The sequence below is a fragment of the Lactuca serriola genome, chromosome 4 (genome assembly GCF_051521515.1).
Source record: "Lactuca serriola cultivar US96UC23 chromosome 4, Lser_US96UC23_V15, whole genome shotgun sequence".
Taxonomy (NCBI): Eukaryota; Viridiplantae; Streptophyta; class Magnoliopsida; order Asterales; family Asteraceae; genus Lactuca; species Lactuca serriola.
In genome coordinates, this window is record NC_136411.1 from 212926380 (window position 1) to 212998468 (window position 72089).

The 72089-nt window shown below is 37.2% G+C and overlaps 1 pseudogene across 1 annotated transcript; it reads left to right on the plus strand.

Moving 5' to 3' along the window:
• Positions 1-7800: 7800 nt before the first annotated feature.
• On the plus strand, positions 7801-35041 carry LOC145099167 (uncharacterized; annotated as a pseudogene). Its single transcript, XR_013704605.1, has 4 exons — positions 7801-8121; positions 33057-34176; positions 34336-34392; positions 34839-35041. The product of XR_013704605.1 is annotated as an uncharacterized LOC145099167 (transcript).
• The last annotated feature ends 37048 nt before the right edge of the window (positions 35042-72089 follow it).

The following is a 72089-nucleotide window of genomic DNA, read 5'->3' on the forward strand; positions in this document are numbered from 1 at the left end:
ACTTAGGCAATTTGGTTATAAAATCCATTGTTATTCGATCCCATTTCCACTTGGGTATCACTGGATGTTGTAATAACCCCGAGGGCTTCTGATATTCTACCTTAACCTTAGCGCAAGTCAGGCACTTGCTCACGTAGGTAGTAATCTCTGCTTTCATTTTTGGCCACCGATAATGTTGCTTTCATTTTTCTGTGTTTCATTCATAAACACGTCCCTGAACCCACTGAACTTCGGTGTCCAGATCCGTTCCATAAAGTAGTAATCCCCTTCCTCTTTGATGGTTAGGTTCTTATCCATTCCATGCGAGCCTTCGTTTGCGAAGTTTTCTGGTTTCAAGGCTGCTAGCTGAGCCTCCCTAATTTGCGAAGAAAAATAGGAATGAATGGTCATCATTAGTGTTTTCACCCAGCGACCCGAGTATTCCTTTATGCTTAGGGCATCATCCACCACATTGGCCGTTCCCGGATGATACTTGATCTCACATTCATAGTTGTTCAGAAGCTCTACCTATCGTCGTTGCCTCATGTTTAGTTCCTTATGGTTTAAAATATGTTGGAGGCTTTTGTGGTCTATGAAAATGGTGCACTTTGTACCGTAGAGGTAGTGTGTCCAAATTTTGAGAGTGAATATCACAGGTCCAAGCTTGAGATCGTGAGTAGTATAGTTCACTTCATGGGTTTTCAGTTGCCTGGATACATAAGCTATAACCTTCTCGCACTACATAAGCACACATCATAAACCTTCATTTGATGTGTTGTAATACACCATGAAGTCTTCTGTTCCCTCTAGAAAAGACAATATTGGGGCACTGCAGAGGGCTTGTTTTAGGGTTTGAAAAGTAGCTTCTTGTTTCGCACTCCAAGTGAAAGATACACCCTTCTGGGTTAGAACGATGCTTGGCTTGGTGATTTGGAGAAATTCTGAATGAACCTCCTGTAATAACCAACAAGGCCCAAGAATTGCCTGATCTCCTTTCGCGTTCTTGGGGTTGCCCATCCCTCAATAGCTTTGATCTTAGAAGGGTGTACATGTATCCCTTCTTCACTGACTACGTGTCCCAGAAAATCCACCCTATAGATCTTGAACTCGCACTTGGAGAATTCACATATAGCCTTTCTGCCCTTACGGTCTCCAGAACCTGTCGTAGATGTTGGTTGTGTTCCTCCTTGCTCCAAGAATAAACCAGTATATCGTCAATAAAGACTATCATGAAGTTGTCAAGGAACGTTCGGCATACTCGGTTCATTAGGTCCATAAATGTTGCAAGTGCGTTCGTTAGACCGTAGAGCATAACCACGAATTTATAGTGCCTGTAACGAGTTTGGATGGCAGTTTTGGGGATATCAACTTCTCAGACTCGCATTTGATGGTATCCGGATCTCAGATCTATTTTCAAGAAGTAGTTGGCTCCTTGTAATTGGTCAAATAGATCGTTGATCCCAGGAAGAGGGTATCGATTTTTGACAGTGAACTTGTTGAGTTCACGACAATCGACACACATGTGGAAGGAACCATCTTTCTTTTTGACAAACAAAACTGGAGCTCCCCAAGGAGAGAAGCTCGGTCGTATGAATCCTTTGTCTAGTAGTTCGCTCAATTAGCTAGATAGCTCTTGCATTTCTACAGGGGCTATCTATATGGCGATTTGGTAATTGGCGTGGCTCCGTGTACTAGCTCCATTCGAAATTCGACCTATTGCTCAGAGGGTATTGCTAGGACGTCTTCCGGAAGTATGTTTGGGAATCGCGCACCTTCGGAATGTCCTTGATGTTCTTTTCTTCTTTCTATTTGTCCACAACGTGGGCTAGAAAGGCGTGATTCTTTTTTATGCAACCACTTTTGTGCCTTGATGTATGAGATAAGAAGGAGGTTTGTACCGGGTTTATCGCACTAGATAATTAGGGTTTCGTTGTTGGGTAGGTGAAGGCGAACGAACTTCTCGTGGCACATAATATTGGCATGGTGGGGGATTAAACAATCCATATCGATGATCACATCAAAGATTCTAATATTAATCGACATCAAGTTGATTTGAAACGAGTGATTGTTTAATGTTAACATGCACCCTATGAAAATGTCATTTGTTGTTTCCATTTTCCCATTAGCCATTTCCACTAGGAAGGTTTCATTTAACTTTTGGGGACTTTGATTTAGTAAGTGTTTAAATTTATGACTCATGAAACTCCGTTCTTCCCCACTATCGAATAAAATGCATGCATAGATGTTGTTGAGGGAAAACGTACCAGTGACTACGACCAGATCTTGCACAGCCTCCCATTGTCCCATGGCTAGGACTCTATTTGTTCCTGCTGCATTTCGGTTGTTTGCCTTGGGACAGTTCCTTTTATAATGACCGGTCTCTCCGCACCTATAACATCCTTAACTTGCCCCTACATTGTTGGGTTGGTTGTTTTGTTGTGACTGTCATCTGCAGTATCGGGTGGTGTGCCCTTTTTTATTGTAGTTGGTGCACTGTAAGTCTCGGCATATGCCACTATGGTGGAAACTGCATTTATTACACTTCGGTTGAGTGTCTACGTATGGCCTTGAAGGTGTCGGTGTGGTTGATGTTGGTGCAGCTGGTGTTGGTTGGTGTTGGTGTTGGTGTGGTTTGTTTCTTCTTAGATGATTCTTGAGTGTGTTCCCCTTTTCTTTTGTTTCCCCAATTTTTCTTGTTGTTATCCTCATTTGTTTCAGCACCAGAAGTCTTCGTGCCCTTTTTATCCCCATGGTCGTACAACTTTTGCGCCAGGTGCTTAGCACTATTGAACGTTGAGGGATTCACATCAATCACATTTCCCTGGATTAGAGGAGTTAACCCGCAAATAAAGCGTTTAGCCTTCTTTCCATCAGAAGTTATCATTCTTGGGCACAAGATTGCCAACGCACTAAACTTGGCAATGTATGCTTCAATGTCGGAGTTTTGCATAGTAACATTACACAGATCTTGCTTGAGCTTTTGCACTTCACCTCAGGGACAGTACTCATCTAACATCATAGTTTTGACGTCTTCCCATGACCTAACATTTGGGACTGGGAAGGTTATGGCCTTGAGATGGTCGTTCCACCATGAAAGGGCTCCGTCAGCAAATGTACAATTTGCAAATCTTACTTTGCTTTCATCTGGACACCCGAAGATTTCAATAACAAACTCGATCTTTTCGAACCACCGGCTGAGGGCTATTACACCCCCACTTCCATTGAATGACTTTAGTTTCTATTAGTGAAGTCTTTTTAGGTGCATATTCTTTGGTGCCTTGGGTTATCCCCGTGGTTAGAACTTCCAGTCCCATTTCAGTTACCTCTTTCGTTTGTGCCCTGGTTGATGTGAGCTAATGTTGTTGTGACTGCAGCTGAGACTGCCGCCTGGAAAGAAGCAGAATTCGTCTCTGGTGGAGCCAGCAGTGGTGGTGGTGCTACTGTAGTGTTTTTGCGAATATATCTTCTAGGCATTTCCTACTACGAGACAGGAATGATGAAGAGTTTATGGAACCCTTTGATTCAAACGGTTATGGTGGTTCGGTTGTAATTATAACTGAAAATAACTGAAACGGTATTACATCAAGTAAAAACGAAAAGAAAGAACATAGCAGACTCCAACATCACAAGTAAAACACATCATCGTTTCATTAATGATAACTTTTTATTACATAATACAAGAAAATTGACCTTTGAAAGGTCTAAAGTACATAGACAGTAAAAAAAATATGGCAGCATAACGTCCCTGCAAGTAGTGTAATCACTTAAACATAGGGTCGATCCTACATACATAAAAGGAAGAGAGAGGGTAGGATGACCCCTACAAACGACGAGTGGTAATGGGTGGTGCCTGAGATGAGATTGAAGCTCCTCGATACTCAGCTAATCGGCGCTTAGCGACTCGTAACCTCGTCTCTAGCATAGCATGTCGCTCCTGAAACTACCGCACGAGGTCCTGAGTGCGCCTCTCCGCACGCTCTACTGCGGATCTCGTCTGGATCATTTGGTTGGTTGTCACCTGTGCCTCGTCTCCAATGTTCCTGGTCCGTCGGACCATCATTGAAAGAACTCGATCTGTCGGTCCTCCATGCTGGAGGTTGTAGAATCCCCGCTCCGTTCCGAAGGGCAGGCGCTGGCCCTGTTGTCGGCTCCACCTCTCTATGTAGTGCATAAGGGGGCGTTCGGCCATTGTAGCCCGTCCAGTATGTCGACACCCTCGCCATGTAGGGTGGATTGATGACTTTGGACTCTGCGTCTAAGTTATCCTCCTCGTCATTATCGTCAAGGTCCTCTTCTTCAAACTCTACTACTGGCTCCTCGGGGTCCTCCATAGGCTCCTCAGGATCCTCCTCTGGCTCTGCCTCCAGCCAGCCATAGTGTCTGGACGAGAATATATAAATGTGAGAAATAGATAGCATGTTAAAAATACTCCTATAGTATTTTTATGTCTTTGAGTTTTTGCTCGTAGACCCTTTTGATTACAGTGGATGAGTTTTAGATTTTGTTGTCCACCTTGACCACTCCTAGACACATGTTAGTCGTATCTCGAGTAAATATAGTTGATCAGGCTATATTTACCCTAGATATGATTAAATAACTGTCTAAGTTTAGTCACGATGTCCAACTCCTCTTCTTGTTTTCTAATGTGCATGTAGGTATGTACACTTAGTAAAATATTTATATTTTTAGAGTATACTTTTTATTCAGAGTATTTTAGTCCCCTTGTATTTATAGTTGTATATCTTGTATGGTTTAGATATACTAGATCACTATAAACAATGCTCTGATACCAATTTGTCACACCCCCAAATCGGGATGGCAGAAACGTCTGGGGTGGGTGACTTCATCTTGTAATATCATAAAAAAATTGAATATAAATGATACATAGAAACCAAATATCATATATTACAATATACCAACATTCATTGTTTTACAAATTGTACTTGTTCTTCGATTACACAAAAATAACAATAAGTATGATGTCTAAAAAAGTAGCAAAATATCCAGATTCATTGCTCGAGTACCTGTTCATTGAGTCCCTGAGAATACAAGTCGTTTTAAAAAGCGTCCACATAGAATGTTGGTGTGTTCATAAGCATATTTGTAAGAAAACTTTGTAACATCTTTGCTTATAATAAGTTGTAAAACTCCAAAAAATCCAATATTTTAAATAAAAGTAGTTTGTGAGTGTCGTTCCAAAATCGTGTATAATTGGATGCATGTTCTTTGTTTTCCTTTATTTTTATTTGAAAAGAGTGTGTTCCCAGAAAATACTATATTTTCTATATATAAAAGAGTTGTGGTCTTAAAACCCTAAGACCAGAGTGGTGAAATTAGTTTACAAAATAGATGAAACATAGTTGTGTATTTTATGATTTTTATGGGGGAGAATACAAGAAAATGTGTAGATCTATGTGTATATGTATGTTATGTGTGATTGGATGCATGTATGTGTGTGATTTCATGTGTATTGTGATGAATATGTTACAAAAAAGGGGTGTAAACCCGAGATCTAAGACATGAGAAAGGAAATAAACATAAATTAAGCCATCTTACACTAAAAAAGTCAAGAAAAATAGTTTATAAGGTTATGATGAACATACTCTCACATAAAACCCATTTTTGGGCTTAAATTGTCAAAAATACAAAACTTGGGGTAAAAATCAACAAGCCACGGTTTCTTGAAGGTTAAAAGGGTCAAAACAGTTTCTATAAAAAATTTTCTGAATATTAATAATTTCAAGGGACTTAAAATGTAAATTTTTAGCATATTGGGTTAATTATGGGCTTCTCGGCCCAATAAGCCTCAAAATGCAAAATTTACAAGTTTGAGGGGCTGGAAATGTAACTTTCTATAAAACAGGGGATTTGAAGTGAAATAAAACTAATTCAAAGGTCAAAAATGCTTTTCAAATTCAAAAAGGAACAAAAATGTAAACGTTTTATATTTTGGGCCAAAACTGTAAAAGTTGCGAAATTTGGGGTTTTAACCGAGAAAACATCATTCTGGAAGGGCTAAAGTTGTTCACGAAATAAATTTTGGGTTAAAAATGTCTTTTCAACAAGTTTATGAAACAAAAGTGTCAAAAAAATGTTTTAAGGACTAAAAATGAAATTCTTTTATATAAAGGACTAAAAGTGTTATTTTTATAAAAGAAAGGTTGTGAAAAGGTAAAAATCTTAATTTTAAACAATTTAGTTCATTAAGACAAAATACATGATCCACGACTACCGACAAAACGGAAAAACAAATACACTCTCAACAACAAATATCGTTACAAAACGAATTGATTCGGTCTCGAATCAATAACAAAACATAATCAATAAACCAAAGTATTTCAATAAACACGCGATAGCTATGATGAACTAACTTACAAACTTTGGGCTTGAAAGTCTCAAATCATGCTTGTTGGGACTTGCTAGCCCTTTAATATGATCTTTGGGCCTAAAGGGAATATGCTTACGTGATATTGGGCCTTTTATGACCCAATTCCACATAAAAGGACTTTCAATAGTCTAATGTGCTATAGGGCCCTAGTGGCCCATTAGTACTGCGAGTGGGACTAATAGTCTTTCACATTCCCGATAGCCTTGAATAACTCATGGAAATAAAGGGGCTCCGTACTCACCTATCTCCTCGGTTGTTGGGCTTATGAGAAATCAAAGTAAACATATTTAGGACGATAAACAAGAGTAAACATGGTGGGTGGATTAAGTGAGTAGTAACAGCCGACGCCTTTAAGGATCGTTCGTAAACTATAGTTATAAACTAGTCATTTTCTTTAATGCGTGATTATAACAACTCACAACCCTAATTAATCCAATGCCACACGAGTAATCAAAATCATTCGACGTACTGGTATAATAATAGACAAGTCACTGTATTTTATGTGTTGGGAAAACATTGGGTTTTCCTGGGAAGTTCAACATTTTCACTTGCGTAATTTATACAAAAGTTCAACAATTATATATGTTTTGAAAATCAACAAGCTTAATTATATTCACGGATCTTCACACTTTTTATAAACAATGATCTTTTCAGAAAATATCGGATTTTCTGGGTTTTACAAACTACACCAAATCATTTTACCACAACATTACTTATCAACTCACCAACATTTCATATGTTGACGTTTTTCAAAATAACTTGTATTCTCAGGTAACAGGTAAGCCGAAGAATAAGTACCAAGTAATGTCATGACGTTTTGCTTAGATTATCTATCGGACAGTTTATGTTATGAAGTTGTAATGTCTAAAACAATGTACTGGATGTAAACAATATCATTTGTAATATTTCAATGCATGGTGATGAATTATGTTATGATTCATGTATATTCATTGTGATGGTATTCAATTTAAGTCACAAGAGCCCTCGAACGTTTCTGCCGTCTGGTTCGGGGGTGTGACAGGTTAGTATCAGAGCTCTGTTTATAGTGAACTAGCATATCTAACCACCCATTGATATGCAACTATAAACCAAAAGAGGGACAAACACAACTCTGAACAAAACAACTAAAACATAAAGATAAAAACATCTTTGCTTGTATTAGGAAAAAGAACAAAATACCGAACCAAACAAAATAATGCTAGCATCCCGGTTAAACCAGGACTGTTCATAGTCGTATCAAGGAGTGGATGTAGCCTGATCAACTACATTTCCTCCAAGGTACAACTACCACATGTCCTGAGGAAATCGTGATGACTAGGGAACCTAAAAATATACCCCTTTATCACCAAGAAGAGAACATTAGCTCGATCTAAACAATAATCGTAGAGTCATAGGAGTAATGATAGTTATTCGTATACCTCCTATCAGTTGCTATGGAAGGGGAGCAGCAGGGCATTCAGTTTCATCAGATCCTAGTGGCTCACGGGATGATTGCAGATGAGCCTGAAGAAGATCAAAGGGGAGCACACGATGTTGGGCCGGACGAGTACACAGAAACTGACTACGAGTTCGATGAGGCCGAGGATGACATGGATGAAGGGCAAGAATCAGGTGAGGATTCCGCCACATCACCTGACAGCGAGGCGCAGCAAGACCATCCCACCCCACCAGTGAATTCCGCAAGGGAGAATCGCTCCCCCAAAGTTGAGATTGCCGCCCTCCGGCAACAGCTATTCGCCATGGAAGCACGTGCAGTGCGAGCTGAGCATGAGAGGGATGAGGTCATTGGAGAAATGAATAAGATGGCTCAGTTGTTGGCTCAACACTTCGGCATATGATCTCGCTACTGTCATAGGGCGCTCCACAGAGTATTAAGAATAGACTTATCTTACTAGTACTATGATCTATGCTATGTACTATCGACTCTATGTTTAAGTGATTACACTACTCATAGAGCCGTTATGCTGTCAAACTTGTACCGCTTATGTATGCTCTTTCGGGCAAAATTTTCATGTATCAAAGTGCGGGTAATAGTAATGAAAAATTTTATATGTTTTACTAAGACGTTATAATCTACTATATGTTACATATCCATGATTGTATGCTAAATTGTGAAATTCCTTAAATTCGTGCCACACACCTATTTTATAGGATCACAACCTCACAAAAACCACAGACACTCAACATCTTTCCGATCCATGACAGAAAGATGCCTCAACAACCCACCCGCAGAAACCCTGGGCCAACCCCACCCGAAGTCGACTCAGGTGCATTCCAAGAAGCTATATCTGTTGCGTTTACCGCAACAATGGCACAAATTCATCAAGGGAACAATGGGGGAGTCAACGGACAAGGGGCTGGAAGTTCAAACAACATGAAGAATCAAAGACCTACTAAAACATGTTCCTACAAAGACTTCACCAACGCCAAACCATGGACCGTTAACGGCACTGGAGGAATGATCACCCTGAAACGATGGATCCAGAAGGTGGAATCGGTGTTTGAAATATGTGATTGCCCTGAGGAGATGAAGGTGAAATTTGCCGCATGCACTTTCGTTAACCAAGCGCTCACTTGGTGGAACGGACACGTGGAAGCCATGACACTCCCCGTAGCCAATTCCATGCCATGGGCAGAGATGAAAGAAATGCTGATGGCCGAATACTGCCCTCGTGGCGAAATTTAGAAAATGGAACAAGAGTTGTGGAATCTCACCGTCCGAAACACGGATATAGATGCATACATATCAAGGTTTAGCGAACTGTCTCTGCTGTGCCCTAGCATGATCACCTCAGAAGGAAAGAAGATTGAACGATTCATCTAGGGACTGACCTCCCCGATCCAAGGGAACGTGATAGCTGCAAATCCCGAAACTTTCGACAATGCCAAGAGATTGGCCAAGAAGCTGTATGACCACAATAACAAGAAGAGTGAGAAGCCAATGGAGGCTGATGGTAAAAAGGAAAATGATAACAAAAAGGGGAAGGACAACAAGAGGAAGGGACGTCAAGGCTCTGAATCATCCAAGAAGCAGCAAACAGTGGCAGTTAATGCTGCAACCACTCAAGTTCCATCCACACCATATGCTCCAGCCACAGCTGCTCCAAGTGCCCCTAGGCCTTATTCCGGTAATCTTCCTAAGTGAAACAAGTGCGGTCTCCATCACAATGGAGAATGCAGAGAGATGCAGTGCACCAGTTGCAATAGGAAGGGGCACACGGTAAAGTACTGCAGGACCTACCCTCCTCAGAACCAACAACAGAGAAACAACAACAACAATAACCGCAGCAACAACAACACCAACAATGGTGGCAACAATGCAGGACCTAGCCACACCTGCTATGGATGTGGAAGGACTGGGCATTTCCGTCGAAACTGCCCCAACAACAACAATCCCGGAAAAGGAGGAACAGGAAGGTGCTGACCATGGGTCAGGGAGAAGCGGTTCAGGATCCCACTGTCGTAACCGGTACGTTCCTCCTAAAACACACTTATGCATGCATCCTATTTGATACCGAAGCGGAACGAAGTTTTGTGAGCAATAAGTTTAAACATTTGTTAAAACAACAACCCCAGAAGCTCAATGAAACCTTTAAGGTGGAAATGGCCAATGGGAAAACATAATCCACTGGGGAAATCTATATCCGGTGTACCCTAGCCCTAAATCAACACGTCTTTCAAATAAACTTAATGCCTATTTCCATTAGGAGTTTTGATGTGATTATTGGCATGGACTGGTTAAGCCCCCACCATGCTGAAACTATGTGTCACGAGAAGGCCGTTCACCTCCACCTTCCAAATCATGAAACCCTAGTTATTTATGGAGACAAACCTAGCATGAAACTTCATCTCATCTCGTGCGTCTAGGAACAGAAGCATCTGAGAAAGAATGATTTGACGTTCCTGGCGCATATAGTGGATAAAACCAAGGAAGAGGTTAACGTTCAAGACATTTCTATAGCATGTGAATTCCCAGACAAGTTGAATTCCGAATCAATCTTGTTCTGGGAGCCACTCCCGTTGCTAAATCGCCTTACCGATTGGCTCCTGCTGAGATGCAGAAATTGTCCAGCCAACTCAGTGAACTCCTGGGCAAAGGATTCATCTCACCCAGCTTCTCGCCATGGGGAGCTCCAGTCCTCTTTGTCAAGAAGAAGGTCGGATCTTTTAGGATGTGCATTGATTACAGAGAACTGAATAATCTCATTGTCAAAAATCGCTATCCACTCCCATGAATCGACCATCTATTTGACCAGCTCCAAGGAGCAAGTTACTTCTCTAAGATAGATCTACGATCTGGGCACCATCAACTCAAGGTCCGGGAAGAGGATATTCCCAAAACCGCTTTCCGAACTCGTTACAGACATTATGAATTTGTCGTAATGCCCTTCGGTCTAACGAATGCCCCTGCCGCATTCATGGACCTAATGAATCGAATCTGCCGACCATTCCTCGACAACTTTGTTATTGTATTCATTGACTGTCATTCTAGTTTATTCTCGAAGCGAAGAAGAGCATGTCCAACATCTCCGACAAATCCTAGAAACCCTGCGAACTGAGAAGCTATACGCAAAACTCTCCAAGTGTGAGTTCTGGCTCCGTAGCGTGAACTTTTTGGGTCATGTTGTTAGTTAGGAAGGAATACATGTGGATCCTTCTAAGGTCAAAGCCATCGAAGGATGGGCAGTCCCGACAACACCCACAGAAATTCGCCAATTCTTAGGTCTAGCAGGTTACTACAGGAGGTTCATTCAAAACTTCTCTAAGATCGCCAAGCCACTTACCTCGCTTACACAAAAGGGCGTACCATTCAAATGGACGGACAAACAAGAAGTTGCATTCCGAACTCTGAAGCGAGCACTCTGCAGTGCCCCAGTACTATCACTACCAGAGGAAATGGAAGATTTCGTAGTCTACTGTGACGCGTCAAATCATGGTTTAGGTTGCGTTCTCATGCAACGTGGAAAGGTGATAGCTTACGCGTCCCGACAACTCAAGACACACGAAGTGAATTATACAACCCACGATCTGGAATTAGGAGCAGTGGTCTGCGCCCTGAAGATTTGGAAGCATTACCTTTATGGTACGAAGTGCACCATCTTCACGGACCACAAGAGTCTCCAGCACATCTTGAATCAAAAACAGCTGAATATGAGGCAATGAAGATGGGTTGAACTATTAAACGATTATGAGTGTGAAATCAAGTACCACCCATGCAAGGCTAATGTGGTAGCTGATGCCTTGAGCCAGAAAGAGTACTCTAATCGTCATGTGAAAACTCTCTCAATAACCATCCAATCTCGCCTAACCACTCAGATCAGGGCCGCCCAGTCAGATGCCATGAAGGCGGAAAAAAAACAAGCGAAGCGTTACGCGGGATGGAGAAGAATCTCGAGATGAAAGAAGGCGGAGTATATTATTTCATGAACCGTATTTAGGTCCCTAAACTTGGGGGATTTAGGGAAGTAGTCATGAATGAAGCTCACAAGACGCGATACTCTATCCATCCGGGTTCGGACAAAATGTACTTGGATATTAAACAACATTATTGGTGGCCTAACATGAAGGCAGAGATTGCCACCTATGTTAGCAAATGCCTTACTTGTGCCAAAGTAAAGGTGGAATACCAGAAGCCCTCGGGGTTATTACATCAACTAGTAATTCCCGAGTGGAAATGGGAAAGGATTACTATGGACTTTGTGACCAAGCTGCCCAAGACGTCAGATGGATTGGACACTATCTGGGTAATAGTTGACAGATTGACGAAATCCACTCATTTCCTACCAATAAAAGAATCCTACAAGATGGAGAGATTGAAAAGAATATACATTCGAGAAATCGTGAGACTTCACGGAGTGCCGGTGTCTGTCATCTCAGATAGAGATAGTAGATTCACTTCACATTTTTGGCAATCCCTTCAGAAAGCACTGGGAACCCATCTAGACATGAGCACCGCTTATCACCTACAAGCGGATGGTCAAAGAAAACGAACCATTTAGACGCTTGAAGACATGCTTCACGCATGTGTGATAGACTTTGGGAAGTCATGGGATACCCACTTACCCTTAGTTGAATTCTCATACAACAACAGTTACCATTCGAGCATCAAAGTTGCTCTTTTCGAGGCACTATATGGATGTAAGTGTAGATCACCGTTGTGTTGGGCTGAGGTGGGCGACACCCAGCTAGCAAGGGAACTAGCATCAGACAAGACGTTAACGGGATCGAAGATCATACGTGAAACCACAGAAAAGATAGTTCAAATCAGAGCTCGACTACAAGCATCACGCGACCGACAAAAGAGCTACGCTGATAAACGGCGAAAGTCCTTAGAGTTTCAGGTCGGGGATCGGGTGCTATTAAAAGTTTCTCCTTGGAAAGGGGTTATTCGTTTTGGAAAACGGGGAAAATTAAATCCACGATACATTGGACCTTTTGGGATCCTTGCCCGAATTGGTCCAGTAGCGTACAGACTGCAGCTACCCGCTGAGCTCAGCAGCGTACACCTCGTGTTCCATGTTTCCAACCTAAAGAAGTATTTATCCGATGAGACACTCATCATTCCCCTTGATGAAATTGAGATCAACGAGAATCTCCTGTTCGTGGAAGAGCCAGTCGAAATCCTAGACAGGGAGGTGAAGCGTACTAAGCAAAGTCGCATTCCGATTATGAAGGTACGGTGGAACGCAAAGCGTGGGCCAGAATTCACGTGGGAATGCGAAGATCAAATGAAGCAAAAGTACCCTCATCTATTCTAGCATTCTCAAATCTAGATTTCAAAAGAATTTCGGGACGAAATTCCCTCTAACGGGGGGATGATGTCACAACTAGGAAATTTGATGCCTCGTAAACATTTAACAATGATAACAAATGAGAACCAACAATGTGAAAGCATGTAGGATGCTTATTAAATAACAACAAAACTGCAATCAAACACTTCATACAAATGTTCAAATAGTCTACAAAGAATTGGAGAACCCTAGAAACCCTTGTTTAAGTCCATTTTGGACTAGGATTTCCTTATTGGGCCCAATGGACCAAAAAGCTTCCAATTTGACTACTTTGGGCTTAGAACTCTTAAATGGGCTCTAATTGGACCCACTTTCATTTATTTTAACATTTTGGTCCATGTTGGGCCTAGAATGAAATAAAATACCTAAATGGACATTATTGGGCCATAACTAATTTGATTTAGCCCTAATAAGTCATAAAAATCGTATTTTTATTTATTTGGGCCAAAAATCACCTAACTTAACCATGAAATGGGCTTAATCATTTAAAGCCCAAATCTTCTCTCTTTCCCTCTCCATTTTCGGCCCAAACCCATAAGAGAAAGAAGAGTTGACTTTCTTATTGCCACCTCATTTTTACTTAATGGTTTTCCATGCAATTCCCATACATCCAAGTAAACATCTCATCAATCTTCTCTCTTCCTCTCTCTCTTTTTTCTTCGGCCGAGAGCAAGAGAAACACACACACTTCACAACCAAATTTCTTTCTAAACCACTCAAGAATCATCCACTATCCTTCATCCAAAAATCTCAAAATTTCTTGTGTTTCAAGAGGCTTTCACCAAGTAATTCATCATCTAAGGTAAGTTGATGACAAATATATGATCTAACTCACTTCTTTTCATCAAAAATCACCTCTTAATCCATTCAAATTCATGATCTTGCATCTTAGAACCCACTAAGTTCGAGATCCATCCAAGGAACTTGTTAGGGCCGAAAATAGCACCAAACCTCTCCAAATCTTCTTCAAAACCAAAACCACAACTCAAGGTGAGCTTCATACCCCTTTCTTTTTGGTTTTTATGAGTTTTATGGGGGAGAATACAAGAAAATGTGTAGATCTATGTGTATATGTATGCTATGTGTGATTTGATGCATGTATGTGTGTGATTTCATGTGTATTGTGATGAATATGTTGCCAAAAAGGGGTGTAAACCCGAGATCTAAGACATGAGAAAGGAAATAAACATAACTTAAGCCATCTTATACTAAACAAGTCAAGAAAAATAGTTCATAAGGTTATGATGAACACACTCTCACATAAAACCCATTTTTGGGCATAAATTGTCAAAAATACAAAACTTGGGGTATAAATCAACAAGTCACAGTTTCTTGAAGGTTAAAAGGGTCAAAACAGTTTCTATAAATTTTTTTTTGAATATTAGAAATTTCAAGGGACATAAAATGTAAATTTTTAGCATATTGGGCTAATTATGGGCTTCTCGGCCCAATAAGCCTCAAAATGTGAAATTTACAAGTTGGAGGGGCTGGAAATGTAACTTTCTGTAAAATAGGGGATTTGAAGTGAAATAAAACTAATTCAAAGGTCAAAAAAGCTTTTCAAATTAAAAAAGTATAAAAAATGTAAACATTTTATATTTTGGGCCAAAACTGTAAAAGTTGCGAAATTTGGGGTTTTAACCAAGAAAACATCATTCTGGAAGGGCTAAAGTTGTTTACAAAATAAATTTTGGGTTAAGAATGTCTCTTCAACAAGTTTATGATAGAAAAGTGTCAAAAAAATGTTTTAAGGACTAAAAATGAAATTCTTTTATATAAAGGACTAACAGTGTTATTTTTATAAAAGAAAGGTTCTGAAAAGGTAAAAATGTTACTTTTAAACAAATTAATTCATTAGGACAAAATACAAGATCCACGACTACCGACGAAACGGAAAAACAAATACACTCTCAACAACAAATATCGTTACAAAACGAATTGATTCGGTTTCGAATCAATAACAAAACAAAATCAATAAACCAAAGTATTTCAATAAACATGCGATACCTATGATGAACTAACTTACAAACTTTGGGCTTGAAAGTCTCAAATCATGCTTGTTGGGCCTTGCTAGCCCTTTAACATGATCTTCGGGCCTAAAGGAAAAATGCTTACGTGATATTGGGCCATCTATGACCCAATTCCACGTAAAAGGACTTTCAGTAGCCCTAATGTGCTATTAGGCCCTAATGGCCCATTAGTACTGCTAGTGAGGTGGAGAAGTCAAATGTGATTGGGACCAATAGTCTTTCGCATTCCCGATAGCCTTGAATAACTCATGAAAATAAAGGGGCTTCGTACACTCCTATCTCCTCGGTTGTTAGGCTTATGAGAAATCAAAGTAAACAAATTTAGGATGATAAACAAGAGTAAACATGGTGGGTGGATTAAGTGAGTAGTAACGACCGACGCCTTTAAGGATCGTTCGTAAACTGTAGTTATAAACTAGTTATTTTCTTTAATGCGCGATTATAACAACTCACAACCCTAATTAATCCAATGTCACTCGGGTAATCAAAATCATTCGACGTACTGGTATAATAATAGATAAGTCACTGTATTTTATGTGTTGGGAAAACATCGGGTTTTCCTGTGAAGTTCAACATTTTCACTTGCGTAATTTATACAAAAGTTCAACAATTATACATGTTTTGAAAACCAACAAGCTTATATTCACGGATCTTCACACTTTTTATAAACAATGATCTTTTCAGAAAATATCGGATTTTATGGGTTTTACAAACTACACCAAATCATTTTACCATAACATTACTTATGAACTCACCAACATTTCATATATTATGATTCATGTATATTCATTGTGATGGTATTCATTTTAAGTCACAAGAGCCCTCGGACGTTTCCGCCGTCTGGTTCGGGGGTGTGATAGTTTGAGAGGAAAATGTGTTGAAAATGAAGTTGGAATTGAGGGTGGGAGAAGGGAGATCATCCGATAGGTAGATAAGAGGGGGAGGGGTAGGGGTTGACCTATGGGGGGTGATGGGAAAGGTATGGATGCATGGGGTGATTCCTTGGGTGTGTGTTGTGTAAACATGAGGTGTCATCTCTATTACCCAAGTTATTTCTCTTTTTTTTAGTAAGCCAACTGGCCCAAGAGGTTCTCGGCCAGATGGTTGGCCAAAAATATTTGTGGGATTTGATTTGGCTTGGCCCAAATGAAGATCTATGGCCCATTGATGCTTAACAGGGGTTTTTGGTTCAAAGAGTCCAAAAGATTTAGTTATTGGCCCAACTAAGGCCCAAGTATGGGTTTTCAGCCCATATAAAGGCTAACTAGAAGCTTTCGGCCCAAAAAGGCCCATTAAAGGAGTTTTCGACACAATATAATGTCTAATGGAAGCTTTCGGCCCATTAGGCCCCTAGGAAGGGTTTTTGGCCCAAAAAGACCAAAAGGAGAAGCTATCGGCCAAATAAGGATGTCTTCGTCCAATAAGGGATTTGGATCGAAAATTCTTGGGCTAAGGACGAAAAATGATTGGATTTGGCTTATTGGATCGAGTTTTGGGCTTATACATCGTTGTTTCGACTTGAATGACAATGCATGGAAGTATGAACTTAATAACATTGAAGTTTGAATTTCAGTAAATTAGGTGTTGCAAGATTACACAAGGAGATCATCTTGTACAAGGATCGACATTCTTAACCCAAATTTGCTAGTTGTGATAGTGATATCTCTGGATGATGCACCAACCATAAGGAAACTCATATCCGAAGCTTGGACACTAACGACTCTACTCTCTTCAAATCTCCTTCTTCACCCAAAGAATCCACAAAGATCACTCAAAAGCTTCAAATGGCCACTCAAGCTAAGAAAACGCAAATTAGGGTTTTGAGGGGAGTTGAAGACTAGAAATGGTAGCTAGAAATGAGGCCATCATGTTCCTTAAATAGGGACACACCATACAATTAGGGTTTTCACTATGAGCCTAGTACGCCCAATGTATCCTCTGGTACGCCTAGCGTATTAGGTGGCTTCCGCATCCATGATACACACATGAGTACGCTAAGCGTACAAATGCGTACACCCTGCGTTTTCAGCTACCACCTTTTCTCAACTAAGGGCCACAATTGACAATTACAATTAAACAATGGCTATTGAGATATACCTGGTCTCGGGATGTTACATATATGATGTTTATACATTCAACAATTCAAAAAATCTGAAGAAAATTCAAACTTTCTACTTGTTCCCTTACACCAAGATAAACCTCTCGTTTCCGTAAGCTTCACCAAAATCCAAATAATAAACTCTACATCAAGAAATTAAGCACTTAATCATGCAAGGAGGCTAGGGTTTCATTTGGAAGGGTTGGAGGATGAAAAGGATGCCCTAAGCCTTGATTTTTGTTGCTTATATAGAGAAGAAACCCAAAAATCATTGACTTGGGCTTCAACATCTCCTACATCGTGGCACCTCTCCTTGCCATGTTGTGGCGACCATCAGATGCGTGGACCATGTATTAGCTGTACGATGTCGTCGTACGCTATTCACAACGTTGTGGCATAGGGTTTTTCCCAGAAATGATAATTTTAATCCCTCAAGCCCTCAATCGATATATCCATGAAAACAGATGTTACACTTTATCTCATCTAGGATGTGAACATGTATTACATGATTATTTGTTTAAGACCGGTTCAGTTGTCATTTTCTCTTTATATATATATATATATATATATATATATATATATATATATATATATATATATATATATATATATATATATATATATATATATATATATATATATATATATATTGTTAGGATGTAAAGTGGATAACTAGCAAAACTATAAGCACACAAGACACAGTATTTACGTGGTTCGGTTAAGGTAACCTACGTCCATGGGCAGGAGGGGAGTATTCTTTTATTTTAGAGCTGTCAAACAGAGGTTACAAGTACAATTTCACAGAGATTTGCTTATCACTCTAGAATTCAAGATACAAAATGACATAGAATGTATCCTTATTTTTACTTGAGGGATCATACCTAAAACCCTATTGGGCCAAGCCTATTGGCCCATAGGCCCATGAATGGAGGCAACCAATTATATTCTGCCATGCAGCATCTTCTGCAACATTTTTGAGCATCATAGAGGACTTTATAGCATACTTGACTCATCAAGGACCAAGATGGTGCAACTTGCACCATGATGGTGCAACACGTGTATGGATGGCACAACATGCTTTAAGTGAGGGACAAGAACATCAAGATTGGAGCAAAAACACCACCATGGCGCAACAGGAACACACATGACACAACAAGGCCATGCATGGCCCAAGAGCATACTCCATGGCTCAACATAAGTACCTCATGGCACAAGAGGAATCCTCATGGCGCAAGCGGGAGTATAATGGCACAAGAAGGAATGCCATTAGCACAACAACATCCTTCTTGGCCCATCTCTTCAACATATGGCACAACAAAGTTCCCTTGTTGCTCCATACCATTCCTAAGTACTCCAAACCTCTTATTGGTGCTCCAAACCCTCTTCTGTAAGATCCGATCCTATGACACTTGATCCATTCCTTTGCCAGATGATCTATTCCTTTCTCAGATGATCTGTTCCTTTTTAATATGCTCCATTAACCCTAAGTGCTCCATTGACTTCCAAGTGCTCCAAATGCTCCATGAACATGATCCAAATGCTTGAGTCACATTTATCATATATATATATATATATATATATATATATATATATATATATATATATATATATATATATATATATATATATATACACACACACACACACACTTGGTATATCTTGTAATTTTTCAGGTTATAGCCTTTGTTTGAAACTTGTTGCTTTAGACCATGGCTAACGTTACGATAGGGAAAGGATATGGGGGTGATGGACATGAGGATCCACCACCTCCAGTATGTGGAGTTCATGGTCAGGATAAGTAGGATGGTAAGTCTTGTTATGATTTATTATTTACTTTGTTTATTCAGTTATTATAAACTATCATTACTAATAATTTTATTTATATTTGTAGTTATTCCATTGAAGACTATTAGGGGAAAAGCAAAGCGTTAGACGAGCTCGTATAGGAGTGCTTGTTATAAAAAGGTAACTTATGATATATATGTAATAATTGTTCGTTTGTTGGTTTGTTAGTTTAACTTATAAAGTAATTAAATTGTTTGTTGGCTTGGTAATTGGTAATATGACAAATTACTTACATTTTGGTTATTATTAGTTTGATCGTGGCTAGTATGTTAGTTTCATTTATATTGGTAATTTGTACTTTGTTTATACTTTTGTAATTGTTTGTTTGTTAGTTTGATAGTTTTGTTTATGTTGATAATTGAAAATATAAGTTTAATTATGTTGTTATTTATTATGCAGTTGGATAATCTTCGAACAATGCTCAACGACCTAGAGAGGATGTTTGGGATTGCTTTTCATGCTAAAAAGTTCTTTTGACAAAGGTCTTTTTTGATTTTTTTGGCTTTTTACAAAAGATAGTTTTAAAATGTGTTTGGTTCATCTTTTGACTTTTCAAAAGCTAAAAATCTAAAAGTTGCAAAAAACCACAAATTCATGACTTTTCAAAAGCTTATTTTTGTTCATACCAAAAAGTTGTTTTAAAATGTGACATCCCCAAAATCTCGGCCAGAAAAGACCGATTTCATTTATGCTTTTTAAAACATTTTCAGAGTAAATCCATTTGATTTTTAAAAGATATGCGGAATTTGTTCCCAAAAACAAAACATGATAAAATAGATATTTATCAAAACATTTCATAAAGAAATATGATTTCATTTCATAATCAAAAGTCGGGATGTCATGTTCCGATACAGGTCATAAAGCATAAACGATAACATTACAAGTCGTTCAACAAATATATACATATACAGACTTGTAAACAAAACAATTTGATGTTCGCCCATCTTAAGCTCTTGCGCCACTTCCTGTAAAATAAATCAACTGAGTGGGTCAGGCTTGGGAGCCTGGTGAGCATATAGGGTTTTCAAACCCACAATAATTATATTTAATTTCATCAATCAACAATAAACCCGATTACCCATTCCCGTTATCCTCACCTTACGTTCCTAAAAATAACGTCTATTATAAGGAACTTATATTCAGGATTTTCATCGGGACGGACATTACTGCAGAGGGGCTTCCTCAACAATAAGTGTCCTAAAGGCAACCATGTGGGGGATAGAGTACACCGGTGAACACGTCGTTCACAACACCTACAGGTAATGAGCCTGCTAGTGTTCCACAGGACAGTCTAGAATAGTCCGTGGTCGTCATCCATACTCTGCTGAATGACTAGAATAACACCAATAACACCGAGGCCTCTCATCTGTTTATTTCACACCAATTATCTACCCATGTTCTACCCAACATATTAGTAGATAAAAATATACATTTTTATACATTGTTTAAAACCTGTATGGCATGCTTTAATCAATACACATTCCACATAACAGATGAGACATACACACATAACACGTATTTCATAGAGAATATACATTCACGCATATAACCACAAAATATATACACGTAGCAAGTATTTTATATTAAATACTTCATAATATTGCGTTGGAGAGAAAATAACTACACACTCACTTGATCAGAAGATGATCCGACAGCACTACGGCTTATAGAAGTAGCGTCTCTCCGCAGATCTGGAAGATCTTCACAAAAACCGGCTCCTCGCGGGCAGGGCTTCGGCTCGGGAATAACGCTCTTCGGGATTCTCGGGGCTTCGGATCTCGCTTCGGGGCTCGGGAATAATACCGGGGCTTCGGGGTATAGTCGGCACGCAAATCGAGGCAAAAAGGCTAGAGAGAATGAGGAATTTGCAAAAGAAAAGAAGCTGCTTCGGACCTCCTTTTATAGGCTGATCCTCGGGGTTACGCGGGGCGTAACTTCGGGGGTACGCGGGGCGTAGTGCTTCGCAGATCGTCAGCGCTTACGACTCGCTACTCCGCAGGACTCGAGTGCCCTACGCTGTACGCGGGGCGTACAGCAGTACGCGCTGCGTACTTCGGATAGACCGCCTCTCCTTCTCTTCGGATAATATCGGAGGTTAAATAAAAATAAATATTAAATATTTATTAATCTTCAAAAATTCATATCTCCTTCATATGAACTCCGTTTTCGTCGTTCTTTATATCCACGCGAAGGTGAGACTACGCTCAACAACTTTCGTTTAGGCTCCGTCGGCTAATTTTGACTTTTATTTTTATTAATTATTTTTAGAAGGCTCGGACAGGAAAACTTCGTTATAAAATCATAACTTCTTCGTCCGACGTCCGTTATCGCATATCTTTTCATCGTTTCGTTACTAACAACGAGATCTTCGATTCTCATGTAGATTGTTCCGGCTAAAAACCGCTCGATCTCAAATCGAGTATTCGGGCTGCATACTGCCACGTCGAAACTTAGAAAAATCATAACTTCCTCATGCGAAGTCAGATTTGGGCGTTCCTTTTATGCACGCTCTCGGTTTAACGAAATCTACGACTTTCGTTTAGATCGCTAAGGCTAAATATCGCTCTATCTTAAATTCATATTTTACGTCACTCGACGTCGTGCCGGTTCCATCGCGAAACTTCGACAGGTCATAACTTCTTCGTTATAACTCGGATTTTGGCATTCCTTATATCTCCGGAATCCTTGTTTCAACCACTACAACTTTATGCAAAGATATCGGGCATATCTCACACTTTAATTTTGACGCTTATTTCATTCTTAATTTAATTACATCACATAATTAAGCAAATAAACACATAACTCACACAATACACAAATTCACAAATAATACATTTTATTATTTCAAATTGGGGTTACAAAGGTTAACCTAGACTATTACATTGCTAAAATGGCAAGCCTAGAAACACGGGCGTTACAATTCTCTCCACCTTAGAATGATTCCGTCCCCGGAATCACACACCAGCAAACAAATGCGGATAGCGACTCATCATGTCACTCTCCGTCTCCCAGGTGAGATTCGGCCCATTCGTGTGTTTCCATCGGACAAGCACTAACTCAACCATCTTACGTCGCAACTTCTTAGTCTTTCGGTCAACGATTGCCTCCGGTTCCTCGATCAACCTTTTGTTCTCATCGATCCTCAACTCCGAAAGTGGAATTATGTCGGGAACTTCTCCCATGAACTTCCTCAAGTAACACACATGAAAAGTGTTATGAATTCCATTCAGTTCTTCTGGTAGCTCAAGTTTGTAAGCTTGGTTCCCAATCCTCTGAAGAACTTTAAACGGTCCAATAAACCTTGGACTTAACTTTCCCCTTTTACCAAATCTTATAAGTCCCTTCCACGGCGAGACTTTAAGTAAAACCGAATCTCCAACTTCAAAAGTCATCGGTCTTCGCTTTTTGTCAGCATAGCTCTTTTGACGATCCTGAGCTGCTAACATTCTTTCCCTAATTATTTTCAACTTTTCAGCAGTTTGATGAACCAACTCCGGTCCCATAAACTGCTTTTCCCCAGCCTCAAGCCAACAAGACGGCGTACGACACTTCTGTCCATACAATGCTTGATAAGGTGCCATCTTTATGCTCGAGTGAAAACTATTATTATAGGAAAATTCTACCAAAGGTAAATGTTCATCCCAATTACCTAGGAATTCCAAGGTACATGCTCTCAGCATATCTTCAAGTGTTTGTATCGTTCTTTCACTCTGACCATCAGTCTGCGGATGGTAAGCTGTACTTAAACACAACTTGGTACCCAATTCCTCTTGTAGACTTTTCCAAAATCGTGAGGTGAAACGACTATCACGATCCGACACAATTGTTAACGGAACACCGTGAAGCCTCACAATTTCCTTCACGTAAGAATTCGCAAGCTTTTCCATAGTCCATTTCTCCTTTGCTGCTATGAAATGCGCACTCTTAGTGAATCGATCGACGACCACCCAAATCATGTCGTGACCACTTTTTGTTCTGGGTAGTTTAGTGACAAAATCCATAGCAATGTCTTCCCACTTACCCATAGGCGCAGGTAATGGTTCTAAACTCCCGTATGGTTTCTGATGTTGTGCCTTGACTCTTGCACATGTCACACACTCGGCCACGTACTTCGCAATGTCGAGCTTCATCGTCGGCCACCAATAATAGGGTTTCAGGTCCCTATACATTTTTGTGCTACCGGGATGAATCGAGTACATGGTTTTGTGAGCTTCTTCCATCAGAAGATCTCTGACTCCTCCCGTCTTAGGTATCCAAATCCGATCTTGGAACACCTTCAGTCCGTGACTGTTTACACCGAACACCAACGTTTTGCCCAAACGTTCCTCCTTTCGATCATTTTTCTCAGAAGCTTCGCTTTGAGCTTTCTTTATACTTTCCAAAATAGTCGAGACAACTTCAATTCTCAACGCTCTTGGCCTTTTCTTTTCAAGATTGACCTTCCGACTGAGAGCATCAGCAACAATATTGGCTTTACCGGGGTGGTAAAGTATCTCACAGTCGTAATCCTTAAGTAATTCCAGCCAGCGTCGTTGCCTCATATTCAATTCTTTCTGACCAAAAAGATATTGGAGACTCTTATGATCAGTGAAAAGTTTGCACTTCGTGCCATAGAGGTAATGCCTCCATATTTTCAGTGCGAAAACTACCGCTGCCAACTCTAAATCATGAGTCGGGTAGTTCTTTTCATGCTCTTTCAATTGTCGAGACGCATATGCGATCACTTTATCTCTTTGGGTTAAAACACAACCCAATCCAACCCCAGACGCATCGCTATAAACAGCGAAGTCTTCAACCCCATCGGGTAGAGAAAGTATCGGTGCCTCGCATAGTTTCTTCTTTAGCTTCTCGAATGCTTCTTTATGCTTATCATTCCAAGCATAAGTAGCTCCTTTGTGGGTCAAAGCTGTTAATGGACTAGCGATCGAAGAAAAGCCTTGGATAAACCTTCGGTAATATCCGGCTAATCCTAAAAAGCTTCGGATCTCCGTGGGACTTTTCGGTTGTTCCCACTTCATCACAGCTTCGATCTTCGCTGGATCAACCATTATCCCTTCTTGGTTGACCACGTGACCCAAAAATTGGACTTCACGAATCCAGAAATCACATTTGGAGAACTTCGCATACAACTTCTCCTTCTTCAAGACTTCCAAAACTTCTCGCAAGTGTCTGCCATGCTCCTCTTGGCTTTTCGAATAAATCAGAATGTCATCTATGAACACTATCACAGATTTATCAAGGAATGGATTACAAACCCTATTCATTAAATCCATGAATGCTGCCGGAGCATTGGTTAGTCCAAACGACATAACAAAGAACTCGTAGTGTCCATATCGGGTTCTGAATGCAGTTTTCTCTATATCCTGCTCCCTTACTTTCAGCTGATGATATCCTGACCTCAAGTCGATCTTTGAGAAATAACTTGAACCTTGTAGTTGATCGAATAGGTCATCAATCCTCGGCAACGGATATCGATTCTTTATTGTTGCCTTATTCAGCTCTCGGTAATCAATGCACATCCTCATGCTTCCATCTTTCTTCTTTACGAATAACACCGGAGCTCCCCAGGGTGATGAACTAGGTCTAATGAAACCTTTGTCCAATAACTCCTGAAGTTGCATCATCAGCTCCTTCATCTCCGTTGGTGCTAATCGATAAGGTGCTTTTGCAATTGGCGTTGTTCCGGGCAACAAGTCGATACGAAATTCTACTTGTCGATCGGGCGGTAATCCAGGAAGATCTTCGGGAAATACTTCCGGATAATCACACACAACAGGAATATTTTGCATCACCTTCTTTTCCTTCTTAGCGTCGATCACGAATGCTAAGTATGATGTACACCCCTTGGTCAAACATTTTCTGGCTTTCATTAGAGAAATGATTCCAGAGTTTACTCTGCGTTTATCTCCGTACACCATAAACGATTCCTTCCCAGGTGGATTCACTTTCACTATTTTCTTCTTGCATAAAATTTCAGCATCATTGGCGCTAAGCCAATCCATTCCCAAAACGATGTCGAAACCGTTAAGTTCGATAGGCAACAATTCCTCGTGGAACTTATTCCCATTCAGATCAATTAAGATGTCTTTCATACGATGGCTAACAGGTACAAACTTGCCACTAGCAACTTCGACTAATAAAGCATTATCTAGTCTATCAACAGGCAAAGCTAGTTTTCTACCAAATTCATGCGATATAAAGGAGTAGTTGGCTCCAGAATCAAATAAAATTTGGGCAGGCAATTTGTTAACGAGAAAGGTACCTGAAGCGACATCAGCTTCATCTTTAGCAGCTTCCAGTGTCATCTGGAATGCTCTCGCCTTTGGCTTTGGCGGAATGTTGGGTCTTGCTGCTTCCTTCTTTTTCGGACAATCCCTTGAGATGTGCCCCTCCTCACCACAACCATAACAAACATTCTTGGTGAAAGTGCAGTCGTTGGCATAATGCCCTGGCTTTCCACATTTGAAGCATGTGGTTTCCCCGCCACACTTCCCATGATGCTTCTTCTTGCACTTGTCACACCATTTCGCTTCTACCTTTCCTCCACTTCCCCTCGAACTAGACTTCGAGAATTTACTTTTCTTGCTGGACCCTGAAAATCCATCGATTTTCCTTTTCTCGCCAACCTCTGACCTTTCCAGACCTTTTTCCCTGATCTGGGTCTCAACATTTCTAGCAGCCCAGATGGCGGCTTTCAATGTGGTTGCTTGCTTAACCATTGGACCATAGTCCGCTGGTAGTCCAAGGGCAAACTTGTTGACCTTAGAGAGTTCTGTAGGCACCAAATATGGGATAAACTTCATCTTTTCTGTGAAACTTGCAGCGTATTCAGTAACGCTCAATTTCCCTTTCTTCAAATTCTGAAACTCATTACTGATTTCCAGAAGGTCCTGCTCGGAGCAGTATTGCAGTTTTAGTTGTTCCACAAAGTCTTCCCAAGACATTTTGCTTGCTTCTCCCTTAGGCATAGAGTCAGCTAACAGCTTCCACCAACTCAACACGCCAGATTTCAGCAGGGGGATCGCAAGAGCGGTCTTCTGCCTGTTGCTGCATTCGCAACTTTCAAACATAGTCTCCATTTCGGAGACCCAATCCATAACTTGCACCGGCGTCGGGCTTCCGGATAGACATGGTGGTTTGGATGCCATGAAATCCTTATACTTGCACCCACGACCATCATTTCCTCCATACTGATTATTGCGTCTAACCACTGGTTGTTCGTCTTGACCAATGATCCCACTAAAGTTTTCTCCTTCAGACTGCCCTCCATTCTCCTCGGGCTCTTCCGCTTGAATTGACGGTTCTTCACGATTCTGCCTAAGCAGGCGTCTTGTTTCTTCCATCTGACGATCCAACATCACTTGAATCATCATTTGTACACCAGCCATTGTTATCGGCTCAGGTGCATCAGCTACGACAGGTACTTGTTGAATTACAGGCGGTTGATTCCTGTTTTCATCAGCATTTCCAACTCCACTTCTTGTTCTCACCATTTTTGATCTACACACCGAATTATTTCACCTTATTACTCCAAACGATTACATGCTAGCTCTAATATCGTATACATACGCTTAGAATCCTAAACACATAAACCTTCAGATCCGGTTGGCAACAAACCGTAGATCCGAACAAATAATATCATATATGGCAACATATAACATTTAGCACATCAAAGCATTTTAGGCAACTCTCCTAAAATAAACTAGTGCTCGTGTCTAAAATTTATCAGACACACACCTCCCAATCTCCACTTAGCATACTAAGTTTAAGTCTAGAAATCCTACAAATTCCTAGTTCGCTTAAACTAATGCTCTGATACCAACTGTGACATCCCCAAAATCTCGGCCAGAAAAGACCGATTTCATTTATGCTTTTTAAAACATTTTCAGAGTAAATCCATTTGATTTTTAAAAGATATGCGGAATTTGTTCCCAAAAACAAAACATGATAAAATAGATATTTATCAAAACATTTCATAAAGAAATATGATTTCATTTCATAATCAAAAGTCGGGATGTCATGTTCCGATACAGGTCATAAAGCATAAACGATAACATTACAAGTCGTTCAACAAATATATACATATACAGACTTGTAAACAAAACAATTTGATGTTCGCCCATCTTAAGCTCTTGCGCCACTTCCTGTAAAATAAATCAACTGAGTGGGTCAGGCTTGGGAGCCTGGTGAGCATATAGGGTTTTCAAACCCACAATAATTATATTTAATTTCATCAATCAACAATAAACCCGATTACCCATTCCCGTTATCCTCACCTTACGTTCCTAAAAATAACGTCTATTATAAGGAACTTATATTCAGGATTTTCATCGGGACGGACATTACTGCAGAGGGGCTTCCTCAACAATAAGTGTCCTAAAGGCAACCATGTGGGGGATAGAGTACACCGGTGAACACGTCGTTCACAACACCTACAGGTAATGAGCCTGCTAGTGTTCCACAGGACAGTCTAGAATAGTCCGTGGTCGTCATCCATACTCTGCTGAATGACTAGAATAACACCAATAACACCGAGGCCTCTCATCTGTTTATTTCACACCAATTATCTACCCATGTTCTACCCAACATATTAGTAGATAAAAATATACATTTTTATACATTGTTTAAAACCTGTATGGCATGCTTTAATCAATACACATTCCACATAACAGATGAGACATACACACATAACACGTATTTCATAGAGAATATACATTCACGCATATAACCACAAAATATATACACGTAGCAAGTATTTTATATTAAATACTTCATAATATTGCGTTGGAGAGAAAATAACTACACACTCACTTGATCAGAAGATGATCCGACAGCACTACGGCTTATAGAAGTAGCGTCTCTCCGCAGATCTGGAAGATCTTCACAAAAACCGGCTCCTCGCGGGCAGGGCTTCGGCTCGGGAATAACGCTCTTCGGGATTCTCGGGGCTTCGGATCTCGCTTCGGGGCTCGGGAATAATACCGGGGCTTCGGGGTATAGTCGGCACGCAAATCGAGGCAAAAAGGCTAGAGAGAATGAGGAATTTGCAAAAGAAAAGAAGCTGCTTCGGACCTCCTTTTATAGGCTGATCCTCGGGGTTACGCGGGGCGTAACTTCGGGGGTACGCGGGGCGTAGTGCTTCGCAGATCGTCAGCGCTTACGACTCGCTACTCCGCAGGACTCGAGTGCCCTACGCTGTACGCGGGGCGTACAGCAGTACGCGCTGCGTACTTCGGATAGACCGCCTCTCCTTCTCTTCGGATAATATCGGAGGTTAAATAAAAATAAATATTAAATATTTATTAATCTTCAAAAATTCATATCTCCTTCATATGAACTCCGTTTTCGTCGTTCTTTATATCCACGCGAAGGTGAGACTACGCTCAACAACTTTCGTTTAGGCTCCGTCGGCTAATTTTGACTTTTATTTTTATTAATTATTTTTAGAAGGCTCGGACAGGAAAACTTCGTTATAAAATCATAACTTCTTCGTCCGACGTCCGTTATCGCATATCTTTTCATCGTTTCGTTACTAACAACGAGATCTTCGATTCTCATGTAGATTGTTCCGGCTAAAAACCGCTCGATCTCAAATCGAGTATTCGGGCTGCATACTGCCACGTCGAAACTTAGAAAAATCATAACTTCCTCATGCGAAGTCAGATTTGGGCGTTCCTTTTATGCACGCTCTCGGTTTAACGAAATCTACGACTTTCGTTTAGATCGCTAAGGCTAAATATCGCTCTATCTTAAATTCATATTTTACGTCACTCGACGTCGTGCCGGTTCCATCGCGAAACTTCGACAGGTCATAACTTCTTCGTTATAACTCGGATTTTGGCATTCCTTATATCTCCGGAATCCTTGTTTCAACCACTACAACTTTATGCAAAGATATCGGGCATATCTCACACTTTAATTTTGACGCTTATTTCATTCTTAATTTAATTACATCACATAATTAAGCAAATAAACACATAACTCACACAATACACAAATTCACAAATAATACATTTTATTATTTCAAATTGGGGTTACAAAGGTTAACCTAGACTATTACATTGCTAAAATGGCAAGCCTAGAAACACGGGCGTTACATAAAAGAACTTCTTGAAATACACAAACATCTTTTTTAACTTTTAGCTATATGAAAAAGCTAAAAGTTATAAAAGTCATTTTAAAAGATTTCTCAAACATCCTCAAAGTTGTCACACCCCCAAACCTGAACGGCGGAAACGTTCGGGGGCGGATGACTTCATGTGGTAACGTAACAAATGAATACATAGTAAAGAAAGCAATACAACCATCATATATATAATTGAAAGTTTACATTTGTCAAAAGTTACATGTTCAAAACCCAATTACAATATGATGTCAAAATACGAGATTAAACTGGCGCCGTAGCATCCCTTCATCAAAAGCGAAATGAATACCTGAAATTACTGATTTCCTGGGACATACAAGTAATTTTGAAAGAGTAGATCAGCATTTAAGCTGGTGAATTTCATAAGTATTTAAGTGACAATGTTTGAATGAAATGAAATGTTTTATCTTTGTTTGTTTGTGTTTAGAAAATCCTATATTTTCTACTAGTATAAAAGTAGCCTTCACTCAAGACCAATGTTTGTTTCCAAAATGTATGTAAATGTAAAATAACCAATGAGTTTGAAAACCTTGTAAATCAATGCATTTTTAATACCCCTTGTGAGTTTTATAACCATACTATTGACTCTGAATGCCTATACACAACGTTCTTCAGGCGTTGGAATGTTATGACGTTTGTCACCCCAAACGGTGGACTGCAGCTAACAGTCAGGGCGCGGGTTGTCAAGCCCGTATAGATCTATACACAAACACCATGCTCCCCCTCCAAGGGATTCTGGTATATAATACAGGACTTGAAATGTGTACTCAAACGTACATGAAGTTAGTGTCTCACAAAACCGTGGTATAAAAACAGATCTACTTGTTAAAATGTTACGTTTGTTCTTGTATACGAAAGTAAACTTCTTGAAATATATGTTTCTAGTACATAAGAGTTAGAAATCTGTTCGTAAAACTATACCTATTATAGTTTTTCAAAAAGTGTGTCTTGTTTGTTTAGAAATAGCTAGAAAAAGAATCACTTGTTTATGAAAGCATAGATTTTTGGTGTAGAGTCTAAGATAGAAAAGAGTAATCTAAGAACAGTTTAGTTTTATACATGCATTACAACAACTTTATATTTTAAAAGATCGAATGCTATTGTAACATATGTTATATATATATATATATATAAAAGTTCCTTAAAGGTTTATAAATCGCATGTGATTTGAATATATAACAGTATATAAAAGAGTTTCTTTATGTAACACACGATAATACTCGTGTGTTTTACTTGTAATCCCCCCCTTGAAAGCATATAAAAGTATTTAGAATAATTAAAACGGTTGATTAAGGGATATGAAACTCACTTGAAAGTTTTGGAGATAGCGAGATGGAAAATCGGGCAGAGTTTCGTCTCGGGAAACGGATTTTCCTCGGGATTCTCGGGAATCTCGGGAGTATAATCGACCTTCGGGACATGAGCCAAAAAGACCAGAGCTTCGGGTTTGAACGGACATGGAAAACGAGGCAAAGTTGAGAGAGAGAGAAGAGAAATGAGCCCTTTCTTTGGAAACCCTCGCATCCTATTTATAGTAAGGCTGGTCTGCCTCGGTACGTGGGGCGTACGCTCGTACGCAGCGCGTACGCGTACGTCATGCATGACCGAAGCCTCGACTGCCTCGGTTCGGATGGGACGGGTTGCTGGGTACGCGGGTCGGATGGGACGGCGGGTCGGATGGGACGTCGGGTCGGACGGGTCGGGGCTTCGGACGGGTCGGTTTCCTTCGGATAGCACGACGTGGACGATCAGAGGCCAATCCTCTCGGTTACGCGGGGCGTACAGGGGTACGCAGCGCGTACCTCGGATGAGGACGCTGACTCCCCTTCGGATAATATCCGAATTTTGATTAAAATAAATAATTAATTTATTTAATAAACTTCAAAAATTCATATCTTCTTCATACGAACTCCGTTTTCGATGGTCTTTATATCCTCGCGTAGGTGAGACTACGCTCTACAACTTTCGTTTAGACTCCGTCGGCAAATTCCGAAATTATTTTTTTTATTATTTATTAAAAACCCATCGTGTTTAAGGAATTTCTTTGAAAATTCATAACTTCTTTATCTGATGTCGGTTTTTGCCAGACTTTTTACCGCTGGAATACCATTGTCGAGACCTTCGATTCTCGTTTAGGTCATTCCGGCCAAAAGTCGCTCGATTTCCGATTCGAGTTTTTAGCTGTCTGTTGCTAAGCCGAACTTGGAAAAATCATAACTTCGCTATATGAAGTCGGATTTGGGCGTTCTTTTCACGTACGATCATGGTTCAAAGACATTTAATCATAGAAGGAAATTAAATAGAACTTATTTGTACATTTTATTATGAAAGTAAATTATTATTATTCAGAAGTGGTTACAATACTTGACCCATTTTGGTCGTTACAAAGAGTTGAAATATCGGGTTGTCACAAAAGTGTAGTACGTAACTTGATGCGTTTTTTCAATCTTGGAAATCACCAAGTGATATGAGAGGAAGCAAGGGGAACCAAGATGACACCGAGGGAAAAGATGGGAACTAGGATGTTGACATGTCGAAGTAGTTTGTATTTTGTTATATTTTATATAACATAACTTATATAACACTTTTGGTACTTTTTTTTGTCATCTATGGCATATAACAATTTTTGTACTTAGGTTAAAATGTCATTATATATGATTTTCTTATGTATACAATAGTGACGGAGCAGCAGCGGCGACACATTAATGAAAATTTGGCGGAGCAATTACCTTAAGAGGCGATTTTTGTTGGCCTTTGCGGCGTTTACTCTCGCCGCTTATGGTCGTTTTTTTGTAACCACAACAAAGAAAAAACAAAGCTCATTTTCTAACAAACGTAAATAAAGTGGTTTACGAAAGTAAAAAGACAAATATGAGTTAGAATATACGGCAAAAGAAACTATTTAAGGGGTAAACTTAGAGGAAAGCACATAGATGATCACTCACTTCATGATGGTGATGATATTGGTTGGTTTGCCTGCTAGCTTTTGGACGTTTAGTGATCTGAGATTAAACGTGTAGTTTATTTAGATATAAAACTCTTGTTCGTCCGAGTTCAACAGGTGTTATTATGATATTATCTCCTTTGAATATTTTAGGGCAGAAGCTCTTTTTCACTTATTGTTTCTTTTTCTCCTTTTCCTTATCTTTTCCTCTTTTACATCCCGCTGGGTGCTTTATTTAATTTGCCTTTTATTATAAAACATGAATGGAGAACTTGGATTTGCGGATGACATTCCTTCTAGTGATCATTGAGCAATATTTGAGCTGCAACCAGACGCTGAATGTGACAGAAATAGACGTGATTTTCCGTTGGAATTTATGCATATCAGACTTTATACATATATTTGTAGTGCCCTAATAAAGGATCCATTGGAAAAATGAAGAGTTATTGATTCCTATCTTTACCTTTTGGAGTAAAAGTTAGGCAACCCTTTAAGCTAGTACTCCGGCCAGGTGTTGTCATGGAAAATTTTAGATAGTATAGTCCCAGTGAGTGGATAGAGAGAATCTGTTCATATTGTGACACTTAACTTGATTCAATGCATCTCTCTCTCTCTCTCTCTCTCTCTCTCTCTCTCTCTCTCTCTCTCTCTCTCTTCTCTCTCTCTCTCTCTCTCTCTCTCTCTCTCTCTCTCTCTCTCTCTCTCTCTCGTACAACTAAATTAAGGTCTCAAAGGTCCATTCTAGATCTATCATACGTACAGTCAACATATCTAATATATATGTAGCTATCTCTCTGGAAAGTAGACTTATAAAGAGATGTATCCTTCCTCCTACAGCAACTAGACACCTCTTTCTCAAGTAGAATTACCCAAGACTTCTTCAGCAACTTTAATCTTCAAAATCATTCAAAATTACCTCAAGATTATTACTACACCCTTCATCTCTTCTCACAGAACTTGAATGGTCTCATTACATCCCTTTAGAAGACGAACCTGAGATTTTCCAACAACAGCAGCGACCCTTCTCTAGTGATCATAACTATCACGACACTGTCATTGTAGCTCATGAACACTCAACTCGGAAGACTAGTAATCTGCAGAACACCAAGGCGGAAAAGCCAAGCTACAATAACGGAAAATATGCTACAGCTGCTGGCAACGATCACCTTAACAGTCATGTAATTCTTCAGAATAACTCTTTAATGGAAAGAAAGCCTTAAGAAAGACCGTCACAGCAAGATAAACACAGCACAAGGCCCTAGACCGAAGGATGAGATTGTCTCTGATGTTGCGAAGAGGTTCTTCAGGTTGCAAGATATGCTTGGGTTCGATAAGGCCAGCAATACCGTCGACTGGCTGCTCATGAACAAAACCATGCTATTCAAGATCTACTCCCCCTGTGCAGTTAGACCGTACTTGCAGTCTCATTGGTCTATCAAACAGCGGTTCTTCTGCATCAGAATGTGAAGTTATGTCTGGAATTGATGATCAATCTATGGAGAAAATTAGGGAAGAGAAGGTGATTATAGTAGGTATCGCAAAATCTACTTCCTCTAGCAGTAACAAAGACAAGAAAAAGGTTGATAGAGGAGTTAGGAAAAGTGTGTATATTCACCACTCTCTTGCTAAAGAAACTAGGGAACAAGCAAGAGCTAGGGCAAGGAAGAGGACAACTGAAAAGAGAAATAACAAGATTGGTGTTGGTGGTTCTGGGTCTGATCAGTATTCTAAATTTAGACCAAATTTCGATCAGGTGATGAATCAAAATGTAAATCGATTAGGGTCTTGGATTCCCTTTGGAGAAAACCAAGCTCAAACAACTGATCAAGCGGAATATCCAAATTCCCATTTTCAATTTAAGCAAGGGATTGTTGGTGATAAGTCGTCAGCGATGCCAAACAGTTGGAGCCCATCTTTCTTGTTTAATTATCAGCATAATCCTGGACCTTCTTATGAGGTAAAATATTCTATTTTCAGTTCATATATTCCCTAAATAACTGACAATTTAGAGTAGCTCACTCATAAAATGGCATTCAAAAATTAATTAATGATGCATATCATTGATTGGTATGCTCCGAAAATAATTGTACATAATGAAATATTATTTTGTTTGTAGCATCATTTCACTGACTTTCCGATTCTTGGTAAGCCATGGGAAAGCAACGAGAATTAGGTCAGTGTTACGTCTTCATGCTGTTATAAGATTTTCTCGCCTGGATTTTCATTGTGTTGCACTATATATTAAAAGTTTTTGTAGGTATTATGTTTATGTGTGGATGATTCACGTTTATTTATAAGTATTTATTCTTATATAGTCTTAATGGCTCTTCTTTTCGTAATCAATATAGTGAGGATACTAGCTAATTTCATATCATCTATTCTCTTTTGGTTTCCAATGTCCCATGTTCGTTGAATTGGATGATCAGGAATTTGTGATCATTCAATTCTAGACAACCCTAAATGATATTAACATCCACTGATATTATTTTTATAATAACTTTTATTTAACAGCTCCATAGATGGCTAATTGATTGGATTATTCACTATGCTTTTCATATTTGTTTTCCTTTTTCAACAAATAAAAAACTTTTACATCAAATACTTTGCATTGTTTTACAGGCCTCATGAAGTTGTTGAAGGGTGAGCCAAGTTCTTCCTCTTTGCAAGATATTCGGTTTTCTTGTTTTCCAAGTCTTTAATTAGGATCAGGAAACATAATCTTTTGTTGGTAGTTTGCCGGTCTTCGCTTTTAGGATAGTTCTTACTTTAAAAATATTATAGTTTAGTCATTCTAATCATCCTAAATCTCTACCGCTAATCGATTTTAATAATAATATAAGTGTAATGTCTTGTGGTTCTTTTCCTTAAGAACTTCCATACAAACTTATATGCTCTTGGTTGTTCTAGTTCTTTTTTGTTGTTCATCATAATTATAACAAGTAGTATGACGTCCATCTTTCCTAAACATGTCAAACATAATAGAAATTATCCGTAGACATGCCAAGGTCTTAATCCAATTTATCCCTTAACATGCCAAGGTTTTAATGGACTTTTACTAATAAATATTACAGACAATTGAATGTTTTTAATAAAGCCTTGCTGTTATAAAAAAAAAAAAAAAAAAAAAAAAAGACAGATAATTGAATAATTTTTTTCTGGACATGCAATTGCCTTGATCAATTTTATCCTTATACGTGCGTGCAAAATGCTGGTAACTTATTAATCAAAACATAAAATATCCAAACATAATTTTGATTGAGAAACAAAAATGTTAATTATCTTTGACCTTCGTGATGATGGAAAACAGGAATGTTCACTGATGTGAAATAATATACGATAACGGGGGAAAGAAAACATGGATGATAAACGATAATAGATGAAAGAAATGCAATGAGGAATTATATATTTACCAAGCGAAAATTGAATCTGTTATATTTGCTAAGATAAAACTGCATAATTTAGATGTTTAGTATATATGCTTAGGTGGAACTATAATGTATATTACCTATCTCCATATATATCGGAAAAGTGAATATACATTACAGCCACACCTAAGCTTATAGATACTAAATCTCATTGAACTACGTCGTTTTATTAGCTAAAGATTGTAATTAGGGATTCACAATTAACACTTGATGTTATAGATTTAATATTGAAGCAATAATTTTGATAGGGAAGCAAAAATGTTAATTATCTTTGTCCTTTGTGATGATGGAAAACAGTAATGTTTACTGACGTGAAGTAATAAACGATAACAGGAGAAAGAAAACATGGATGATTAAACGATAATAGATGAAAAAAAATGCAATGGGGAATTATATATTTACCAATTGGAAATTGAATCTGTTATATTTGCTAAGATAAACTACATAATTTAGAGTTTTAGTCCATAAGCTTAGGTGGGGATATAATATATATTATATATCCCATATATATATATATATATATATATATATATATATATATATATATATATATATATATATATATATATATATATATATATATAGGGTTAAGTTATTTTGTTTTTACTATCTATTGTGTGCATGTATGACTGATTCTGGACCAATCATTTTAGTTATTTTAAGAAAGTAATTAATGCATATTACATGTTGAAGATATAATAGGTATTAATTACATCTTCAACATTTAATAAGCATTAATTAATTTCTTAAAATAACTAAAATGATTGATCCATCAATCATACAGGCACACAAAAAAGATAGTGAAAACATTTGGACCTAACTATATATTAATATATATATATATATATATATATATATATATATATATATATATATATATATATATATACAGAGAGAGAGAGAGAGAGAGAGAGAGAGAAAGGAAGAGAGACGGGATCAGTGACGAACTCTATTGGAGAGAACCAACGAACTAACTAATATTATGATCTTATTTAACTAAATAGGATAAAATGAAACTGAATTCAATGGAGGATTTGAATTGCACAGTTAAATATATCTTATTTTGATTACTAGTATGTCAACTTACAACAAACTAAATATAGATTCAATTTGATATCTGATGAAAGAAAATTATGCTTCTGTTAAATGCGTAGTTAATCCTTAGTTCAAAATTATGATAAACGGGGCTAAATTCACTAAAAGATCTGATTCGAACAGATTAATTATTGTTGATTTCATTTAATCGCAATTTAAATTAAAACAATTGATAGTGAATTTAGTTAAATGTATGAATTTTGTGTAAAACAGAAAAAGTCTAACTTTAAATAGAATGATTTCGAATGAAATGCATAATACAGATGAAATTCGACATAAATAATCCCAATTGGACGTATAATCAAGTTTATAAAAGTTATATAGTTTGCAAAAGACTAACTAGCAGCATATTTGAAATGAAAATCGAGTCTACAAGATAAACTATGCATCTGTTAAATGCATAGTTATAATAACCAATATATTTATGAAAAAACTATATGTAAAAGTAATTTAAAAAACTCAAGGTTAAAAATTAATATAATTACTTCATTTCATTTGATTTTAAAATACCTTCCACTACTATAATTTTTTTAGTTTATACATTAAATGTACAAGCTTTTGATGTATGCATTATAGTTACTTTACTAACTTGTTAGTCAAATGGATTGTTATGGGTCTAGTTATGATGCGACTTGTGAGTTTGTAATAATTTGGATAGTCCAGGATAAATTAGTTGGTTGTAATTTCATTTTTTGTTTGGTCGTATATCATATAGACAATTTTGTCCCTATATTCATCTATTGTCCTATAATGGTAGTTTGGTGTAATTGTGATATGGATTGCAGGTTTATGAATATTAATGAGCCATATAATAGATTAGTTATCTAAGATTCTGTATTAATGTCATAATTTTGTTTGGTATGGTGCTTATTACCCCTGAAACTCTCTCGGTCAAGTATTGTTCCAACATTTTGTATTATACTACTTATGATGTTGGTTTAAAACCTGAACGGCGGAAACGTTCGGGGGTGGAGGACGTCCTGTACAATATCACAACAATGCATTATAGTAAACAAGCAATAACATCATCCATTGCATTAATAATATAATTTTTATACAAGTGTGTTTTGTATAATTTATAAGACACCAAAATATGAATCAAAATAAGAGATGCGTGTTGAACATGCTCCATCTTCTCAAAACCAGGTCATCGGTACCTGTCTACTGGTGACTTGAGAATACAAGTTATTTTGAAAGCATAGATCAGCATTAAAGCTGGTGAGTTTATATGTATTTTAGTGTCCTTGCTTGTATGAAAGTGTTTGTAAATGTTTGATGTAAATGTTTGTAAATGTTTGTATCTCCTAGAAAATCCTATATTTTCTACTAAATAGCAGCTTTCTACCAAGGCCCAAATGTTGTGTGTGTTGTGTTGTTTGTAAAAGTGTATCTTTCCCAAGTATGACTATCATTACCAAAATATAGTTTACATAACCGTTTATGTTAGAAGATCACAATGTGAATGCAATGGGAAATTAACAGCGTACAGTAGTATTGTACGTAAGTAACTACCAATGTACTAACTACCTTAAACTAGTTTGTTAATTAAGGTAAAATGTGATATGATTGTAACCATACTTGATAGACTAGTATAACACGACGCTCTAGGGCATCGAAATGGTATGACATTAGTCACCCGTAGACCTGCAGGTCCCACTGTAGCTAGCAGCAAGGTGTAGGATAGTCAATCCCGTATAGATCTATACACCAATTCACGCTCTCCCTCTAGGAGACTCTGGTTGCAAAATGTGACACATCAGTATATTGCCATGCCATGAAGTAGTGGCTCACATTAATTTTATAGTGCTCTAGTGTATTGTATGTATGTTCTAGTGTATTCTTTGTTCTCTCTGTTCTAGTGTATTGTATGTTCTCTTTGTATAGTGCAGTGTATGTTATATTTGTTTCTCATCATACTTTGTTCTCTCTGTTTCTCATAATAGTATATTTGTATTGACTCATGAATGAACTGACTCTTGTATGTTTCATTGTTCTAGTAATAGTAAGTAGTGACTTCCTAAACTATACCTATTATAGTTTACTAGTATGTTGTTTCTATGAATAGACATATTTCTACTTCTTTGTTACCTAAATGTATTAAACTGAATGAAGAACTATAATTTCTATATATACATAAACATAATATATAACTAAGATCAAACGACCTTCGAACAAACAACCGATACCCTAAGTCCACAACCAAACAAGCAATAGGAAATAAAGCAAGTTATCAGTCCTAAGTGTTTTCAATCCTACTTATATAACTATATCTATATAGACATGATTTTGATAAAGTATCAGTTTAAAAGAGTTTAAATAACGAGATTAATATGTAAAAGAGCTTGTAAAACTATTTGAAGCAATTTGTTTGGAAACACACTTTGAAGCATAAGAAATATGTGTGTTTAATACTTATTAATCACATGTGATTAATATAATAACTATAATGTTTCAACTTGTATTCCCCACCATAAAATCATTTAAAAGATAAGTTAAGGGGTATGAACTTACCTGTATTGAGTGGTTTGGATGAACGAGTGGTATAGGATGCTAAGTGTCAAGTGAAGTCTTAAGCACACACACGGATCCTATTTAGCATATAATAACACATATATGCATAGAATTAGTATTTATACAACTACTCATGTAAGGAACACACCCTAGGACTTAGGAAACACATAGATTGAAGTGTTAGAAGTACAAAGGGTTGCATCTAAGGAGTTTAAGGCCACACTATGATGTTTACGGACATGTGTTCACGATCATATGAGTTTACGGCCATAGGGTTTACGGCCATATGAGTTTACGATCGTAAAATCATTAAGTCTTGTGCCAAATAGGTGATTTAAGGTCTTAAAAACAACATGGAAGTGTTCTAGACCCAATACAAGCCATAAGGAAGTGTTTATGTCCAACTAGAAGACCTAACAAGGGTTTACGGCCATGGGAGATGCTCCTAGTCGTAAACTCTCTTTGATCTTGGATATTGGGTGATTTCAACCAGCATAACTAGTAAGTAATACACAAAGAAAGGTACTTACGAGTTTAGAAGCCCTTAAGGGTGTTTAAAGTCCAAGAACTTAGTAGGTGTTCTTGGTGAAAATGAAGAACACTTGATCAAACCCAAAAGATGATGTTAATGGATGGAAATCGATGGTTTATGCTAGTTAAGAAGATGTAGTAACTAGACAAGGGATAAAACACTTACATCTTTGAAGAAAAATGAAGATCCTTGATGATAGTTAAGAGCAAAGCCTGATTTCTTGGCTTGGAAATGGTAAAAGTGTTGGAAAATGGCCGAGTAATATATATATATATATATATATATATATATATATATATATATATATATATATATATATATATATATATATATAGCCAAGAGTTTACAGCCACCATGAGTTTACGGCTGTAAACTCATGTGTCCTGGCCGTAAACTCCTCATAAAGGGGTTTATGGCTCGTTTGATGGTTTTGAACTTCAGTTGATACATCCTAACACTTAATCCTTTGATGTACTAGGCTTAGAGTGATCAAACAGACTCTAAACAGTGCTAGAAGATAGCAGAAACAAGTCTGACTTTGATTGAGTTGAGTGGTTGTACAAGATAGAAATTTCGGGTTGTCACAGTTATTGGGAAGCGAATAAAACTTATGATGTTGTCTGAAACTAAGTATCTCTTAAATAGTTTTATCATTCTATCATTGTATCTTGTCCTATCATTTTTGTTTTATTGTTTAGCAATCTATTATTTTGTCTTAGAATTAGTTTATCATATTATCACTATATCTTATAAGCTTATGTTTGTTCTATTGTTTAGCAATCCGTTGTTGCATGATTTGTATCTCAAGTTGTATCGTAGAATTAGCTTATCATTCTATAAATACTTGTATATCATTCTTTATTTTTTTTTCATTTACGATTGCTTTTGGATGGTATTTTGATATCAGAAAGCATATTAAACTGAATCGGAAAAAACCGACCGGTTAACACCTTAAGATCTAGTTTTCTCAAAATTGAAAAGTTGAGCGAACACACTTTTTATTTACAATTAATTTTGCAACAAGATTCACATGTGCATGTTTAAATGTATATGAAATAGAATTGGAGAAAAAAATTGAAAAAAAGTTTATATTCATGTACATATACAAATGTTTTTTTTTTAAATGTGCATATGCATCAAATATGCATTTTTTTGAAATTTATTTCTTTTTAAAAATTAATTTCGAAATATAATGAATAATTTTGCAGGTTTGATATATATATATATATATATATATATATATATATATATATATATATATATATATATATATATATATATATATATGCAAATAAGAGAAATATTCCTTATATTTTGAAATTAATATTTAAAAAAATTTCAGAAGAATGTTTATTTAATGCATATTCACACTTATGTATATGCACATACTTAAAAGAGAAAACTTTAAAAATGGTCCCTATGGTATGCATTTTTTCTGAGATTTAGTCAAAAACTCGACTTTTTTGGATTCATGGTCATTTTGGCCACATTTCTATGTGTAAATGTTCCCTACGCATATTCAAATGGTTGTAACCATTGGGTTATTTATTTTCCATTTTTATTTCATTTTTTTAAATCGTGTTATTTCTTTACTTAATTTAATAGTTAAAAAATAAAAGGGGTCTCACCTCTCTCTCTCTCTCTCTCTCTCTCTCTCCAATATAAGTGTGTCTTCTCTAGAAACTGTAAAATGTGTGTGTGTGTGTTCAAGAATAAGGAACAATGTCTATTCTTTCCTAACAATCTGGAACCCCAAATCTATTTCTTCATAGTTTCTAACAAGATTTCTTCAACATGTACGTGTTCAAGAGTCTGGAACAAAATCGATTTTGATACAAAAATCTGGAACACATTCATTTTGATCCACACTCAAACCATCGTCTCTACCTCTTCCCGTGTTTCTTTTACAAGGAAATCAACATCTAATTGGCTTCATATATGGGAAAAAAATGTTATGGATGAAGAAGTGGGTTAAATAACTGACAACATAATCAATGCTTCCTAGAGGTGTGGTTTAAGAGAAACTTGGTGAAAACACAAATTCCCATCTCGCAATCGAACGGTTTGAATCACTTCCCATATATCTTGAATCGTTTGACTTATGTGGTTTGCTAATGGTGGTGCTTCGGGTATTGTAAATAGTTTATCGTCTTCAAATCAACATCAGATGATGTATCAAACTTAAACGCCATTGACACATTTTTTTAAAGAACTTTAATTTCACAATGACATATAGTCTTCAAATCCACATAAAAAACATAAGGACTTGAGTATCAACCTGCAGAGGTTTCAATCGGGATCATTAGGCTCGAAACCCTGACTTAAATTGTGATTCTAGAGCCAGAAGCTGAAAGGAGTTTACCATATCCAGTTGAAAGAGGAGAAAGAGATAGGAAAAATGTGTATACATAGCTGGGGTAAAAAGGTCACTATGTTTCTTTTTTCTGTCTTTTAACCCATGACTGATTCCTCACACATGGGTATCAATGCTTGTTTTAATCAAAAATTCATTTTAGGTGTATATTGTTATCTTCCTTGATTATACATTTGTATGTATTGAGTGCAGCTACAATTTGGATTTCAATTAGAAGTAAAAACAGAGGCTCCATTTTGAACTTATTAAGTTGCACACCAACTATTTACGGAAATGCACCAATAACTTCAATTTGTTCATCCCCAACCTAGTTGTTTCTTGTTTCATAGCTACAACATATTAGACATCACCTTTCAGAATTATTAAAACCTAGATATTAAGAGATATTAAAACACATGAGAGAGTAGGGGTCAATGGTTTCTTATTCGATAATGATTATGATGGTGGTGGTGGATGCTTTTAAGGTCACTGATAAGGGGATAGAGATTAAAAATGGGTAAACTCACTTTTTTATAATGAGATGATGAAGATGAACAGGATTGAGAGAGAAGTTTAATTTTGTGTGTATGTGTTTTTGAGAGAGAGAGAGAGAGAAGAGAGAGAGAGAGAGAAAGAAAGTAAGAGAAACCTTTCTTATTTTTTCGTTATTAAAATAAATAAATAAAATTAATAGATTTTAACAAAATAAAAGAAAAATAGAAAATAAATACGCCAACGGTATTACAGTCATTTCAATATTTACAGGGAGCATTTATGTATAGAAACATGGAAAAAGGGACCATGAAACCAAAAAAATCGAGGTTCATACTTAACTTCAGAAAAAACACATACCACATGGACCATTTTTTGCAGTTTTATCTACTTAAAATACACGTGCATATATATATGCACATTTAAAAAATATTTTTAATATCTCTATATTCATAGGAATAAGCATATGACATATTTTTATTCAAAGTATATGCATATGCATATGAATAGCTATATACATATTCAAAAGTATATGTATGTGTGTGTATATATATATATATATATATATATATATATATATATATATATATATGAGTAAGTATATGCATATGCATTAGATTAAGTATATACATATACATATGAGTAATTATATGTTTATGCATCACACTAAGTGTATGACATGCATATTTATAACTATATGCATATGCATAAGAATAACTATATGCATATTCATAAGTGTATGCATATGAATATGACTAAGTATATGTTTATCCAAATGTATATGCATAAGAATTAGTACATGTATAAGTCAAATAAACAAATATGATTATGTTGATGTATATGCATAAGAATAAGTTTGTGACAAATACATATACATATGCATATGCATAATATGGCATATGCTTAAGAATAAGTATATGAATATTAATATGATATGTATGTGCATACGAATAAGTGTATACATATTTATAAATATAAGTATTCAGATACATATGAATAAGTATGTGTATATTGATATCCATATGCATAATAATAAGTGTATGCATCAACCAATTAAATAAACATGATTATGCTTATGTATATTAATATGCATAAGAATAAGTATTTGACATATGCATATTCATATGCATTGATATCCATATGCATAATAATAAGTGTATGCATCAACCAATTAAATAAATATGATTATGCTTATGTATATTAATATGCATAAGAATAAGTATTTGACATATGCATATTCATATGCATATGCATATGAATAAGTATACGCATATTTAGAATGAGTTCATGCAGATACATAAGAATAAGTATTTGTAAATACATATGAATAAGTATGTGGATATGTATATACATTTATATAAGATTAAGTGTATACACATTCATAATTATATGCATATGCAAAATAAGTGTGTGTGTTTGTGTGTGTGTGTGTATATATATATATATATATATATATATATATATATATAAGAATATGTGTTCGCATATTAATATAATACATATGTGCATATAAATATGCGTATGTATAAGAATACATATATGCATAAGGTAATTAAATACATATGCTTATGCTTATGTATATGCATATGCATAAAAATAAGTATATGTCATATGCATATTATTTAATAGGGTTATGAAACTTTGGTCCTTACTTGACAATTTTGTAACATTTTAGTCTATTTTCCTATAAAATTACTACATTTTTGGAACCAAAATTACAAATATTAGTTGTATTTAGAGACCAAAATGTAAATCAAATGAATATTCATTTGATCAAATTTACGAAAAATTACTATAATCAGAGATAAAAAAATATTCATTTTTACTTGGAAAAAGACCAAAAGTTTTAAGAATCTAAAATGAGAATCTAAATTGTAAGAGAAAACATTTGTGGGTCATGTCTAAGTCAATTACCAAATCCTATTTACTCATCTACAGTAAACCAACACATTACACATTTGAACATTTCTTTTTCAAGAAAACATATGCATTTGATTAATGCATATGTTTTTTTTTTAGAAAACAAAGTAAGCATACATTGTGAACAAAAAATTTATTAACAGTAAAGTTAACAACCATAATACGACATTTATTGACTAAAAGAACTTACTTTTGCATTGTGTAGTGTCAATTTGTTATGTGTTTGTAGGATGCTAAATTTTTGTGCAAATAAAAGTAAAATTTTAAAATACGTGATAAAAACAAGCTGAAACACAAAAATTGCAGAATACTAACAAATAAATCAGATTTAAATATGCTTGCATTAATAATTACAAAGTATTGAAAATTAAATGTAAAGATACTACTTAAGTTGAAATCTTACTATGTATAATATGTTTTATTTTTCCTTTAAAGAACCAAAAATCTGATCATTGACCAGTTCTTCTATTTAAAGTATAACATCCCGTTTATTAAATAAATAAATTAATTAATGATTGTATAATAGCCCTAAAATCAATAATTATATTGCAAGGTGTTGGTATCGAGGAGCTAACTGTCATAATTTTAGAATGATGGGTTAAAAGTGTAAGTTTTGTATTGGTTTCGTAAATAATTATGAAGGGAGGGACCACTTGGTAAGTTATTGGGACTTAATTTGAAGAGATTTCGGAGGCTAAGGGGTTGTTAGGTAATTGTTGGTCTTAAAATGAAAGGAAGTTTAGGAGAAGGGTTGTAATGGGTAAATATGGGAACTATTCAAAAAGAATTTTATGTAAAGGGGCCATTCCTGCCATTATGGATGGTAGTTTGACAAGGCACCGTATGTAACTGTTTCATTGCTCTCATAAACACTAACCCTAAACATATGTGCAGCCGTCACCCTCCATCCTTGTGCCTCCCACCACCGGCCGCCACCCCCACCCTCTTGGTCCTACGACCATTGTAACCAACACCATGTCGTGTGTCACAACCATTGTTGTTCCAAGGTTGCTGAAAACGAAGATCGCGTGGGAGGACGACATTCAAACATAGATGGAGAGACACTTGTCGATAAGGCCACCGTTGCCGCCACCATCTTCGGCCGATGGTTCCGCTGCTGCTGCTGTCCCTTCGAAGATGATGGATGAGACGATGCCATGGCTGGTGTAGCTTTTCTAAATCGCTAATCCTCTTTTTCTAATTATTATACTGATCCAAGTTCCATTGTTGGCAGATGTTGATCCATTGCCATCGCCGCTCACCGCAGGTGGGTGATTCGAGTCGTTTTCCAAGCAAGGACTTGCTGGTGGGTGTTGCTGCTTGATGTGGAACCAAAAGAAACAACCGCCACCACCATGAGGTGGTGGCTGCCATCCCCAAAACTGTTGAATTCGCCACCATGAGCCACTAGGTGGGTGGATGGACCTTTTGAGCAAATCAAAATCGTGTAGGAGTATGTGTTTTGTTGTGTGAGGGTTTGTTGGCCGGAAAACCAAGAACAACCACCACCACCACCGTGAGGTGGTGGCTGCCACCATGTACCACTGTGTGTGTATCTTAGTGAGTGTGTGTGTGTGTTTATTTGAGACTTAGCATTGTAAATGTAATTAGAAAATTGAATAATGAAACGAAATTCTAACCACCACCGGCCGCCGTGTTAAGTGACGGTGTGCCTTGTTCGTATGCTTGGACTAAATGGGCCAATGAAACCCTAGTGGGACCATTGAAACCCGAATGGGCCTAATACTGCCCTGATTGACCACAAAGCCCAAACAAGTGACTAATGGGCCTAGTGAAACCCTAATGTGCCTTTATGACGCCTAATCGATCTAAGGACTTAACTTTTTGGGCCTATTGGATTATGATTGGGTTGGAAACCCTAATTAGGTTTTAGAAAATCCTCATTAGGGTTTAGAAAAACCTAATTTTCGATATATGGGCCTTGGACTTATCAGGACCCATATTTGGGCCATTGGAATGGAATTATAAATTACACCCAATCACACCATATGACTTATCTAGTAGAATGATGGACTTAATGGATTAAGTCCTTCATGGGTTAAGTGAGAAACACTTAATCCTAATTGTCATTTTATGTGAAACTCTAATTTCACTTGGGCCTTGAGTTGGGCCTTTCCATTGGGATTTGGTAATTAGGTTATTAGTGAGCCATCCAAGAATAATCATATGGACTAGAATATGTTGATGAGATTTAGAGTAAGGCTCATATGAGAGTTTGGGCCAAATTTGGAAAATTGGGCAATAGATGCGCCATATTTTGGGCCTCTAAGATTATGAGATATTGGGCCATTAGAAATGCCAAATGTTGGAATGGACTAAATGGTTGGGCCTTTGAATAATACTATGTAAAGGTTTGGGCCCAATTTGGAAAATTGGGCCATATGTGGGGCTTTGATTCATAGTTTGACCTTTGGGCTTTTGGATTGGGCCTTGAGCTTGAATCAAGCTAAGATAGGGATAAAGTAGTCTTTTACCCTAAGCATGGACTTATGGATATATTTGGAGAGCCAATTATTAATTGGGTGGTGTTTTGATATTGACAGTTCGGGAATCTGTCATCCAACAGCTGGGGTTGTGTCTGCGGGACTTCAGTAGTGTGAGGTGAGTTACCTTCCAGTAGAAGTGGGTCGAAGGCACCAAGGTCGACCCACTAGTAAGAGTTATAGTAGAGATAATTTTCATTGTGATAATTATCTGGTATGTTTCTATCTTTTATGATTATGTGCTAGTATGCTATGATGTTATGTGATATGTGATAGGAGGGGTAGGTTAGACCCCAGTACCGGTCAAAAGGACTGAAGGGGTAGTTAGTACCTAGTTTATGAAATATGTGCTATGATATTATGTGGTAGTGGTAGGGGTGAAATAGTCCCCAGATACCGGTCAAAAGGAACGAAGGGGTAGGCTAGTACCCTGATATGCTAGGCAAGGTTAGGGGTCGAAAGGACCGAAGGGGAGGCCAGCACCCCGATATACTAGGCAAGATACTAATCGATAGGACTGAAGGGGAGGCTAGCACCCTGATATGATAGGCAAGGTAATGGTCGACAGGACCGAAGGGGTAGTTAGTACCCAGTTATGTTATGCATTATGTGTTATGTATGGTATGTGGTATGATTTGGGAACTCACTAAGCTTCATGCTTACGGTTTTCAGTTTTGGTTTTAGGTACTTCTTTTTCAAAGGAAAGGAGCCGGAAATTGCAGTGCATCAAACTATGTCTTCCGCACATGAGATCTTTAGGATTATACTCTGATATTTTTTTATGATGACATGCTTTGGTTATTGACGTATTGGTTTCGACATGATATATTATTATGGATGTTTTCTAATGGAATTTTTGGTCTTAAATTTTGGGATTTTACAAGTTTGTATCAGAGCCTTGGTTTTAGGGATTCGGGCACACTCTCGGGTGTGTCCGAACTCAATCTAAGGATTTGGTATGAAAATTTTCAAAAGTAAAATCATTTTATAAAAAGGAGTTTGAAAAGAATTTGAGAAGAGAAAAGAACTTTGAAAAAAACAAGGTGTGTGATGCGTGCAATCAGCCGAGCTCAAGTAAGTTTTCCCCAAGATTCCCATACATGTTATGTTATGATATGATATGTGTATGAGAAATGTATGCTAGATTAGGGATAAGGATCTAGGAATGATGCCTTATATGTCTATTGTATGTGTATGAGAATTGCATGCTAGATTAGGGCTAAGGATCTACGAAGGTGCCTTATATGCCTAATGTATGTGCTTATTGAGCTGCATGATAGTACTAATCAGTCAGTGATAGGATAGCCTATTTAGGTATGCCTGATTGTATGAGCCTTTTATTGTATGTACAGATTCCTGATTAGAGGATAGAATGGTTTGATTGGAGTAGTATGATTAGATTTTCCATCGTCTGAATGATGTTTTCTTTGTGCTTTGTGGGACTCTTAGTGATGTGACTTAGCTACTAAGTGAATATGCTAAGTCAGATGGGACACATGACGGATAATCTCAGAGTGATGGACTTGACTCTATTGCGTAGCTCTCATTTGAGTCTAACCATTCTAGGGATGAGTCTTTTACTCGAAGGATTATCTAATCTCTGTTGCATGTTGCTATATTCATGAGGTAGCTAGTTGGCATTACTGGGAATATTTCAACAGCTGAGGACTGGGTGAGTTCGGGAACCTAGGAAAGCCTAGGATATGTTCGGTGGGTTAGTAGTGAGGTTTAGTAAGACTTAGGTGCATCAGTTTGAGGAAGTAACTTGGAGGATTTGGGAGGATTGCTAAGGAAAGTATGGATAGGTGTGGAAGGTAGTATTGGGCCCGTACTACTGAAAGCACAGGATCTGTACTTGAATCAATGAGAGTCTTGGAGAATCTGAGAAGCTTCAGGAAGGAGTTTGTGACCCGGTTTAGGGGTAGAGTATGTTCCAGCTGTTGCAGTTCATCCGTTGGCAAGTGACCTAGTGAGTGTGACAGGGTGTCATAACCTGAAGGATATAACTTCCAAAGTCCGAGGATGTGAGATCGAGGTGTAGCACTTTGAGAAGAGAGGTTCGTGCCAGGTGCATATAGTAAAGGGTCCCATGAAGAGACCCATGACTTCTGATCATCGGGTGAAAGGCTAGCAGAGCCTGAGTTAGTGCATCATGTATGGGAAAGTGCACAAGGCATTTTGTTGCTCCAAGGGTTTCGGCTGCTACAGGTGTGGCAAGGTTGATCATGTCAACTGAAGGTGATCAGTATTCCTCCAAATATTACGGGTATGTCATCTTTTACTGCTACTAGATGGATGTTGGGAATATGTATCGCTTTGGAATTGTGAGTGATTTTGGATAAGTCAGATATCAGGTCGGTTTTCTGCTAGTGTCTAGCTTATCAAGGATCATATATGCCATCTTGCATGCCGAAAAGTCCTCGATGAACCCACGGAGGGACATATCTTGCGGAGTGGGTTCCACGTGTACCGTTATCATTTTGGATCTTTGTCGCGATCTATGCAGGAGTATTATTTGGAAGATCCTTGGTCGGGAATTAGTGGGATATTTCTCCAGTTAAGCTAGAGTTCATTGATTCTATCATTTGTTCGTATATGGTCGACATTTGCCTATGGAAGAACTTTGGACTTCAAGGCACTACTGTTGCTAGGAAAGGATTGGTAGCATAAAGATGGTGATGTTAGTTGCGGGTGTTAGATGCATAAGTGGTTAGTCATTGGATGTTTAAGGGAATTGTATTTTTGCATGGGCTGTGTTCGAGTAGTGTTCAGTGGTGCTCCAAGATTGGAAGTGGGAACGAGGATTCGTCAGCCAGAGTGAGGATTAAGGCCTTTAGTTGACAGCATGGAAGATGGACTGAGGTATCACACTGGACCAAATTTTAAGAGTACTCTTCAAGATTTCAGAGGATGGGCGATCTTAAGGTTTGACTGGTAATTGATCGTTAGCATTAGTAAACTCAGATTGTCGGCATTGGACTATTAGGAAGTAAGAAGGATTGGGAATCCTTCAATTCTCACGTACTGTGAAGACTTAGTCGAATCTAAGTGGGGGAGAGACTTTTTCTAAAGTTCTCCAAATATGAGTTCTAGTTGCGCGAGGTGCAATTTCTTGGGCACCTTGTTAACCAAAAGGGTATTCTGGTCGATCAGGCCAAGATAGAGGCCATAATGCAGTGGGAGATTCCGAGGTCTCCAACTGAGATTCGGAGTTTCCTAGGTCTAGTGGGCTATTACCGGAGATTATATGGGACTTCTCCGAGATTGCATCTCCTTTGACCTGACTAACCAAGAAGACGTTGGCCTTTCGTTGGGGGCCTGAGCAGCAGGCAGCCTTCGAGACTCTCGGACAGCAGGTTTTAGGAACCAGGTTACAGCTCCAGTTAGGACTCGAGTTCAGTTGTGTGTTAGGTCGATTGCGTGTTTGACCGGTATGGAAAGTGTTGTAAGACTGTGGGGGTAGCTGTAGCATTCACTAGCGATCAGGTAGTATGGAAAGTGTTATAAGACTATGGGGGTAACCGTAGCATTCACTAGCAATTAGGTAGTAGGGAAAGTGTTGTAAGACTGTGGGGGTAGTCGTAGCATTCACTAGTGATCAGGTAGTATGGAAAGTTTTGAAAGACTGCAGGGGTAGCCGTAGCATTGACAAGCAACAGATAGTGCTAGAAGTGTTATAAGTCTATGGGTGTAGCCGTAACATTCACTAGGTTGGAAGTGTTGGATTAATGTCTAAGTCCATAACTATAATTGGTAAGACTTGACCCGACCCGGCATGGTCCATTTGGGTTGCAAGGCATCATGCACTTGGATAGACTATAATGAGAGAAATAAGACACTTATGGTTATTAATATATTATAAGTTCTAGTATATTAATAATAAGAATAATAAGATTATTTAATTAGTATTGATCAAGAATTAATCTAGGATTAATTAAGTGATCAAAAGAAGACTAATTAAATATATGGTTTGATTGTGTAAAATCATCCATACTTGTATAGTGGGCTAATGCTCCATGGATAATCAAGTTGGGCTAAAACCCATAGGATGGTCCATGGATGCTCCATGGTGTATTTGAACCCATGGATCCAAGGAAATGGAAAGTCGTGACAATTAGGGTTTACCCTAGTTGTAACACTATATAAAGATCTTATTCTTGACAAAATTAACGACTAGTATCATTCTAGAGAGGGCTAGCCGATTTCATGAAGTGTAGATTTCTCTCAAGTTATTCCAAGTGTATTTGGTGTTGTGTGAACCATTTGAGGTGTCACACTTGGGGCACTAGGCACTCAAGCTTCATGAAGACTTTCTACATCAAAGAGGTATGTATTCTATCTTGTTACACTCATTGTTTTGTATGCTAGATTAGGATAATACCTTGGAAGTTCTTATTTGCATGTATAATAGAGAAAACATAGATCCAAGGTATTTAGGGTTGCATGTACACTTAGGAGAGTTAGAATTCTCAAAACTCAACAGTGGTATCAGAGACTGGTTTTTTTTCTTGTTATACTTGCAAAACTGCTTAAAAAATCGAAATTATTGTTGTCTGATCATCAGACTCGGCGAGTCCATGCCTAAAAAGTGATCAAATCGATCCAACTCGTCGAGTTGGTTCATGCACTCGACGAGTTGGACCCCCAGACAGCATAAATTCGATTTTTTTGCTGGAATTGGACTAGGAACATTACCCTAAGATGTTTTTGGACTTATAAACTTGTTTTTGATGTGGTAATGTTCATGCTAATCCAATTTTCAAAGATAATTGTCAATAGATTCATGTTTTGTATTAGTTTAAGGTTTAGACTAATTACATGAAAAAGTTTGACTTGCATTATCTTGTTCTTATGAGTTGCTTAGATTAATAGAAAAGTTGAGTGAAATAGTTGTTTTCAATCCAAATTAATCTAAGAGTTGATTCTAAAATATGTTTTTGTAACTTGTCCTCAAGTTATATGAAAAGTCACATTTAAGTTTCATAAAACTCATAAAAGTTGGCAATGGTTACAAAAGATGAAGAGTCTTGTCCTTAAGTTATGGAGGTTCAAGAGTCACTTCATTAATAAATAAATAAATAAAGTGTAACCTTAAATTAATTCCATAAGTTATAAAATAAAGAAAAGTTAATTTTTTTTAATTAGTTTAAAGTCTTCCATAACTTGTCCTCAAGTTATGGAACTTGAAGAGTTTTTGGATTAAAACTACTTTAATCACATAAGTTATGGAATTAATTAGTTTTGAATAGTTTCAAAACTTGCCCTCAAGTTTTGGAATTTGTAAAGTTTTCTCTTATGAATACTTTAATTCCAAGTTAGCCCTTAGAATTTTAAAAGTTAAATTTCAACCCTTATACTTTATAATATTATAAGTTAATAATATATATATATATATATATATATATATATATATATATATATATATATATATATATATATGTATACGAGTAAAGTCAGTCTTACCGCTAGTACGCCTCATTCACGAAGCCAATCTATAAGGTGGGTATAAGGTTGTTGCCTATAAAATGGCAACTTAATGGGTGTCCACTCTCACCCACCGCTTGCTTGACTGGTGGAGGGTCGTTAGCCGAACGGGTTTGACAGGACTATAATTCTCCCTTCATTAAAAATATTAATTATAAATACTAAGTAACTAAACTCTTAATAATACCCAATCTTAGTTACTTAGGAAAATGTGAATAAGGTGCTAATCCATGAAATTACACTTTGCACTTTGTTTAAGTCGGTTAGTGGAGCGTGTGTGGTTAACCGGCACACTAACTCGTATTTAAGAAGGTAGGCAAAGGGTAACTTAATGTTTATCATAGTATCGATGGAGCGTGTGTGGTTAACCGACACATCGATTGAGGGGTAAACACTTAAGGGTATCAAGTAATTTGCATGGTTGCTTCACACCTTGTTTTATGATCCTCGGCATCCCAGTCACAAAACCTGAAGGGCACACTCGAGATTGAAACATGCCATTGAACAGTTCAATGAATCTCAAAGATCTAGGCGTTTCAAAAACCAATTAAAACCTAATAATACATTTCGTTTATCTTGGTGGAAATTGGTGAATCGTCATTCACCTACCTTCAAATATTTTATAGCTTGGATTACGGCATACCTCTTCTAAGTTATAAAATAGTTTGTTGGGTCCTAGCCTTAATATTTCATATTGGGTGTTATATTAAGGACTTAAGATCAACTATCTTGAATATCTCCCAAAAGATGTCTGGTTTAGACAATTATGATCTTCCCAAATCTCTTGAAACAAGCTTTTCTAAATGAAGATGATGTCCCTTGGAAATCATACTTCATTCACCTCCTCCAATTATTCTCCCCAACCCACAAGTTCTTGAAAAGTTTAAGGTCACTCAAGCCCAATTGGCAAGGCAAGGTCTAGGTGTGGTCACGTCTTGGAGATGTAGTCACATATTGACAAGCCGGGAGAGTTGGATGTCAAAGTCTTGAGAAAGTTGGTGGTTCAACTACTTTCTAAGTCACATAGTGAGTTCTTTTGGAACACCTATGAAACAGACTATGACAAGACCCTTAATGATCGTATCTATTTGTTAAGATCAACTTCCATAAAAGTTGATGGACATTGACAATAGTGACATAGGAAATCCCAGAAGCATTCTCTTCCCAATGGAAAGGGATCGGCCATAGTCAACTGGGTTGACCAAATGGTAAAGAGAAAAGCTAAGTCTGTGATAGTCCCGTGTACCATTATCAAAGGGTCCATATGTTTATATTGCCAAAGGAAGGGGCATTGGTTGCGAAGCTGCCAAATTTACCTAAGGAGGTTAAAGTCAATAAGTTTGACTCTACTTTAGGTAAAGTCCACTATCTAACTCTGCTAAGTTTCTAATCTGAGATTCTTGATACATGATGTGACTGGGTCACATGTTGATGTTTTAAGAATCAAAGAAAAGTAAAGAAACTTAAAGAAAGAATATGTTGAATCTGATCGCGTATATGGATTTATATCCTGTAGCTTGAAGATCGGATTCTTGAGCTACTTCTTAGGAGTTATAAGATATTGCTTAGGAATAGATAACAACAAGTTTTCATATGGATTGTAAGGATAAGTTTTTCCGCAAAGTTTTAAAATAATTGGTAAGTTGGTGGTTCAATCACTTTCTAAGTCACTGTTGGGTTATGAGCATTCTGACACTCCTAAGTGTACATGCAACCCTAAATACCTTGGATCTATGTTTTCTCTATTATACATGCGAATATTAACATCCAAGGTATTATCCTAATCTAAGCTATAAAACATTGAATATAACAAGATAGATTACATACCTCTTTCATGTAGAATGTCTTCATGAAGCTTGAGTGCCTAGTGCCCCAAGTGTGACACCTCAAATGGTTCACACAACACCAAATACAAATGGAATGACTTGAGAGAAATCTACACTTCATGAAATCGGCTAGCCCTCTCTAGAATGATACTAGTCTCCGATTTTGTCAAGAATAAGATCTTTATATAGTGTTACAATGTAACGCCCCATTTCTGGTATGTTGCTTCCGTGGCTTTTATTTAGAAGTTTTCGGGAGGGACTCGGCGAGTCTATGGCCCGACTCGCCGAGTAGGGATGAGGTTTCGAGCACGTGTTAGCCGGCGACTCGACGAGTCCATATTCGGGACTCGGTGAGTCTGCCTGCCAGGTAGAAACCCTAAATCCCCAGGTTTGCACCCTATTTAAACCACCTTATGAGCCCCAAACTCGTCCCCTTCACCCTCAGAGCGCCATTTAGCGAACCCTAATCATTTCCTTGAGTTATTGAGCTTTTCTTGTGTGAATATTGAAGTTTTGAAGAGAAGAAGGAGGCTAGATCCAAAGGAGAAGAAGAATATCCAAAGGCTTGCACCCACCTCAGAGTTTATTGAGGTATTAACCGAATCCCTTCTGTTTCTATGATTGATTTCTCTTTAACAAGCATATTTAGCCTCTTTTAGCCATTTCTTAGCTTGTTCTTAGTAGAGAGATCGCATTAGATTGATTAGCCTTCGGATCTAGCCATGTTTCAGTTCCAAAATCGTAGATCTATCACCTTTATTGAGCCATTTTGCATGATAACCCTAGATCTACTCTTCCAAGTGCCTTTTTAACCTTTATATCCCTTTTCACGAGTATGTACACGTAAAGTTGGAAACTTTACGTGGTAAATCAGCCTTAGAAACTCAGATCTATAAATTGGATGCGGTGGTTTTGATCAGAATCGAGCTTTTAGGATCTGCATGCATGTGACTCGGCGAGTCGTTATTCGGACTCGGCGAGTCCGGTCGCGAGTCCCCGATCTTTACCCTTTGAGTGATTCCGAGTGGAGGCCAGTGAGCAGTAGGGTAGACCCAGTGAGTCGAAGGGTAGACTCAGTAATGGTGGGACTCGACGAGTTGTTCATACAACTTGGCGAGTCCAAGACAATATTCTTAGATCGAAGAACAACTCGTCGAGTTGTTCATATGACTCGGCGAGTCGGATGCAGATTGTCTGAGTTTTTGAATCAATAGGGTACTCGTCGAGTCGATGCCATGCTCGACGAGTAGCCACGAGTAGGGTTGAGAAGTAAGACTAGGGACTCGGCGAGTTGGCGGCCCAACTCGGCGAGTCAGGTCAACTGTAGATTGACTTTGACCGGGAGAGTTGACTTTGACCAGGGGTAAAAGAGTCATTTTACCCAATGCAGTGATTAGCATCTGATTGAGTGTGTTATGGAATTGTAGCCAGGGAGATACCGGAGCAGCAACAATTAGTTTCCAGAGCCATACACACAGCAGCCAGTTTACGAGGTGAGTTTCCTTCCAGTAGGAACGGGTCTAAGGCCACAATGCTGGCCCGTTCAGTTAGCTGTAGTTTCAAGACTTCGGTCCAATGCAGTAGTTAGTATGTTTGACGCCTCCGTGGTTCAGACAGGATTTATGTGTTTATGCTAGTTGATATGTTACGCGATGTTGTGTTCAGTCAGTCAGGTTCGGACTTCGGTCCAATGTAGGGGACAAGGTCCCAGGCAGCCAGCTTCGGACTTCAGTCCGATGTAGGGGACAAGGTCCCAGTTAGTCAGCTTCGAACTTCGGTCCGATGTAGGGGACAAGGTCCCAGTCAGTCAGCTTCGGACTTCGGTCCGATGTAGGGGACAAGGTCCCAGTCAGTCAGCTTCGGACTTCGGTCCGATGTAGGGGACAAGGTCCCAGTCAGTTAGCTTCGGACTTTGGTTCGATGGAGGGGGCAAGGCCCCGTATGTGTTTTATATGTTATTGCATGGTATGTGGTAGTTTGGGGGAGCTCACTCAGCTTCGTGCTTACAGTTTCAGTTTTGGTTTCAAGTACTTCCGCAAGCAAAGGGAAGAGCTCGGGATGATAGCATCGCACACACCACAGCTTCAGTTTTTTTCCTAGGAGTTGATTCAGTTTTCTTGTTATGTTTGGATACATTGTGATACAGTTTTCCTCACAGTACTTTATCGTGGTTTTTGAAACATGCAACGTATGGTTTTATTATGTGATACTTAGTTCCATGGTTTTATTATAATAAAAGTCAAAATTTTTGGGTCGTATTTTTGGGTCGTTTCATACAATTAGGGTAAATCCTAATTGTCATGACTTTCCATTTCCTTGGATCCATGGGTTCAAATACACCATGGAGCATCCATGGACCATCCTATGGGTTTTAGCCCAACTTGATTATCCATGGAGCATTAGCCCACTATACCAGTATGGATGATTTACACAATCAACCCATATATTTAATTAGTCTTCTTTTGATCACTTAATTAATCCTAGATTAATTCTTGATCAATACTAATTAAATAATCTTATTATTCTTATTATTAATATACTAGAACTTATAATATATTAATAACTATAAGTGTCTTATTTCTCTCATTATAGTCTATCCAAGTGCATGATGCCATGCAACCCAAATGGACCATGCCGGGTCGGGTCAAGTCTTACCAATTATAGTTATGGACTTAGACATTAATCCAACAGTCTCCCACTTGGATAAGTCTAAAACTATTATTGCGTATGACTTCAGGAACCAACTGGCAATCGTAGCTCTCAAAAGCTTCTGACGAACTCTGACCTTGTAGATGAACTCTGACCTTTGTCAATGACTTGTCCATTAGATAAGGGATCATATATTCCTCCATTCTAGATATCATATGGACTGAGACATGGATTATAATCATTCTCTCTGTCCATTTGTTGTTTCCCGATTTCCGATTCATGACGACTGACTAATTGAACAAATCAAATCAGTCCTGGCCCGGCCGGGCGCTTCCATTTGTCATCATCAAATCATCGAGGGGCCCACAAATATTGCTTTTATCCCGAAGGTAAAAGGAATGGATAAACTTCGACTCATATGGCTTGTTCTACTATTTATTGAATCATACACAAAGGCACGTTTTATAGCACCGAGTTACCGAATGCGTTTCCGTGCAATCAATGTACAACCAACTCATAGTAACAACTCATATCTCTAGGTTTGAAGAATATAAGATATTATCGTCTCATGATCACTCGTGATAAAATCCATGAAGTGATTCCAATGAGCGCGGGTTGAATCCAATACTCAAAACTTATGAGCACTCATGAGTGTTGTAGCCCTTTGTCCAACACCTTAGACGTCTACAAGCCAACCCATGACAGTCTTAATTCATATCTACTTCCAACATATGACTGACTGTGGATGGTTTGAATAACTTAGTAATTCCGGAAGAATAACCCAGTTTATTCGGGAAGTCAAAACATGCAAAGTGAAACACAATAATAATTGAATCCAATATGGTATCAAAACCTATGAGCATAAATAAAACACCTTTTATTTATCACCATATGATTACACATTATTCATTGTATACTGTTTTAGCTATCAACTTTATTCTTGAATTTAAAACTATAGTTGTCCCATGCTCCAAGCATGTACACTATGTTTTCTAAACACTAGTCATGCCATACACCAAGTATGCATACTATGTTTGTCTATGATCTTTACTTTGTGAATTAGATCCATTGAACATAACTTCAATGATTCTCTTTTCACACTCCCAAATCCTTACTGCAAGTACAAGAATTCCAAATTCATGTCATTTACTGAAATCTGTTAGATTCTAAACTTATGTGCGTTTATCCTATTGTAATGATTATGCACAAAGTCAGAAAGAGTTGACAATAATCATTACAGAGTATTCCAAAGGAGATCAGCTCCTTGGGAACATCCTTCTTGCATTAAGTTTCCTAATCTTAAACAGATTGAAAGATTCTAACTTTGAAACATTTACAGATTCCATTTTGACTATCACTTCTGAACAGGAGTTGCCTCCTTACAGATTATGTCAATATGGTCCTTCCAAAATTATCATTATACTTCCAACTGTCCTTGAGCACCCAATCTTTGGTAAACTATAAATTGTCCTCGATAATTGTTTAATCCTTTTAGTCATATCCAGTTCTAAACCTTTTCCCTTCTTAATGTGTAACAATTGGTAAAAATAGGAACGATCGTACGATGCTATGTTTTGATTATTAAACAATATGAGTATTTTATCAAGAATGGTTGAAAGAATTTAACCTCTTTTATTTAAATAAGTTCTTGTGAAATATAAAACAAGTAACTAATGATAATTTCTTTATGATGTATGACTACGAACCATCACCGGTTTGTGAAAATTAGCATATAACATCATTTGAACGCAACAAACTTAATTTTTGTATCAACATGTATCTAGTTGATAATTAAGTTAGGTTCTATGTAAAACATGTGCTTAATAGTTGTGGAGGATCTAAATTTGACAAATATACGAACCAAAGTGACAAAACGTGTTTAACGATATGGTTAACCGGTTAAATGTCACGAAATTATACATTGTTCAATAAATTTTATATTTAAATAAATTAAAATATAAAATGAATTATTATAAGGTATAATTAAAATGTATTTAAGTGTTTTTGAATAAAAAGAATAAAACATAAACATTAAAGTTCAAATACACAAAAACTACATTGTTATTTATACTAAGTATACATGTATGTATTTGTATATATGTATTATTATCTAGTGAATGACTAGTTATGGGTCATGAATTAAAGTGATTTCATGTAAGGAATATGATTTCTAAATCAATTAAGATAAGAGAATTGGTGGAGATATGTGCCAACTTAACTAATAAGTGCTTAATCACTTAAGACATTTTACTAAGAACGCTTCTTAATCCCTCTTCTAATTTTCGAGATTAAGACCTTCCCTCTCCTTAACTAGAACTCCTAACTAACTAAATAACTAGTAGTTAGTTAGTTAACTAACTCTATCTCTAAGCAACCACCCAAGCAAGTGGCTAGACAAGATCACATCACTTAAACTCACATCCCATCACAAGCTAGTCTAGGTTTTGTCCCCTTATCCTCTTCCACTCTTTCCTCCTTCATAATCACGAAATTTCATCTTCATTTTACCCTCATTTGACCAGCCAATACTCCAGGGAATTACTCTCAACCTTCATCTCATTTTCAAGCACAAGAACTTCCTTCCAAAGACATCAAAACCATGAACTAAAGGGCTGCTGTCCCTTTTGTGTTTCAGCCACTATTTCACCCATCTACACCTTCCTTTTGCTTGATATTTTTACCACCAAATACCCCTGGAAGTTACTTGTTATGATACTCAAAATTATTGAGTCAAAACAGTGAGTAAACTACCCTTTTTCTTGCTCTTTTGCTGTGAAATTTCGTGACAGCAACATAGCCAAAAGAGTGGCTGTTTTGGAGCATCAAACCAACAACCAAAAGTTCATCTTCAACCTTCCATTCTTCAAGTATTCACATAAGGTGAGTTCATACCCCTACATTTTCATGTTTTATTCAAGTTTTAAGGGGGGGAATACAAGTTAGAACACTAAACATAACTTAAATTTAAATGACAGCTTTCTACAGAAAAGTTGAGTCCTGTTCACGGACTGTTTTGACCATCTTAAACTTAATATATTTCAAAACTGTACAATATGAAAATAGTTCAAGTTTATACCTTTCTAATGACTACTCGCACGGGTTCATACGATTTTTCTATAATTTATGGCGATTTTTATAAAACTGCCTGTCATTTCAGAAGTGATTTCGGACCAGTCTGTGAAGATGTTCATTTTCACACTAGTTGGAGACCACTTAAAATCATAATAAAAATTAGGAACAAAGTAGACTTATTTTATAAACTCTCAGAGGTGACGGATTCAGTTTTTGACTTACGAGGATTTTTCTATGAGTTTTCTAAAAACAGGGACAGTAAAGGGTAAAACTGTCAAAAGTGGTTTATAGATTTATTAACACCTTCTAACATTTTTGAGCAATGTTTATACATTAAAGAAGTTAAAACACAATCATTTAGATATGTTTAATTACCATTTTTACAAAAGTGATAAGTACAAACAAGTCTTTAGTATCAAACATAAGGATTATTTCATGCAAAGTTTCTAATAAAAACGTAAGAATATGAACAACAATTACGAAACATACCAAATCATCTTTTAAAATTTATACATATATATATATATATATATATATATATATATATATATATATATATATATATATATATATATATATATATATATATATATATATATATATATGTTTTGTTTACAAACTTGTCTTCTACATCAAAAATTACACTTTTCATAACAAGTAAACATTTTACTAGGGATTACTATGCAAACGAGACACATTTTTAGAAAACTATAATAGGTATAGTTTTACGAGAGCATTACAAACTTTTACATACTAGAAACACTATTTCAAGAAGTTTACTTTCATATACAAGAACAAACGAACATTTTTTTCTCGTAAATCTGTTTTATACTAAGTTTTGTGAGACATCAACTTCACGTACGTTCGATTACACATTTCAAGTCCTATATTATATACCAGAGCCCTTGGAGGGGGAGCATGGTGTTTGTGTATAGATCTATACGGGCTTGACAACCCGCGCCCTGACTGTTAGCTACAGTCCACCATTTGGGGTCACAAACGTCAGAACATTCCAACGCCTGAAGAACGTTGTGTATAGGTATTTCTAGTCAATAGCATGGTTATAAAACTCACCAACTTAAATGCTGATCTACTCTTTCAGAACTACTTGTATGTCCCAGGGATTCAGTAATTACAGGTAACAAACAGCTTTTGAAGAAGGGACGCTGCGGCATCAGTTTAAATTCATATTTTGGCATCATATTGTAATTGGTTTTGAACATGTACCTTTTAACAATGTAAACTTTCAATTATATATATGATGGTTGTATTGCTTTCTTTACTATGTATTCATTTGTTACGTTACCACATGAAGTCATCCGCCCCCGAACGTTTCCGCCGTTCAGGTTTGGGGGTGTGACATAATGCCCCAGGCATTCGGAAAATTTTAGAAAGGATGAATATAGCACATGTAATCGATCCTATATCCGAAGCATATGGGACACGACTCACGATGTCTCACATAAAGACTAAACCAGTCTTTTGCTATAACATTTCCATTTCAATTTGCCAAGTTCTCATAATTCAGATTATGAAAAGGGATGCCGTAATCATAATCGAATTTTAGAACGCAAATAATGGACCCATATACTGAATTTCCTTATGTTGAGCCATTCTAACATGAAATTCATATATATATCCTTGACTAAATGATTAAAACCTCACGATCTAAGCTTATAGATTTGAGATGAAGTATAATTTCCTCTCCCTTAATTATAGCAAAACAACTCTTTCCCAATTGAAACCTTTTGTTTTCTATAATTAACATTGCTAACTTGCAATACTTATCATAATTATCATGCTCCCACTAACATGATGATTATTAGCATAACACTTATGCTCCCACTAGCTTTGACATGTACTCAGAAATCAGCTGACTTTCTTACCAAAGTTCAGATTTCTGATACTAGATTGTTTTGATAAAAATTTATCAAAATCATACACCTTCCCTTAGATAGAACACTTGTGTGTCTAGAAAATTATGAAGAGGGATGCCGTAATCATAATGGGTAGACCTTTTTGACACTTCTCACAAGTCCAGGTTAGTGTGCCGGTAAACCACACACGCTCCACTAACGACTTTGAGAATGCAAATATCACAATTGCTATCTAACTAAAATCTACTTAGTGAAAGTGTTTCCTCACCATCATTTTCATGAATCGAAGAGAAACCTTATGACACTTAGATTTAATGGTGTATGTGTTCTTATCCATGTGAATTTTCAAAACCATAGTCACAAGACAAGGATAATGACAAATCCAAACTCATATGGACTGAACTTAATCTTAACTTCTTGCCACCTGGCAGCTCAAGGGCCTGCCATTGCTTCCAAGTTGTTGTCCAACTAATTGAGAACTCTAAGAACTCATATGCAAAGCCAACTTTAACTGAAATGGGCACATAATATGTCAACACAATAGGTTATAAACCTCAAGTCGTGTGCTAGTGAAGAACTTCAGGTTTTATTCTTGATTAGTTCTTGAGACTTTCAAGACCTTTAAGACTCCCACTGTCCTCTTGACATATAAGACTCCCTTGTCAAACATCCAAGAGATAGTGCGGATTCTAATCAAGAAAAACACTTCACACAATTGGCCTTATTTGGTCTTTGTTTTATCCAAAACATCACAACTAACCAATTTCAAAATGTACAAGAGTAGAAAACTTTTACTCTTACATTTGACAAGTGTTTTAAACCTTCTTTAAGACATGTCACTCAAGTTACAATGTTGGAGTATGATTCTAAGACTTGTTTTTGGAACGAAGTATGAATCATCTTCTTGATTTAACCACTTTAACAATTCATAGCTCCTCTTCTTAGCTATAAGAAGGCAATGAGAGGATGAATTGTGATAAGGTCTCTAAATCATTAAGATGATCATAAAAATTGATACTAAAGTACTCTCCCATCTTTTCAGATTTGAGAAACTTTTATCCTTCTGCCTAATTTGATTCTTCTTATTCGCTCTGTCATACATTGGAACCTTTTCCAATGTCTCAGAATTACACTTAAGCTTGTAAGTATAACCATATTTACTGAGCTTTAGTAAACTATGACGAATAGTCTTATCAATCTTTTGTGGTGGACTTAATCAGTGCACAAGAATGTGTACTCGATCCCTTAGTCCTTTACTTGACTCACACATCCATGTGAACGAGTAATTAGTCTTAATTTTCCAATACTTGAAAGTTCTCATTCATCATGCTATACAGCTTGCATGATTCCAAGTTCCGGTCCAATTGAAACTTGGGTGATGAGAATCTTTCCTTATTTGGTAAATTTATACATTACCACAAATGAAAGAATCAATTTCATATTTCGACTCTTGCTATTAATGGAATCATATAAGCAACAGTTTTTTTTTTCCAAAAATGCCATTGTAAGGATATTTTAAAATAAATAAAAACTAAAATCTTCTTTTATTTTAAAACTTTGTGGAAAAACTTATCCTTACAATCCATATGAAAACTTGTTGTTATCTATTCCTAAGCAATATCTCATAACTCCTAAGAAGGAGCTCAAGAATCCGATCTTCAAACTATGCGATAGAAATCCATCTACGCGATCAGATTCAGCATATTCTTTCTTTAAGTTTCTTAACTTTTCTTTGATTCTTAAAACCTCACCATGTGACCCAGTCACATCATGTATCAAGAATCTCATAATAGAAACTTAACAAAGTTAGATAGTGGACTTTACCTGAAGTAGAGTCAAACTTAGTAAATTTGGCAGCTTCGCAACCAATGCCCCTTTCTTTGGCAATATAAACATATGGACCCTTTGGTAATGGTACACGGGACTATCACAAACTTAGCTTTTTCTCTTTATCATTTGGTCAACCGAGTTGATTATGGCCGATCCCTTTCCGTTGGGAAGAGAATGCTTTCCTGGATTTCCTGTGTCACTATTGTCAATGTCCATCAAGTTTTAAGGAAGTTGATCTTAACAAATAGATAAGATCATTAAGGATCTTGTCATAGTCTGTTTCATAGGAATCCCAAAGGAACTCACTATGTGACTTTGACACCCAACTCTCCCGACTTGTCAATATGTGACTACATCTCGAAGATGTGACCACACCTAGACCTTGCCTTGCCAATAGGGCTTGAGTGACCTTAAACTTTTCAAGAACTTGTGGGTTCAGGAGAATAATTGGAGGAGGTGAAAGAAGTATGATTTCCATGGGACATCATCTTCATTTAGGAAAGCTTGTTTCAAGAGATTTGGGAAGATCATAAATGTCTAACCAGACACCTTTTGGGAGATATTCAAGATAGTTGATCTAAAGTCCTTAATATAACACCCAATATGAAATATTAAGGCTAGGACCCAACAAACTATTTTATAACTTGGAAGAGAGATGCCGTAATCCAAGTTATAGAATATTTGAAGGTAGGTGAATGACGATTCACCAATTTCCACCATGAAAAACGAAATGTATTATTAAGTTTTAATTGGTTTTGAAACTCCTAGATCTTTTGAGATTCATTGAACTGTTCAATGGCATGTTTCAATCTCGAGTGTGCCCTTCAGGTTTTGTGATTGGTATGCCGAGGATCACAAAACAAGGTGTGAAGTAACCATGCAAATTACTTGGTACCCTTAAGTGTTTACCCCTCAATCGATGTGCCGGTTAACCACACACGCTCCATCGATACTATGATAAACATTAAGTTACCCTTTCCCTACCTTGTTAAATACGAGTTATTGTGCCGGTTAACCACACACGCTCCACTAACCAACTTAAACAAAGTGCAAAGTGTAATTTCATGGATTAGCACCTTATTCAAATTTTCCTAAGTAACTAATATTGGGTATTATTAAGAGTTTACTTACTTAGTATTTATCATTAATACTTTTAATGAAGGGAGAATTATAGTCCTGTCAAACCTGTTCGGCTAACGACCCTCCACCAGTCAAGCAAGCGGTGGGTGAGAGTGGACACCCATTAAGTTGCCATTTTATAGGCAACAACCTTATACCCACCTTATAGACCGGCTTCGTGAATGAGGCGTACTAGCGGTAAGACTGACTTTACTCTTATACGTATATATATATGTTATTAAATAATAATATTATAAAGTATAAGAGTTGAATTTTAACTCTTTAAAATTCTAAGGGCTAACTTGGAATTAAAGTATTCATAAGAGAAAACTTTACAAATTTCAAAACTTGAGGGCAAGTTTTGAAACTATTCAGAACTAATTATTCCATAACTTATGTGTTTAAAGTAGTTTTAATCCAAAAACTCTTCAAGTTCCACAACTTGAGGACAAGTTATGGAAGACTTTAAACTAATAAAAGAATTAACTTTTCTTTATTTTATAACTTATGGAATTAATTAAGGTTACACCCTTTTTTTATTATTATTTAATGAAGAGACTCTTGGTCCTCCATAACTTGAGGACAAGTTATGGAGTCATAAAACCATTTAATTAGAACTAGACTCTTCATTTTTTTGTAACCTTTGCCAACTTTTATGAGTTTTATGAAACTTAAATATGACTTTTCATATAACTTGAGGACAAGTTACAAAAACACATTTTAGAATCAACTCTTAGATCAATTTGGATTGAAAACATCTATTTCACTCAACTTTTCTATTAATCTAAGCAACTCATAAGAACAAGATAATTCAAATCAAACTTTTTCATTTAATTAGTCTAAACCTTAAACTAATACAAAACATGAATCTATTGACAATTATCTTTGAAATTGGATTAGCATGAACATTACCACATCAAAAACAATTTTATAAGTCCAAAAACGTCTTAGGGTAATGTTCCTAGTCCAATTCCAGCCAAAAAGGTCGAATTTATGTTGTCTGGGGGTCCAACTCGTCGAGTGCACGAACCAACTCAGCGAGTTGGATGCATTTTGCCTTGGACTCGGCGAGTCCATTCATGGACTCGGCGAGTCTGCTGGGCAGACAACATCAAAACTCGATTTTTCAACTACTTTTGCAAGTATAACAAGAAAACAAGCCTAGGCTCTGATACCACTGTTGGGTTATGAGCATTCTAACACTCCTAAGTGTACATGCAACCCTAAATAGCTTGGATCTATGTTTTCTCTATTATACATGCAAATATGAACATCCAAGGTATTATCCTAATCTAGCATATAAAACTATCAATATAACAAGATAGAATACATACCTTTTTGATGTAGAAAGTCTTCCTGAAGCTTGAGTGCCTAGTGCCCCAAGTGTGACACCTCAAATGGTTCACACAACACCAAATACAAATGGAATGACTTGAGAGAAATCTACACTTCATGAAATCGGCTAGCCCTCTCTAGAATGATACTAGTCTCCGATTTTGTCAAGAATAAGATCTTTATATAGTGTTACAATTAGGGTAAACCCTAATTGTCATGACTTTCCATTTCCTTGGATCCATGGGTTCAAATACACCATGGAGCATCCATGGACCATCCTACGGGTTTTAGCCCAACTTGATTATTCATGGAGCATTAGCCCACTATACAAGTATGGATGATTTACACAATTAACCCATATATTTAATTAGTCTTCTTTTGATCACTTAATTAATCCTAGATTAATTCTTGATCAATACTAATTAAATAATCTTATTATTCTTATTATTAATATACTAGAACTTATAATATATTAATAACCATAAGTGTCTTATTTCTCTCATTATAGTCTATCCAAGTCCATGATGCCATGCAACCCAAATGGACCATGCTGGGTCGGGTCAAGTCTTACTAATTATAGTTATGGACATAGACATTAATCCAACACAAAATCGGTCACTAGGATCATCTAGAGAGGGCTAGCCGATTTTCATGAAGTGTAGAATTCTCGCAAGTTATTTCAAGTGTATTTGGTGTTGTGTGAACCATTTGAGGTGTCACACTTGGGGCACTAGGCACTCAAGCTTCAAGAAGACTTTTTACATCAAAAAGGTATGTATTCTATCTTGTTATATTGATAGTTTTATATGCTAGATTAGGATAATACCTTGGATGTTCATATTTGCATGTATAATAGAGAAAACATAGATCCAAGGTATTTAGCATTGCATGTACACTTAGGAGTGTTAGAATGCTCATAACCCAACAGTGGTATCAGAGCCTAGGCTTGTTTTCATGTTATACTTGCAAAAGAAGCTGGAAAATCGAGTTTTGATGCAGTCTACCCAGCAGACTCGCCGAGTCCATGAATGGACTCGCCAAGTCCAAGGCAAAAAGCATCCAACTCGCCGAGTTGGTTCGTGCACTCGACGAGTTACCAATTATAGAAACTTCATGATGAATGAGAACTTTCAAGTATTAGAAAAATTAAGACTAATTACTCAGTCACATGGATGTGTGAGTCAAGTAAAGCACTAAGGGATCGAGTACACATTCTTGTGCACTGATTAAGTCCACCACAAAAGATTGATAAGACTATTCGTCATAGTTTACTAAAGCTCAGTAAATATGATTATACTTACAAGCTTAAGTGTAACTCTGAGACATTGGAAAAGGTTCCAATGTATGACAGAGCGAATAAAAAGAATCAAATTAGGCAGAAAGATAAGGTGTTTCTCAAATCTGAAAAGATGGGAGAGTACTTTAGTATCAGTTTTTATGATCATCTTAATGTTTTAGAGACCTAATCACAATTCATCCTCTAAGTGCATTATGATAGCTAAGAAGAGGAGCTATGAATTGTTGAAGTGGTTAAATCAAGAAGATGAGTCATACTTCGTTCCAATACAAGTCTTAGAGTCATACTCCAAGATTGTAACTTGAGTGACATGTCTCAAAGAAGGTTTAAAACACTTTTCAAATGTAAGAGTAAAAGTTTTCGACTCTTGTACATTTGAAATTGGTAAGTTGTGATGTTTTGGATAAAACAAGACCAACTAAGGCCAATTGTGTGAAGTGTTTGTCTTGGTTAGAATCCACACTATCTCTTGGATGTTTGACAAGGGAGTCTTATAGGTCAAGAGGACAGTGGGAGTCTTAAAGGTCTTGAAAGTCTCAAGAACTAATCAAGAATAGAACCTGAAGTTCGTCACTAGCACACGACTTGAGGCTTATAACCTATCGTGTTGACTTATTTTGTGCCCATTCCAGTTAAAGTTGGCTTTGCATATGAGTTCTTAGAGTTCTCAATTTGTTGCACAACAACTTGGAAGCAATGGCAGGCCCTTGAGCTGCCAGGTGGCAAGAAATTAAGATTAAGTTCAGTCCATATGAGTTTGGATTGGTCATTACCCTTGTCTTGTGGCTATGGTTTTGACAAATTCATATGGGTAGGAACTCATACACCATAAAAATCTAAGTGTCATAAGGTTTTTCTTCGATTCGTGAAAATTATGGTGAGGAAACACTTTCACTAAGTAGATTTTAGTTAGATAGCAATTGTGATATTTGCATTCTCAAAGTCGTTAGTGGAGCGTGTGTGGTTTACCGGCACACTAACCTGGACTTGTGAGAAGTGGCAAAAAGGTCTAACCATTATGATTACGGTATCCCTCTTCATAATTGTTTAGACACACAAGTGTGCTATCTAAGGGAAGGTGTATGATTTTGATAAAGTCTTATCAAAACAATCTAGTATCAGAAATCTGAACTTTGGTAAGAAAGTCAATGAAGTATTGATTTTTAGAAGTCCAGTTATTTATGAGTACATGGCAAAGCTAGTAATCATCACGTTAGTGGGAGCATGATAATTATGATAAAGTATTGCAAGCTAGCAATGTTAATTATAGAAAACAAAAGTTTCAATTGGGAAAGAGTTGTTTTGCTATAATTAAGGGAGAGGAAATTATACTTCATCTCAAATCTATAAGCTTAGATCGTGAGGTTTTAATCATTTAGTCAAGGATATATATATATATATATATATATGAATTTCATGTTGGAATGGCTCAACATAAGGAAATTTTGTATATGAGTCCATTATTTGCGTTCTAAAATTCTATTATGATTACGGCATCCCTTTTCATAATCTGAATTATGAGAACTTGGCAAATAGAAATGGAAATGTTATAGCAAAAGACTGGTTTAGTCTTTATGTGACACATCATGAATCGTGTCCCATATGATTCGGATATAGGATCGATTACATGTGCTATATACTTCCATTCTAAAATTTTCCTCATGCCTGGGGCATTAAGAAGTGAAAAGGTTTAGAACTGGATGTGACTAAAAAGGATTAAACAATTGTCGAGGACAATCTAAGGTTTACCAAAGATTGGGTGCTCAAGGACAGTTGGAAGTATAGTGATAATTCTGGAAGGACCATATTGGCATAGTCTGTAAGGAGGCAACTCTTGTTTAGAAGTGATAGTCAAAATGGAATCTGGAAATGTTTCGAAGTTAGAGTTTTCAATTTGTGTAAGATTAGGAAACTTAATGCAAGAAGGATGTTTCCAAGGAGCTGATCTCCTTTGGAATACTCTGTAATGATTGTTGTCTAGTCTTTCTGACTTTGTGCATAATCATTACAAGAGGATCAATGCATATAAGTTTAGAATCTAACAGATTTCAGAAAATGACATGAATTTGGAATTCTTGTATTTGCAATAAGGATTTGGGAGTGTGAAAAGAGAATCATTGAAGTTATGTTCAATGGATCTAGTTCACAAAGTAAAGATCATACACAAACATAGTATGCGTACTTGGTGTATGGCATGACTAGTGTTTAGAAAACATAGTGTACATGCTTGGAGCACGGGACAACTATTGTTTTAAATTCAAGAATAAAGTTGATAGCTGAAACAGTATACAATGAATAATGTGTAATCATATGGTGATAAATAAAAGGTGTTTTATTTATGTTCATAGGTTTTGATACTATATTGGATTCAATTATTATTGTGTTTCACTTTGCATGTTTTGACTTCCCGAATAAACTGGGTTATTCTTCCGGAATTACTAAGTTATTCAAACCATCCACAGTCAGTCATATGTTGGAAGTAGATATGAATTAAGACTGTCATGGGTTGGCTTGTAGACGTCTAAGGTGTTGGACAAAGGGCTACAACACTCGTGAGTGCTCATAAGTTCTGAGTATTGGATTCAACCCGCGCTCATTGGAATCACTTCATGGATTTTATCACGAGTGATCATGAGACGATAATATCTTATATTCTTCAAACCTAGAGATATGAGTTGTTACTACGAGTTGATAGTACATTGATTGCTCGAAAACGCATTTGGTAACTCGGTGCTATAAAACGTGTCTTTGTGTATGATTCAACAAGTAGTAGAACAGGCCATATGAGTCGAAGTTTATCCATTCCTTTTACCTTCGGGATAAAAGCGATATCTGTGGGCCCCTCAATGATTTGATGATGACAAATGGAAGTGCTCGTCCGGGCCAGGACTGATTTGATTTGTTCAATTAGTCACTCGTCATAAATCAGAAATCGGGAAACAACAAATAGACAGAGAGAATGATTATAATCCATGTCTCAGTCCATATGATATCTAGAATGGAGGAATATATGATCCCTTATCTAATGGACAAGTCATTGACAAAGGTCAGAGTTCATCTACAAGGTCGGAGTTCGACAGAAGCTTTTGAGAGCTACGATTGCCAGTCAGTTCTTGAAGTCATACGCAATAATAGTTTTAGACTTATCCAAGTGGGAGACTGTTGGATTAATGTCTAAGTCCATAACTATAATTGGTAAGACTTGACCCGACCCGGCATGGTCCATTTGGGTTGCATGGCATCATGGACTTGGATAGACTATAATGAGAGAAATAAGACACTTATGGTTATTAATATATTATAAGGTCTAGTATATTAATAATAAGAATAATAAGATTATTTAATTAGTATTGATCAAGAATTAATCTAGGATTAATTAAGTGATCAAAAGAAGACTAATTAAATATATGGATTGATTGTGTAAAATCATCCATACTTGTATAGTGGGCTAATGCTCCATGGATAATCAAGTTGGGCTAAAACCCATAGGATGGTCCATGGATGCTCCATGGTGTATTTGAACCCATGGATCCAAGGAAATGGAAAGTCATGACAATTAGGGTTTACCCTAGTTGTAACACTATATAAAGATCTTATTCTTGACAAAATTGACGACTAGTATCATTCTAGAGAGGGCTAGCCGATTTCATGAAGTGTAGATTTCTCTCAAGTTATTCCAAGTGTATTTGGTGTTGTGTGAACCATTTGAGGTGTCACACTTGGGGCACTAAGCACTCAAGCTTCATGAAGACTTTCTACATCAAATAGGTATGTATTCTATCTTGTTACACTCATTGTTTTGTATGCTAAATTAGGATAATACCTTGGAAGTTCTTATTTGCATGTATAATAGATAAAACATAGATCCAAGGTATTTAGTGTTGCATGTACACTTAGGAGTGTTAGAATGCTCAAAACCCAACAGGAAGATAGTGTGAGAAGTGTTGTAAGTCTGGGGGTGTAGCTGTAGCATTCACAAGTTTAGCAGATAGTGGTAAAGGCATGTAAGTTTGTGGGTGTAGCCGTAACATTCACTGGGTTGATAGATACCATGAACGCGTTGTTAGGACGTGGAAGGAACAGTAGTACCCAACCATTCAGGTGTAACAGTGATGATGTGGCAAATCCACGAATTGGTTTATGGATCTCCCCATATGAACTAGACCTGATTGAGCCAGTAATAAGATCATAGGAACACCACTACAGTTATGAGATCAAGGAAGAAATGGATTGCTTAAGGTTGCTTGTGATGTAAGGCTACCATTGGTCATGTAGCAATCGCTTTTACCTGTGGATTTGGTAACGACATGATTCGACACATGGACCTGATCGGTTAGATCAGAAGGTCGTTAGAGCCACATTGGCATGATAACTAGTGGCAACTAGTTCCAGAAAAGTATCTTGTTCGGAAGTTGTGGGAGACGACTAAGTGGGAGTCCTTTGGATCCATAGTGGGGCCGGAACCCGATATTTTAGATGATTAGCGAACGAATTGAGACCACGTAGGTATCGATAGATTTTGGAAAGCAACCATGAGGCAACATATTGC